We start from the raw sequence: 72,089 nt of genomic DNA, 5'->3' as shown, positions 1-72,089 counted from the left end.
CACTCAATTCTATTGCTCTCAAGAGAACAACAATTTTATAAAGCATTTTTCATCCAGAACTCTCAGGGCATTTTTACTGAAAAGATAGGGGCTAGAGATGCTGGCCTGCCTTACGCAGAGGGTGGGTGTATGTGTGGCAGGGTCCTGTGGAGTGACTTTTGAGGTCACATGAAAAAATCAGTGGAGGAGCCTGAGCAGAGACATTCCCGTACGCAGGGGCTCTTCTCATGACATAAGACCAAGGTTCAGCAAAGGACTAAAACCACATGCTGACTTCAGGCACAGCAGAATATTATGCACTTAAGTATCGTCGACTGAGTGGACAGTAACAGCAGAGCAAATAAGCAGGAAATGTGAAATGGATATTGTCTCATCTCAAGAACCCAATTTGGACAGAGCTGCCCTAAAAGCTTTGAATTCCTAAAGCATCCGGAAAGAAAAGCATGTGGCCTTGTGCACTGAGCTGTCTTCACCTGGGGCTAAATGCAAAGTTGACCAAACCCGAGGTGAAGACTCTCTCTGGGTTTGGTTAGGCTTATGCCAGTCTTTGGGATGTAATTGCTGGAAATGTGCCACGTACCTTTTATTTAACTAGGACTTGGATTTTGTAAATTTGCAAAAGTGAATTGTAATAAGATGACAGCTCACAGTGGAAGTGAAAGCAAACGGGTATTTATTCCTCATCGAATGCAAGAATGGATCCGTTACTTCCACCATGTAGAATTAAGAATGCTATCCCAAATACATAGTTAATTTAAAATTAGCTCAAAATTTTCTCCCCAGGAAAAAAAGATGAAGGCAAAGGTTCTGGTGGGAACTTTAGACTTTTGAGGGGGAAAACTCTAGTATCCATGTCAGTGTGGTCAACACAGAGTGTTTACAGACTGTTCCAATACTACATTTCACTTCTAAAAACATCTTAATATCATTTATAGTAAGTTAAAACTGGAACACTTAGAGAAGCAAGACTTGAAAAATACGTGCTTTTTACTTTGTTTTGTGGCAAGTTAATTTTAAGGGTTTTTTTGTGCAGAAGCAATTGTTAAATTGTGACATTTCCCTAAGAAGCAGACACTGCTTCTCATAAACCTCTTCCCTAGAGTTTCCGGATGATAGAAGCAATGAGATTAAGATACTCTGGATGGCAGGAGCATGGCTAATCAATCTGCCCATTTAGTTCATATCTTGTCTAGTTCCCAATTTTCCAGCTTTACTAAATGCCCAGGTATTCTAGTCTGTAGTCTTCTCTTTGGTAAAGAAACAAACCAATGTTCAAGAGTTTCCGGAGGAGAAAGTTAGACATTCCTCTTTTTTCCTCCCCTGGTCTGAGTCAACGGTTGAAGTGAGGCTTTGTTAAGTAAAGTTTAAGTGCTTAACCCCCAGCTACGGCATGCAGCTTTATGCGGGAGTCGCAGACGAGGAGCATTAGCTTTTAGGTCTTGCTGAGCAGCGCGCTGAAGTGCTGTCCACTGACAATAGCAGCAACAATCTCACTTCTAAGCTCAGTTCATTGGCTTCTGCACACCTTGAGATAATCCCGACAAAACTGTCAATATTTTATTTTTAGTTATCCTTTCAGATGTGTGTTGAGAGTAATTCTAGGGAAGCAGAGTTTAGAGAGAGAAGTTACCGTGAGTCTGAAAATTATTCTTCCATTTAAGACTGCTGAAAGTGTTTGAAAGTTGCTGCAAAATGAAAAGAGAAACCTTTTTTTTTTTCCCCCAGCCATAACACTGGCATGAGAAACCTCCCAGCAGTAAGTGACTCTAAAATACAGTGGGGTTGTTTCACTTAGGCCTCCTCAAAAGGGCACTTCCAGCACGAGCTTGTGGGTGGCTGAAAGCTTATAGAATAATTGAAACACAGTCTGAACATCCACAACCTCAGCATCCATCGCAGAATGTGCTGCCAATAGCCTAATCACATCCAGCCCCATCTGCTGCTCTCCTTGCCCCCAAAGTCTTCTTCTCCCAAACCCTCACATGGCCTCATAGCTACAAGACATGCAACTCCCGCCATCTGGCTTCTCATTTTCCACACCCTCCTACATGAACACTTTAGGATTTTATTTCCTACCCCATGTTCCCAGGAGGCACAGGCCACCCAAAGGAACAACAGCAGAGACTCCAAAGAGAGGAAGCGTGGCTTGTAGATAGAGGTTAGTCATCTCCTATCTAAAGGCAAGCAAATTAAAATGGATCATCTGCCTCATAATCACAAGGACCGTAAATCTTCTGATGCTCAGTCAAATGTAACAAAAGTCCAGGCCTATCTTTTCCTTTTGATTGGCATATTTCACACTCTGCTCTCCCTATCACCTAGTCCTCGCCGAAGCAACAATGACAGGTCACTGTCACAATGAGATTCATAAACGGAGCTGCATTAAATCATTTCTCAGGTGCTCTCCATCACAAAAGAAAAATAAAATTTACGCATGAAAAGGCCCCAACAAAATTTGATAGAGGAGAAATACAAATGATGCATAGAGAAAACTAAACCAAAATTATGTTTCTTTATTGCTACTTTGTCTTCCAGAGCAAAGAGAAAGACCTGATCAGCTAGCGAGACGCTGCCAGTGTTAGCAGGCAGGAAGAAACAGGATCTTGGTACAGCGCTCATGACATTTCAAGACCAGATTTTCAGTTTCATGCCAGAAAGACAGGTTTTACAAGAGCAGTAGTGGTCAGTGACATGACAAACTTCTAAATTTAATTGTGCACACTTAAAAATGGATAGAAGCAGAATACCTGTGGTTCTGCCTTTGCAGAAAAAATTTTGGGAGGTACCTGTGTACTTTTTACCCATCCTTTGCCATGGACTATGGAAAAGGTGTTCTCTTTATCACATCATTATTAGGGAGTTAATGGACAGATGGGGGCAGGACAATAACGACAGCTTTTACTACTGGACAGTGAAATATTTTTCTCTTGAGCTCAGTCACAGCATGAAAGGTAGAAGAAGAAAGGATATGAACTTACTGCTTCCATATGCTCCACCACGGTGACTGGCTGTACTGCCGGCAGGAGGTCACCCAAATCTCTGTTTTTCAGTTATAGAAGCATTGTACGCTTCCGTCATTTGCTTTTGTGCTGGATGTACTTTCCAGAGCTGTTCTGGAAGCAAAAACTTGAATTAAAGGACCGGAAGGTTTGAGAACACAGTTCTTGTTCCCTGCAAACTGGTCCTGTTGTGTCCACGGCACAGACAAGCCACGCACAGAGTGAGGAGCAACTCATCACGCAAACAGGACTACTCAGGCTCTGCTTTTAAGTAATTACTGCCTGGTCCTGTAGAAAACGATTTTTTTTGGTAGTTTTCTGCCTCAGAATCTTGTTTCTTATTGTTCCTTAAGAGCAAGCTTTTAAAACACTGTACTGGTATACATCTAAAACAGTGATGTTAAAATTCCCAGATTCGCTGTGTGTAGAGGAGTAACGGAGAACAGCGTTTAGTCCCCTTGTCTTTTCCCCTTTCGTTACCACAGAAAAAGCTGCCTGAGGCTGATGGCAATTAGACTTTTATTTCAGTGTGCCCCCAAAATATCACGCAGTTGCGTGCACCAGTTTGGGATTATGATGGATAGAGACCGCAAAGCGAAGGGACAGCGGAGACAAAAGAAGGTTCGCTCCTACCAAATGGTAACCGTGAAGGGTTGTCAGCCAGACGGCGACGTAACATTTTCCCATGACATTTACTGGGAAAGAGGAGGGAGAGTCTGAGCTGGAACAGCCTTCGTTGTTTGAACAATAGCAGGAGCTTTTAAGAAAGGGAATTAGCATCCTCCAGTACCGAATACTAGTTAGACCACGTCCTCGGAGATCTGAGAGCGCCACGAACACTAGCCAGCTTAGTCTCTCATCTCCTTTTGCAACAGGGATCAGTGTCCTTCTGCCAATAATCAAACACATGCAAGTCATAAACAGACCAAAAGTCACCCAAAGAGCTTGCGGTGGAGATGGGAACAGGCCTGGCAGGGTGGTGGGAGTCGTGGAACTCAGGATGAAATTCAGCCCCTCCCAGTCCCCAATTCTTGCACACACCTCTGGGAATAGTAACTTAAACACAGGACAGTCCCTTCTCACTTCCACTTGTAGAAAGTCATGTGCGCAGAAGTCCTCAGCATCAAGGCTCAGCATTTTTTTTTAACCTGACTTTACTCAGACAAGCTGTGATTGAAGTCAATCAAAGTTCTCCCAGGAAAAAAGAACAAGCAAGAGTCAGGCCTGGAGCCCAGGAGAGCTCCTTCACCTTTCATATTCTCCTTCAACTGGCATGCAGCAAGCGCACAACCACTATTCTGATGCTGAAGCATTTCACGGTTCACTTCACACCAGAGACAGCAACGACACAAAGTATATGGCCCAGGAGATTTGTACCGGAATGGAGCACCATCCATATATATAAGTGCCCCTATGGAAAGCAGGGTGGATTTGTAAGAGCACAGCTGTTTCTTTGTAGGTTGCTCAAGTATTTTCTTCTCCTGAAAGGCACTTACTCTGGGATAGTTAACAAGACAGATTAATTCATGTGGATCCTTGCAGCAGAGTAGGGTTGTCACTGGTGGGGAGAGAGGTTTGATTATATTATTCCCCATTGTCAACACAGGCACTTTATAATAGATTTATGGCTAATAAAATCTTTTAGTAGTAGAGGGTCCTTGAGTTCCAATTTTGAACCTTTGGCCCTTGCTCAAATCACCGGCAGATGCAAGCATTAATAAAACCAAATAGCACGTGGATACTAAAGAGGCATATGGCTGGATACTCAAAAAAGGCAGTAAAACACAGGAGAGGGATCTTTACAATCTGGTTTGACCTAGTGGAATCATTCTTTCAGTAATAAAATTAGTCTTTATTGAAACATGATACAGCACACCTCAGAACAATGAAGTAATTCCCAGAAAATTCAGGGGTTTAGAGTTGATGCTGCCCAGTATCATCTTTTCATTTGAAAATCTTCAGTGAGCAGGAAGCAGGAGACCGTGGGTACAATTTAACCTCGCTGCTGACCTATCCCCATCTATTTTGCTATCAATAATCTGTATTACTTGCAGGCAGAAGCTATGAAAAACCTCTTTAGCTGACCACGTTCAGAAACCCAGCCTTTGACTCACTACCCTTGGGCTCTCAGGAGCTTAATACTGTTCTCAGCAGAAGCAACATGGAGACCCAAACCACAGCCTTCACGCAGCACAGTGTTGAGGAGCAAAATGCTCCCAAAACGCAACTGAGTGGGTGTCTTCATGGGAACAGAATCAGACCGTGCCAGTGACTCCCAGAACAAGTCCGAGCACGTGAGGGTGTTTCAGACTAGAGGCTGCCATATACATCTAGTCTACTGCATGTGAGTTTTCCTGCTAATTAAATCCTTTCTCCTGATCATTTATAGCCCTCTATTTACTGGCTCATTGATTTTAGAGGCCATGTTAGTTTTCTTTTTAACGTGTCTGTCTGAATGGCTAGATGATAACTTATTACACAAAGAACAAGTGAATTGGTGTCAGGGTGATCTATTACACAGATGGTCTGTGAGCAAAGGGTCTCTGTCTTTGACTTTGGCATACTGAGAAGACAGGGAAAGACGTTGAGCCCCATCCATTTGGTGTGAAATAAGGCTGTCATCCTTATCCGTGGTTGCTTCAGGAAGTGTAGGACATTGGCTCCCTGCAGTTTCTTCTGGTGCTGGCTGGAGGTTAGAGAGGAAACAATTGGGGAGGTGGAAACAAAAGAAATCTCTGAGAACATAGCAGGCACGGATGGTAAAGAGAAAGGGTTGATTGCTGCCCATAATAAGAGAAATATAGGATGCTAATTGAAATTAGCAGGCAGCAGGTTTGAAAGCAAGTGGAAGCTGTTCAAACTTGTAATAAAGATGTGGAGCTCTGCCACAGGTTGATGTAGGAGCTAGAGATTTACATGATTTCAAAACTAGAAAAATTAATGGGAGAAGACAGCCCCTGAAGAGTTACTAAGTACAAAGGCACTGTGGTTTAGGAAACCTCACAAGTTACTGTGGGAGTATTCAGGGTGGTTAACACTACGTGCTTTCCATGTTCTTATGCTTTACTCTTGCTTTCCTGCGCAAGAGGATGTCACTTGAATGTGCAAGAGGAAGAAATCTGGCTTTGTACCTATCAAGACCTTCTGTTTAAAGGATTCAGATTGATTTCCCAGAGTGAATGACCCTTTCACGGTTTACTTATGTGGCCCTCAGCATTAGTACCTTAAGCTCGAGAGTTTCTAGCTGTTGCACCCCGTGTAGCTATGAGAGCTATTAGCTCTCTGGCAGGGAGCTGAAGCCATGTCTCATGTCACAGAGCAGAGGTTACAGCTGCCCAAGGATAAAATTGGCTGTTGCGGTTTCCCCAAAGAGCCAGTGCATGCCTCGCAATCACATGACACTGAAGGTTCAAAGGCCATGGCTATCTTCACAGCAGTGCAGCAGATACACAGGAAAAACCATTTAGCCTTTTCCTTAAGGCAACTGTTCAGGACTGATCCAGCACACCGGCATATTTCAGTGCTGTTTCAAGCAGGAACCACTCTGAAGATCAATGACAGAGTCATAGCAGGAATCAGACTACGTACAAAGTCAGGAGCAGGTGGCATCTACCCATCTTTTATTGGAGGGTGCTAGGGCGCAGCGCAAGCTTGACCCGTGGCTAGGCTTTGAGACCATCTGAGTGCCTACAACCAAGCCTTTAGCAAAACTCAGTGCTCCAGCTGTAAAGTAGCAACAAGCCCCTTGCACCTGATGTAGGATATCTGCACAGATCCCTGCACGTACTGAGGCAGCTAAACCCCAGTCCAAGCTGAATCGTCTCAGACCCTGTAAGCTCTTTATGGCTCAGGATACAGGCAGACAAAACCTTGTGCTGCTGTAAGGCTGGGAAGCTGTCAGCTGATTGCTATTTTTGGGAATTCTTCCAACTATCGAGTAGCCCACCATTATGTCAACCTGTACCTGACCTTTAAGTTTACACTATGTAAAAGAAAACAAAATAGGTTCTCTCCCTCTGTTCCCCAATTGTTTTGTGCTTAAAGGAAATAAACTTTTGTTTCAATAACCATAAACACAAAAGGTTCCCTAGAGGGCTATTTAAGACTCCAAGCTAGTTAAGAAGAACATTTGCGTGAATTAAAGAGCAACAACAAGTCACCACTGATCTAAGCTTCTTTCTAGCACTTAACTAGTGCCTGTAGGTGGGGAAAAGCAAGACAGATCAGTGGGAGGTAGGAAAGAAGAAAACTGGGATGTTTCATTCTGCTTTGCAGAGCATTTCCCAAGCAACAACAGGGGGAACAATACCTGTCCTTCACCGGCCACGTGGTCACTTCATGCCTGCACCCGTAACAAAGCACACGGGACAGCAAGCCTTTCTACGGCGGTTCCTGCTTTTTGCCTGCCACGAGTCAGCATCGGGATAAAGCAGGGAATAAAGCAAGCTTTGGTGCTGGTTCCCGTTACTCAGAGCTGCTTTAGCACAACCGAGCGGGGCATAGCAGGCTGCGTCTGGGTCTTACTGGTGTGCTTTTGCTCATATAAGCTCCTGTCTATAGACATCGGACCCCAAGAAGTACATACAGTTTCCGTATACCTGACCTGTCTATACCTCATGGCTCATATTGCAGAAGGGGCCACGTGGCCATGGGGAATTTCAGAGCATGGACTGTCGGGTACCGGCGTCATGTCAGGCTGTGCTAATTCCCACTTCAGCCATTGCCCATGGGCTGCCTTCACCCACACGCGAACGTGTATCCACCTATATATTTGCTTATTCACCCACACAGCTCAACTGGGGAGCTGGGCAGATGAGGATAAACTCCTATAAGGACTAAAATCCTCGGTGAGCTGTTTTTAAAGCCTGCCACGCAAAACAGACGTAAAATCATGTCCTTTGGGGTTAGTGCTGTGGTTAGTGGAGTTACAGACCTTCATCTTTCACTGCAGCTAGAGACCCAGGCATTATTTCAAATGTCATGTTCAGAGAAGCCAACATCCTCCGACTCGTCCAAAAGAACCCATTTGGAAAGAGACTAAAATGTAAAGTCCTTTCTTACGGGAGAAAAGCTCTAGTTAAATGTATTCATATTGCTGCAATATGCAAAACATAACAGGAAGATTTGACAAAGATGATGCATAGTTTAAAGGCTCCAGTGAGATCACACACCCAAACATTCAGGTGCAACGTGGCTCAGATCTTACTTCATTTTAAAGCTTTGTCTGGGAATAAAACTTCGCAAAAAAGTTATGTTCAAGTCTGTGAAGCTTGGACGGGTTTGATCAATTATTAAAACACAGCCCAAAGTCCCTCTTAATCTACATAAAAACAAAGTGACTTGCAGTAGGAAGCAGCAGGCTCTGCGAGCAGTCTTGCAGGGTAAATACAGCACAAGGGAAGCCGATCTCACGGCACCGGACCAGGGTTAGCGCAAACTTGGTTCCCAGGGCTCAGCCACCAAGACCTGGTCTTCTTGGCCGCGGCAAGATTCAACTGGAACCTAGTTGTGAGACCACATGTGCTTGTCTGCTGCACTCTGTGACCAGGAAGTCCCCACTTATTGGATCTTATAGTAAGGAGAAAATCTGTTCGGTTAGAGGAGGTTGAAGGGCCAGGCTAGTTTTAGGTTTTGCAATGCTGGGGTTGGTACAGAAACCATTCCAAGAGCTAAAGATTGCATTTTGTAAATCCCTCAGTCTCGAGGGCTCAAGATTACACAGCGCGAGCGCCCGTCATTCTGAATAGCTGTTCTGCAGGCATCGAGTCAAGGAATGAACCGTGCCGTGCGATTAGGTGAGCAGTCGTACGAGGAGACCATTTTGCAAGCCACCTCCTGCCTGGTCATTACTCAGTGAATCCGCAGGAACCAGCTGAGAACTGGGAGTCCCTCACTTCCCCCTGGAATCGGCATGAGCCCAGAGGGCTCCTCAGGCCGGCCACAGCGCAGCCACCCCCCAAACTGGGGGCTCAGATGCGATGATTACAGGAGGAGGGCAGGGGCTCGGCATCCGCTTAACACCCTGGAAGAGCCCTGTCCTCCCAGGCATAGGAGCGCTTGCAAGGGGAAAGTCCCACCACGTTTCACAGAAGGGGATGAAGCTCCTTACTCGACAAGCGGGAGGTTTTTAAGTCTCTCTGCCGTGGGGAGTGGGATCTCCCTCAGCGTGAATTGGACAGTCCCTGCTGTAATAAATGGCTCCAACAGTGGAAGTAATGACCGCTGTTGGCGTTCCAGTATGAACTGGCTTTGATCCAGCAAGCAGCCCCGTGGCCTACAGAGCTGTGAGCCCTGCTGCTCCCGGAGCCGGAGCTTGCGGATTGCGCTAGTGTTTGCTCATGGACCATGGAAGTGGCTGCACAGCAGGAAACCAAACCAGCAGCTCAGAGACGACAGCAGCGGCGAGAGCGCCCTTCCAGGCACGGCTGATGTCCTCCTCCGTGCTTTGCTGGCAACGCTCACCCAGTGAAAGATAGAAGCAGCAGTTTAATTTCAAATGCCCTGGAGGGACTCCCGCAACGAAAAGTCTGCAGAATGAGGTAAACTCTCTGCTCCTGCCATACACAAGTAAATATTTTTCCCAGCAGCATCGCATTTATCTGAGAGGCAATGCCTTCGCAGAGCCAGAGCAAGATCGGGCCACTGGGGCTCAAAGGCCAAAACTCACTTTGGGAAGCGTCGTCTCCAGGGAGAAGGTACAGGAGCCACTCCCAGGCGTTTCTGAAACAAATCAATCTGTATGACAACCTCATACCACATATGCTTTTTATACTTTTGGAGAGTATTTCAGGTTGTCTTTCTCTCACCTTCCTAAGAACATACTTTGATAAGGAGCAGCCTTCCCATTGCTGGGACAAATAGAGGGATACTGTGTGCGCTGCGGTCCAGTCATAGGGACAGCTCATCGAGCAGTTTTGTTTCTGCCTGACCTTAAGGACTGATCAGGTGTATTTCTTTCCTGGAACATGAACTGGTGGCTATTGTTGAGAAGAAACGTCAAATTCTCCATTCTCTCCTTCCCTCTGCACCACTAGCAACATTTGCCACCCATCCAAAATCAAGGTAATGTCCCTGAGGCTGCATTTACTGCTCTGTGCAGAAAAAGTGTCTCCTTTTACACTACCTCAGGCATAGCCTTACCCCTCCTTTACAGACCAGGGAGAAGGCTGTGTTGTTTCAAGTTCAAGTTTTCAGGATTTTAAACAATTACCTTTCTTATCCTCTCTGCATGTGTGCTCCAGGTGACTCTGATAACGCAGTTCCACTACAAACCTTCTGCACATGGGGAGAGGGGCTGTGGCTAAAGGTGGTGCTTTGTTACTGCCACACACCATTTCCTCAGGAGAATCCACTTACAGCTGTAATGAGCTTGGCACAAAGGAAAAAGACTATGCAAGTTTGCTCCGAGAGGAGAATTGTCACATTGATTAATTGAAACAGTTTCTTGCTTGGCCAAAATCCACTTGAGCCGGACTTGAATGCTTTGTCCTCCTTCTCCTGCAGAGTCCTCTCCCTGCCAGACACACACGCAGTTGCTATCTGAGCACACAGCAAGCGGAAGGCAGCAAACAGCAAAGCAAAGCTCTTGCGTGCAGCGGTTGTCCTTTTGAGCCCAGAGGCCCAAACTTGAAAGCCGTTAGCCTATCCACGAGAAATAGCAGCACACAAGGGTCTAAGTATTACTATTTGCAACAGAGGGAAACGCAAGGCTGCTGGCTAGTTTCTTCAATGCGGCTGGCCAAGGCAAAAGGCAGACTGGTGTGGATGGGCATTTGGGTTTGTTGCCACCTGACATCCAACAGTATCACGTTGACAAACTTTCAGGCATTCATCCACAGAATCAGCTAGTCTAACACAAAGATGCACCAAGCTTTCTCTTGTGTATCAGTATGTGAGATGAAGTGTGGGATGATGCTGGTGTCTTTGCCAGTCCATCCAACCCCACTTGCAAAACTGGTGGCTCATCTTGTTTTAGACACCTCTCACTTCTGAAAATCATTCAGAAGGGCCTAGTTTTAGTGCAGCTCTACCTGACTTCCATAGTCTCAAGTATATACATGGTTTGATGCATGGAATGCTTGGGGTTGGGGAACTGTCTCCTTCCTGAATTGAGGAGAGCCAGGACACTGGGTTGAGCTTCAGCTGCACACAGGGAAAGAGCAGTGGCAGAGTAAAATGTGGCTCTGAACAACAGCATGCACACATGGACCAGAGTTGTCTACCATCCCACCACCCTGACCCCAGAAACATGGCACACACTGGCAGGTGGAGGCAGGAGACATGCCAGATATGCTCAGTGCAGACAGATGAACCTTAGTGCATCCAAACCAGATCAGCTGGCAGGCAGCTACCAAGGAGCTTCACTGAGCAGACATGGCTCTTAATCCATACCAGGTGAGTCCCTCCTCTCACCACAATATTCACTATTTTATTTTTATCAGAAGGGAAAGGATGTAGGTTCAGCCCACATCACTTCCATTCCAACTCTTACTATAGATCCCTTTCTTTACAGTGCAAATGCTGAAACTTCCATCATGACCCAGAGTCATTTTCCTTGATGACTTCCCAGTGGCTTAAGTGGTTTTCCAATTCCTTCTTATTAAAAGCTATGGATGAGCATCAACTAAGTTCCAAGTGGACCTGGCAGACATCTGCTGGGTATATGGGATGGCCACTGTTTCAGCAAGGAGGTTGTGGGGGAGAAGGGCCACATGGGTAAGGTGTAGTCACTAATCCAAGGAATACTGTGAAGGAATGATTTCTCTTTAAGGCAAGCATCTAAGCACCAGGGATTACAAGCACTTCTTACCTAGAAAAAAATAACCCTGCTGACAGTTCTTATATTTCCAAACTCTTGTTTGATCCTTTACAAGACAGAAAACCCCAGCACCCTGGGCATCTGATCAATACACCTAAACCCCACTTTCACTTTGATCTCCCACCAGGCTCTGATTAGTTTTTGAAATGTAAATAGAGTTTTTGAACACCCTTAATCTCCCCTTAAAGCCTGACTGAGAGAAAAAGATACAGCTGTTCAAAGAGCAGAAAGCAACTAAACTGATCCCAAATCTGATGGCAGTAAGATCTGTGCTAGGACATTAACCTGCTCTCCTTTCCCTGTCACCCTACACTTTCCCAAGAGTCTGACTGATGTTGTGGCCAGGCTGGAAAGAAATGACCCCAGCAAGCTTTGTCTAACCTCAAAGCACAGTCACTTGCTCTTTGGGCAATCACCAGTGCCCAAAAGCCAGAGCATGGCACATGTGGACTGAACAAAGACAAGCTCCTCCAGAGCCCAGCCAAGGAACTGGTCCCAGGTTAGTTGCTCTGCAGCCACAGATCCCATCCCACCTGCACCCAGGCATGTCTGAGAACAACAGGTACAAAAGATCACCACCTTACAGAAACATCAGGCTTCTAGCCACAAGCAGGCAATACAGGAAGAGAACCAGAGATCAGAATAGGAACTCATGTATTTATACAGGACACCTGGGTGGATAGGCACACCTACTGGAATGATGGGTCTCTGCTCTCCGCTGTGGCCAGTCCACTACATAGGTCTCTGAGGAGTCAACTCTTCCCCCCCTCCCCACCCCCCAAAAAAGAAGCAGCAGCTCCTTTGGGGAGAGCTGGACATTCAACAGCACCTAGAAAGAAACAGGAACCTTTCATTTTTCCACCAACATTTGCTGCACTTCTTTTTAACCTCCTTGCAAAGTTACTGACATCCTTAACTAATCAGGGAAGGCAGAGAATGCTTCCCCTGTCTCTAGTGTCTAGACAGCACAGAAGAGCCTGAACTTGGCTGAAGTTAATGAAAGCATCCAGTTTAAGATCCCAGCTAGCCCCAAGGCCCAGGGTAAGATGCACATGAGAGGGAAAGAGTCTGCTGTGCTCTGCTGGTTTTCATCTAGCCCCTGGAATTTATCTCAATTTCAATCCATACATCAGACAACCACCTAGATACCTTTAAAGAGAGAGGAACACAAAACAGGTTACAGCTGATCTCATCCTGAGGTCTTCAACCTGAGGAAAAATAGTCATGGCTAAAAAAGACATGTTTCTTGTTGTAGACTGCAGACAGCACCTAAATAAGCTCACATTTTGATAACAGGCAATGTTGCAAGGCCTTTGGGGAAAACGGCCCCTTGTTAGCACACTAGTCCTGTTATAGGCTCCCAATCTCCCACAGACTCCCAGGTGTCCTTCATCTACCTATCTCCATAGACAGAGGTCCTATTTATCTCTGTCTCCATAAGTCCCTGATCAATAAAATGAAAAATCACCATTCCCTCCACTAATAGGAGGACAAACTGATTAGAATCTGGAAGGCTCTCAGACACTTTTGAAAGAAGACCCTATATTAGATGAGCTGCTTCAATAACATAGGCAAGTTACAATCATTACTTCTAGTCTTCTCTGGAGTTAGCATTATACAGGTTAACATACAGCCCCTGAAAACTACTGCTGGGAGATTTCTTTACACATATTCCCAAAGCAATTAGCACAAAGACCTTCCTAAACCTCTAGTTCCCAGCTATCACCTGATATAGCAGCCTCAGAAGGCACAAGCAGAGCAGCCTACCCCACAAGCAAACAGAAAGCCAGCCTTGCAAAGGCTATATATATCCTGGGGGGGGAGGCGTGCAGAGGGTGATTCAACGATTGGTCAGAGGATTTGGAGAGGGGATTGGCCTGATCCATTAATGAGTGGATGCATGGTATGGATCAGGGCTGCAAAGCCTGCCAAGGGGGTTTTCAGGGCTGAAGCTGACAGTGTGGTGGTGGTCTGCTCTCCACTCCAAGCACTTTTGTGTCCCTTTAGTTATGTGCTGTCCAGCTGAAGACTTGCAGTTCAATGCCTAAGATCTGTGGAGAGATCAGCAGAAGTGCAACAAAACATGCCCAGCTCTGCAGGTGAGGCCACTTCTGAGAACCCATTGAACCTGCTCAGAGCAAACAGATGCTCACTTAAGGCAAGAGAAGTTCTGCAGCCAGGGGGATGAGTTTAGCCAGTGCCAGGCAGCTAGGTAGCATCTGGCAGGTTATCTGCTTGCTGAGGAATTCTAAAATCTCATCTGTTCATGTCAGTTAAAGACAGAAAGAACAATAAATGGTGATCAGATAAAGGGGAGGGGGGGAAAACCCTCACCCAGGATCATAACAGTTTCTGGTGACATTTTAAGCTACTTTTTCTGTTGGTGCTGCAGACTCTCTGCCCTTTTATGAGTATTCATCTGTGTTTGGACTATATTCTCAGAACTATGAGGTTTTGTTTGTTTTCCTTACTGGAAACTAAAGACATGTCAGGTCTTGATGAAATCATCGCTCTTCACTTTAAGACCTGAAGTCCTTTATCCAAGTACAATCAAAGGGCAAGGCACAGAGTGCCCTGACCTCTGGTTTCAGAGAGCTCCAAGAAACATCAACATTTCAGGCTGTCTTTATTGTTTATCACATCAGGAAGGAATGGAGTCTTAGCAACATTATCTATTTATCAGTCCACCTGTCAGACAAATAAAGCAGTAGCATTAATCATAATCATCCAACCTCTTATCTGGAACACAATCTTGGACTGAGCACATCTCGCCAGCACAATGTGTGGCTGGTCTTGGCTGGCCTGGTAGGACTAAAATAGAAAGAAATGAAACCCTCACTAGGTTTGAATCCTGGGCCGTTGCACCCCGAGTGCTAAGGCAGCTTTGGCCTAGGGAGTGAGCTGAGGGTGTGACTTGCCCTCTGGGACCGTTGATGACAATGCACAGTGCAGAGAGATTGATCAGAAAAAGCAAAGTCTCCTGGATTTATTCACGTTGAGGTTTTGGGGAGAAAGCTGCAATGTCCCCCTAATTTCTGTGAGAACTAATGGCTTAATATTGCACATGAGCCTGTATCTTCTTGGTACAACACACCCGGGGGCAACAGTGAGGTGGTCATTTCATGTTGATCAAATCACTGGGTAGTATCTCTGCAGCCTGCTCTTGTACCGGCACACATTCCAGTGGGGATGACAATGTCACAGGATGGTCCATTTTGGGACACCACAAGCAAAGATAGAGCAAGAGAGCAGAATATCAGAGCAAACCGAAAAAAAGCAGAGTTGGGGGGGGTACAAGGGGTCTGACTGTGGCTCTAAGCCAAGCTGGAGGTGACCTCCACCATGCTGTGCAAAAGGCTGTTGGGCTAACGTGCACCCGAGTGCCAGGTCTCCCCTCTAAGATGGAAATGACTGACAGCATAGTGGTGTTTTTTAATATATTTATAGTCAATGTTGCAGGAGATGCTACAGCTCATTTCTGTTCAGGCACCTTGTGTGGATGATGAATGTTCTTTAATAGCGGCAATATTTAGTGTTTAATGTAAAATCACTTGCTCCTAATGCTTTGCACTTGCAAACTTATGAAGCTCCATTTACGCCTGACTGCAGAGTTGACAAATCCACTCCAGTCCTCAGCCCAGGTAGCTGCATGGTGAAAATGTGAGTGGGGAAAGTTTTTTCCATCTCATCCCACCTTTTCTGGTGGATTGCCACTAAGAGGGTTCCACAAAACAGCTGTGGTTCAATTGGCAGCAGACTCCCTACCTCTTCCCATCCACATTTTCTCACAGTCACCGCAGCATCAGCTGAAGGCTCCTACCCAGAAAAATCACCCTGTACAGCAAAAATCTCTCTGCTTCTGGCTTTCCATCTTCAGCAGAACCATGCTTTTTGCTTTTGCCGTCAAGACCTCAAGGGAGCTGACAGGGGGACAGGAACATCAAGGAGGGAAGGAAGCACGTGAATAAATATCAAAATACAGTCTACAACTGGGGAGACTGAAGCAGGAAAGGCCGTCAGGTCTTCACGTAGACAGCCCAGTGCCCCGCATGCTGGCCCAGGCTCCGTGCCAGTACATGGAGCTCTGTAATTGTAACAAGCACACTGTAATGCAGCTTGGCTCTCGGAACAAGAAAAAATATGATTTCTTGGAGGGATGGTTGCTTAAAATCCAGGGACTAGCGTCAAAAGCACAGCAATCCACTCCTGTTACTGTCATTTATTTTGTGCTGCTGGTGCTTGCCTAAGGGGAAAAATAGACAGAGATTTAAAAGACAGCGCTAATTTAATTTGCCAGTATGAATAAAGATAAGACTGTAAAGCATGTTAATGAAGCTACAGTATCACATAATTCACATGCAAGGGAAACACTGCCTTTCTCAGATCATGATTGTCTTTTCCACATTCAGAACTGATTAAAACAGGATGAGGGCATTTCATTACACGCCCTCCCATGAAAGGCAATGTTCTTCCAGGGACACTGGGGCACATTTGGAAAAGGCTGTAGAAGGAAAGATAGATGCCTATTGCCACGGTTGGTTAAATGTACAGATTCAAGTGCATTCACCGCATCGGTATGTATTTACCTGTTCACACCTGTTTATCTTCGTTACATGCTTATGTGGGATTCTTTCTCTCTCCCTGTGTCTTTAGTTTGTCAATTGACAGAAGAACATAGCCCACATGATGCAAAAAAAAAGCACTGTAAGCCCCAGGGAGTGAATTATGCGCCTAGAAGAAGGTAAAAGATTTTATTCTCAGTTAAGCAAATTAGAATTTAGAAATATCGAAATTCTCGGCAGCAGATGCAAGCCCTTGCTGGCTCCCCAGAGCACCCATGAGGGTTCCAGGCGTGTGTCTTTATCAGGTCTTGGCTTCATAAAGCAGGCAAGGTTTATTTTGCATCTGTAAAGAGAAGATGACTCTGATCTTTAGAGATACGGATGCTCCTGCTTCTCACCGAGATCAGTGGGAGATCAGTTCCCAACCCTGTAAAACAAGGCCAGTAAGAATAGTGAGCCAATGTCTGTAACACAGAAAGAAAAAAGGATATTATTATTAAAAATAATTACCTATCAAGCCCCCTTAATCTTGATTGATCTGCAAGAAAGATGTATTTTCCGGTCTAGCCAATGGAGTGGAGAAGAACTTAATGGTTTTTTAGGAAAGGAGTAAATAGCACTTTCACTGATATGTAGGAAAGAAACATCAAGGTGTGGAGGAGCATGATCTCAGCTTGGTGGCTTGGGTGTGTGATTGCAGCATAAGTTAGGCTGCTGTGGTGCATATAATATGTTCAGTTTTAAGACACTTTCCTGCTGATGTGCAGGATTGCCAGCACAATGATTCAACTCCAGAAGGATATTACAACATGAGTCACACACCCTATGCTTCATCTGGCACGGAGACTTCTGTTTTGTCCTTCTCTGAGGTTTCCCTTAATTGCCAAAATTGCTCAGATTGAAAGTGCTCTTTGAGATAGGAAATTACAGCATGAATAAGACATATCTGTGCCCTTTCACTTTAAAAAATGCAAAAATAATAGTCTGCTCTCATCATCTACCTCATCTGATTGCGGCAAGCTCTGGGAAAAATGCTGGGATAAAGACCTGGCCCACTGCTCAGCACCACAGTGCTCTGCCACTGCTGGGATGCAAGGACATGGCCCACAGTCTGTGGCATGGATTGACAATGAGCAGGGAAGAGACGGAGGCAGAAAATTATCCATGCTTTAATTTAGCCATCAGTGCTACTGACTCCCAAAATCTTTCAAAGAAAACATGTTTTTAAGGACTGCAGCTATCGTCTCAACTCATCAGTGGCCTCTGTAGGACAGAGTGTCCATAAAATGCTCCGCACCAGTGAACCAGTGGGCAGGGAGGTTGACCATCCTGGTACATATGGGGCCTGCTGCAGATGCGATGTCTATTCTCCTTACAACCATCTCACTCATCTCTTTGGGCCACCGCAGTGACAACAGCGGGGCTACGACTACGCTTGGGGCCAGGCACCATTAGAAGCCTCGCGTTTGAGACCAGGCTCCCACAACACAGGGCAGGGCTGAGAAGAGCACGGGTGAGGAAGCAAAGTGATATTTATAGGGGATGTCATGCATTTATCCTAGCTAATTTTTTTCTAGCAGCTTTCGGAAATCTCATTGCTAAGAATTTATTTTTTTCTTCTGCCTCAGCTCCCTTTGCCACTCTGCCTACTTCTTCTTTTTGTACCACAGTATCTCTTGTGTCTTTCTCCATCTAGCAAAGGACTCTCAATCCAGGAAATTCATCAACTCCCAGAAAGTTATAGCTCTTAAAAAAAAAAAAAAAAAAAAGTACTCATTTGCAGCGTGAAAAATGGTTCAATGTATATCTAAACCTGGGTGACTTTATAGAGCCATTACATTGCGGGTTTGAACTGTAGCGCTATATATCTGTCTGTAATTACTTCATCTTAACTGTTGCTCAAACCTCTGTTTTATACAGAGACGGTGCAAGCAACAAAGCCATTTTTATTTTTCCTTGAATCTTCAGGGATAAGCCTGTGCTGGGGAGTCAGGCCAAGTGTGAGAGAGATTTTGCGGTTAATTCAAGGAAAGTGAGTAAAATGGTGACAGTTTTACAAAATAGACAACTTCACAAAGGAAAGAATGGGACTTCAAAAAAACCATAAAGTATTTGAAATAATAAATACTGTCTGCTTTCTATGTGTCTTTTGGTTTTCTAAAACCTCGTAAGTGTACTTGAATGAAGTATTCAGGGTTTTTTCTTCAGCCACAGAAAGCTTTGAGTTTGCTGAGTTTCTTTTTGTTTTTAATGAAAGAAGAAATTCTCCTTTAATCATGCGCCTTTAGGACCAAAGGCTTTATGATATGAGATGTGAAAAACAATTATGAAATTAGCAGAATGACACAGTCAGCAGCTGGGTTCCCCCTGCTTTGCAGCTCCTAGTTTCACATATATCTCTCCCACATAGGTGCAGGCCTGGCACAGAATGTCACCAGGACCCACTAATGTTTAAAATTGCTTTTCTCCAGGGTAAGATTTCAGCTCCAGAGCAATTCTTTTGGGCGGGATCATCAGGTCCTTCAGAATTTGCCCAAAGCTTTATTTGTACCTTATTTTACATCTCCATCCAAAGACCGTATCCCTGCTCTTTGCTGCATGGAGTTGCAGGTCTGCAGAAGCAATTCTCCCATCCACGATGTGATGGTTGGCAACCAGCAGTAAGTTAAAATGAGGTAGAGCAGCCCAGGGTCCTTCAGGAAGGCCATGAAGCCACTGTCTTTGTAGCTGTGCTTCCATGGACGCTTCTCCAGCAGCACCGGCTCCGGCCATTCCTCTTGTGGCAGCCTCTGACTCTTCCCTTCTGCTGCTTCATCTTACTTCATCACTGCAGGCTTCATCTTATCCAGCTTTCTCTGCCTCCCCTATGCTATTCCAAAGCAGTTTTCTTGTAATAAATGACTTTTACCTTCATCTCAGCAGGGGAAGGGGTATGTGAGAGTGTGCGAGGTCACTGTCAGACATGACAACCATGGACAGTGCTGCCACTGTCTCTTGAAAGGCATTTTTCCCTAGTGATATTTCTATCCTATTCCCATGAACCATTTCTCTCCAGCTTAACGAAGTCCAAATGCCCTCCTACCTCTTAGCCTGAGCCTACAACATATTAATGCATTCTTTCACCTAAAGGCAGCACACTGAGCAGCTGGGGAAACTGAGGCACACGCTGTGAACATAACAGCACTGCAAAGTAAGCTGCATTTTCCATGTGTGCTTGTGCCAAGAATTTGTAAAGAGCATTTCACCTAGTCCCCCTGGAAATCTGAAGGTTGTTACGGATACTGAGCACTCCTGATTTCTGGCCAAAGTTTTGATAAAATATAAAATACATCTGTCACTATTTCAAGACATTTCTTTTTTATTTCCGGTCAGAAAATGTAATTTCAACTTTGACTAAAAATCTTTTCTTTTCTGTTTTTGAAAGAAAACATACACTTTCCCCATTGATGTTAGCATCCTCAGAACTCCAACATTTGTTTGCAAAATTAGTTCTGGAGGGTGTTCTTCCAAAGTCTTTTTCCATTTACTTCCTCTTAGAGCAGGAAGGAGCTATGCAGTGTGTTTTTGCTTTGTCCTGGCTAGATCCTCCAGCCCACACGGTCCTTGCAGAAGTGGAGCCTTGGATGTCTGGAGATGCCTACAGCTGAGCTGGGGAAAAAAAGGGAAGCTCTGAAAAGACAGAGGTATTTAGTAGACCAGCCGTCCTAGGTCGTAGTCAGTTGTTGGTGAACATTTGCTCTTGATGTGCCACAATCTTTTCCGTTGAAGAATGTCATAGTGTTTTAGGTAGGCATGACCTGACCTGTATCCCTTCCTATCTGCCAGTTTAGCACTATCCTTTCCACCTCCTTTCCTGTGGTGTTGTCTCATGCTGAGCATGAGAAGTACTTTTGCTATGGATAGTGCCACGCTGCTCCCACTCCCCATCTCCTTGCAGAGGGGGGACTTTAGCCAGCTCTCTTGTCTCTGCTGCTGGAAGATGGAGCAATTTGGACACTGTTTTGCTGTAATTCCAAGCAAAGCTTTTCCCTGATTTTTTGGCAGTGTAAGGAAAGGCATTAGGCTTGGGAAAACAGACCGCAGCAGCAGTTACTTCAGAAGCGGGAGTTTTCCCTTTCCTTCCTTTTTGATCATTTACTTTGCGAGACAGGCTGTTTGCCCAAGTCAAAACCTCACTTTGAATCCTGGCCACAAAAACCAATATCAAATGAAACGAGTGGTTTAGCAGAGTGTTCACAGTCTCTGGAAAGAAACTTTACTGGAGAAAAGAGGATAGTCGTAAAAGACGACTCTGGCTGACATTTGCAATGCAGCATGATGCTCCACAACTGAATAACTACAGCAGGCGGAAGTTTAAAACAAGATAGCTTCAGGATAAGTGACTCAATTCATGCTGTAATGGAAAGAGTCTGAAGCTTCATATTTATAACTTGCGACATGCAAAAGGAGAAAATATATTTATTACTCTTTTTTCCAGCTGCTCTCTCGGATTGATGCTGGGACTTATCAGAGAAATCTCTCTTCCCAGCCCCAGCCTTCATCATCCGCCCAATCTCAACCTGTCAGACCAACATTATCTTTGTTCATTTGCAGAACAATTCTGCAGAGTTATTAAGAAGGAGTCTTGCTGTGTTAATGCTTTTGTGCTTTGAGGCAGTAATCTGGAGTCACTGGAAAGTACAATAGATAGACAAAGCCCTCAGTGCATGAACGCAAACAAGAGCTGCAAAGAAGCCAATACTAATTCTTTAGTTCCTTCTTTTTGTTTTAAATGTGCAAATTCTGTTACTCCAGGAAATAATTTATAAAGCATGTTTCACTGAGAATGTTCATAAAAAAAATACCATGTAGCCATTCATCTATCTATACAGAAACCCAACTCTTTTAGTATTGTAAAATTAAATTCAGGATAAATGAACCAAAGTTAATTTTGTAGGGAATGAGATATATTGGAGTGCCACAAACTTCCCTCCCCATCAGTATTGTTTTAATTTATTTTTACACGCATTTGGTCAGACAGCCTTTGTTACAGCAATTCAGACCATTCAGGATGAATTTAGCTCTGGACTGAACAGTGCTGCCCCTGCACCAACAGCAGCTTCTTACAGACTCAGGGATTGTGCCCTGGTATCAATGTGCCGCAATCCAGCTCTTAAACTCTAGAATGAATTTCCCTCTCCCATGCCTCAGTCAAGGTACGCACTGAATCCCTGAATTCATGCATTAATATTAGTAGTAGTTTCTTATGGCAGTTTTTACCATGTTGGAGTAGCTTGATGGCCCAGCTAGGACATGACCCAGCAATGCTGAAGATGGGGTGCTCAGAGGGAACTGGGCTGTGGCCAACTCTACAGGATGACACTTAGGTGATACCCAAGTATTTAAGAACAGGCTTGGGCTGGCTCTTCTAACAGGACCTGTTCTAAGATGAAAGAAACAGAGCTGAGCAGCGTGCAGCGTGAACGGCACCCCTGCTCCCACCAGGGTCTTTGGACAATACTCTGGCACCTCAGTCTATATCTGTGAAAGGAGAGTAATAGTACTTCTCTTTTCTCAGCTTTCTCCTCTGTCATTTAGTTGCATAAAATGATCTCAAATGAGAGGAAGGAGTGATCATTGCATACATAGATTAACTGGTCTCTTGGTCTGAAACGTCCCCAAGCTGCCTGTGAGTTATGTGACGGAGTTCAGACTGAAGCTGCACTGAGCAAATAAAGGTCTCCAGCATCTTTGGTCACCCTAAAGAGCTTCCATCACTAGGACTGACTCCAGATCACCACTGTCCCTGAAGTGGCTCTGGTGTTCCTTCCATCCTCAGGTTCAGGTATCTCAGTTCAGACTGATAAGAGCTAATTGTGGGGCTGGATTTTCACAGACCCCATTAAATTAGACACCCAACTATCATGCATAAACAACAGGAGTCAGATTTGCACTAGTCTTAGACACCCCTGAAAAATCCCATCCGAAATATATTGAAAAGCTTTTCAGGTCAACACACAATGGGCTCTGAGATCCTGCAGTATTTTCACTTTAGCTCAGCTTTAGTAGCAGCATCGTACTTGCTTGGAAATGGTGATTTTCTTGCAGAGATCACTGCATCTATCTCAGGATAAGCACTCACTTATGAGACACATATAGGAAAGCTGTCCCCATATCTCAGTCTTTCTGTAGATTTCCCAGCATATAAAAGCCTCTTATTCCTTGTATTCATCACCAAGAACAGAAGCTTTGAATTCTTTGATTCCAGTAAACTACCATTTATTAGACACATTAAATGAAAGACAGTCAAAAGGAGAATGCAACAGAAAACTCCAGCGCTGGAAAGCCTGCTTCTACCTCGCCTTTCTCATCACCAACACAAACAGTCTTTCAGCACATCAAAGGCAAGCACTGCTATATAATAAGGCACATTGCAGTCAGTGAGATATGGGAGGATGTAAACGCAGCTAAATAGGAAGATATGTATTTAGAGATAAGTTACATCTCTGAATTCAAATCCCCACTTATCGCCTCTGATAAATTGCTCATGCATTTAAAGTTAGGACATGGTGTGTGTGTCTACCTCTCTCACCCAAGAGATGCAAACACATTGTGATACTGAGCCTAAATTTTCAGTCCTAGGGAAAGCCTGTTATCTAATCAGTTCTGGCAAGGTTAGCTGGCTGTGGTGGGGCTGAAGGGGGATCTCCAGAGCTATGAAGTCTAGCCTGGCTTGAGGTGGAGAGGCAAAATTCCCCTAATGCCGGCTGTGAAAACTCACAGCAGCTGCTGGCTGACACAGCAGAAGCATGTCATACATCACCACGAGGTGTCTGGAGTCACATCCTGATGTTGTCTGTGGCAGGGCTTTACCTGCTATGAAGACACCCTGAGGCATGGTATCTCATGCTAGGTGAGATGCAACATCCAAGCCCTAGAGTGAACAACGGCGAGAAGACAGGGGACACGCAAGAAGGCCTGTGGAGGCCACAAATCACAGTGACAAGAAAATTGTCAGTTCTCTTGTGCAAGAAGATGAAAAGAAGAGGGACTGGAAGAACATCGCTCTCCCTGGAGCTGAGAGTAGCTATGTGGGAAGGAGGTTACCTCTGTACCCTGCAGAGAATAATGAAGAATCACAAACTTCCTTGGAAAAGGGAGCGTTGACCAATTTGCTATAGTGTAGCCACTGACAGGCACAATGTCTGTGAAGTGTTCAGAGGAGTAAGAATTAGTTTTAGGGTCAAGGCACTCTGTGAGTTGCTCTTGTTGCTTTGACTGGAGAAAATCTTGGAAAATAATGATGATTTGGTGGCAGATTTTGATCAGTCAAGCTCTGCAGTTTCTTTTGACTCTGGAGCTTAATTAGCTCTCTTTTTGCTTTTCAAGTTCAGACCACACTTATTTCCTTCTTTTTACCCCATTCTGCAAGGTTTTTAAGCAGCTGAAATGTAAACTGTGGAGCTCATTGCCAAGGTACTTCACTGAGAGTTGCCTGCAGGATTGTATGCATAAGGAAATTCACATTGCCCCAGAAAAGACTGAGACTTTTGGAGCTAACAAATCATTCTTTATTAGAGCAAAGTGAACCCTAATCTGAGCAGGGTCGAAAAGAAAGTGCCTAGTGACAGCAATCTGCTTGAGGGCTTCTGTACTTTCTTATGAAACCTGTGGCTCTGGCTGCATTAGACCATATGGTGGCTTAAGTGGAGTGGCGATTCCTGTGATCAGGCCTTTTTTGCAAGCCCATCGTTCCTGGCTGATTTTCAAGAGCCATCTGACAAACCCCTAGCTCTGGAGAGGTGTTCTCTAATCCTGCCCAGCTCCAAATGGGCTCTCTTTGATAAGCAACAGATGCGCAATGCCTATCTCTAAGTAGGCTGCTGCGATAAGAGGACCCAGCCTTCTTCAGATCTGTGACATTAGGGAACCTGAATGGACTCACCTATCTTGCAGAGGGCTGTTATCTGGCCATTCAGCACATGATAATTCAGACCTAAAGGTTTCCCCGTGTAATTACAGCCTGCTCTGATCCCCTAGGTTTCAGGCCTAATAGGATTGTGTTTACAGAATAAATTTCCATTTAATATTGTCCATTTCACTTGATGAGAAACAGGGAGATTACTAAGAGGGACGTGACATTGCTGGAGTCCAGTCACAGACACTAACCACAAGGACAAAACTCCAGTGATGCTGGCTTACTCTCCAATGGATTATTTCTCTTTACAGATTTAGGGCTTCAAAAGCCCATAATGACTATGAGCTAAACTCCCCTTTTCAAAGGAGACCAAGAGCTGGATTCCCAAAGTCTGGATATCAAAGTTATCTCGATGACCAAAGAAGCTGGCAACCCATGGCATGTGCGACTATTCCTTAGCCACTGATGTTCCTAACCCCCCACTGAAAGTGGGTAGAAGAGAGGCATCTGAGTCACTTCGGAAAATGTCATTTTAAGGAAAATAGAAACAAAGGAAAACCAGAAATTTAGAAGCTCAAGGGTGATTTATATTCATTTCAGTTCCCTTCTGTGGAAAGCAAGGACACGTTGGCATGCTATCCCCACTGACTAGAAACCTGCTCAGACCATTGGCAGTCTCAGACAGGCCTGCGTTCTGCAGTAGAAAAAGGGATGTGTTTGAGGGATCTTTGCCACTTCCATTCTCCTCCACGTGTCATTTTTCCTGGTGTCACTGCAGATACCTTCTCTGTCTTGGTAATTTATTGCACTGAAATATATCAACCAGCACCTTGCTGGCATTTGGATCCCAGGCAGCTGGGACTAACCTGTGCTTCTCCATGCAGGAAATGAGAGGGGAATGCACTCTGCACCTTGTACAGCAGAGTCCTCACACTGCTATCCAGGAACCAGGTCCTGCCTTCATTTTCAAGACAAATCTCAGTCTAGACATCCCTGAGTCCTCCCCCATCTATTTTCATTGACGTCTATCAGGCTGGAAGACATTACTCATGTCATTAGATTAGCACATCCGGAACCAGTAGAACAAAACAACCCCCCAAAAAATCCTTCTCTCCCAATAAAGGTTTCTGACCTGGAGAGTTCTCCAGTAATAAGGCAAGAGCAAAAGCTTCCTGAGCAATTCGGGCTTTGAAGTTGGCTAATAAATCTTTTCGGCTGATCTCTGCTGTGCGCAGTGAAAGCTGTCAGAGGTTCAGAGACAGGATTCTTTGTGCGTCCCTGCGAAAGTGCTTCTGAACGGTGCACACTGCTCTTCGCCGCTCAGCGATGGATGCTCCTTTGAAGGTGAAACCTCGTTAAAATTAGAAGCGGCCCCGGCCACTGCGGTTTCTTTGTTTTGTTTTGTTTGTTTCATCTGCAGAGAGCAGAGAAGGAAGGGCAGCGTTGGCAGGTGAGAGAGCTGGGATTCTCCCACTCTTCCTCATGAAAGCCCCGTCTGTGCAAAGCAGCAATGCTTCATGCTCAAAGGGGCAAAGGCCAAGAAGGTAACAGCAGCAGTTGTTACAAAACAAAGCATCACAGAACTCCTTTGTCAAACGCTCTCCAAACGTCCGGCTCTCAGAGGCACTAGGTTTCCTTGGAAACCACAGAAATGGCAACAGGCAGCAGGACTGATGTATCAAGCACATGTTTGACCATTCCAGGGCTCTTGGCGGCTTTTGAGTTGACCATCCCGGAGCTTTTAGATGACTGTTCTGCAACCTCAAGAGTCATGTCGGCTCATAGGGGTGTCCGGGCATGCCAGACCTATAGCTTCAGAGTGCCCTGCAGCTGCCAAGACCAGCGCTCTCTCAGTTCACATGGGGGAGGCTGGGGCAGGCATGGGCCATGCTGGTGAAGCATGTGAGCACACCACACCTCAGCGTACGGCTCATACGGCGGAGCCACTGCAATGCTGAACTGAATGCACCTGAGACCGGTGTTGGGGTGGGAAGCTGTATGTCAGGAAGAAGATCAGGGGGTTCATAAAATGTCCTCTGGAGTGGTAGGTTTTTGTGCTGAGGAGTCAGCTTGACACAAGGAGCTTCGGGTTTGTTTTCTGCCACTGATTCACTTTCTGAGCCTGGTAAACGATTCTTGGGCTGCACTTGTAATTCTGGAGATAGACTTTTGAAAGCAGTTAACAGCTGCTACAGTGACCTCTATGTGGGTCTCTGAACAGGCTAAGTTTCCAACCCCTCAGCTCTTTGGACAGCCTGACTTCCAGCCCCTCTGCCCTGCTCCCCACCCTGGAGGCACAGATGTGACGGACCATGCTTTGAAGAGACCTGTTGTGCCCAGGAACTCAGCCAAAGCTGGGACCTGCTGCACAGGGAGAGTCTCTATCCCAAGGGCTTTTAGCCTGAACACGGAGAAAGCAAGAGGGCAACCAGAAAGAAAGCAGCCTGCCCCATCCCCATCCCCATCCCCGAGACAGACCAGGGCAAAACTGAGTTGAATCTGGACACTCCTAAGCCTCATCGTCTGCTCAGCACCTTTCTCTTGCAAAGCCAGTGATGACGACAACTATCCTATTATTACTCTTACTAGTACTATACCGACTTACCCCCTCTGTCACTCTTATCTATTTAGATTGCAAAAAATGGGGAGCAGAGTCCCTCGCTGCATGTTGAGTCCCCGGGAGGACTGAGATGGCCGCGGCCGCTCTCCTAGCTCCGCGTTTCCAGCTGTACAACACGACAGCAGATGCGTAACACCCCCCTTTGCCCATCACGGGGGCTGAGCGTACGCCCAAGCCGCGCAGTGGGAATCTCATCTCGACCGAGGCCTCTGGGCAGAGCAGTAATGCAAATAATAACAATAACTTTTAGTCAGGTTTTTCATGGTAATGCATGCCGCTCTCCATCTGAAGAATCCTTTAAATGTTCCCTTGCTCTTTATCTTTTGCTTCCTTTAAACTGTGATTGAATTTAGGACTAATGAAAATGAGAGTCTGAGAGCATTTACTGGAAGTCAGCTGCTCTCGCTTTTTCATCTTGCTCTCTCTCTGCTGGCCTGTCTCATGATCTACCTTTTCTGCGTTCGCCCAGTAAAAGCAAGCAAACACATTGCTCTGGTGGAAGCTGGCGTATAATCAGGGTTTGAGCAGGTTTGTGCCGTTCATCTTCATGTGGACAACGAGGTCATGCAGTGGGCACTGCTTGCTTATTTTCCTTCCAAAGTTTTTTCACAACAGGGAATGGCGTCTTAATAAAGTGGAAGGTTTCTTTTTTGTCTTTTGCAAAGGGAAAAAGAAAAAGGTTGTTGGAGAATCCAAACCTGAATGGGTTTTGCTTTTTCTGCATCAGACAACCGGCTTTTGGCTTTTTTGGTCTTAGGATGGAAATGGGGACTAAACAGTGCTTAACCCCCAAACTGTGGCTTTGCTAAGCCCCCAAAAAGCTGGTTGAATATGAGGAAAATATGCACACAATTTTTCACAATGGAGGAAAAAAAGTCTTCCTTGGCATAAAAGCTCTTTAATGATGATAGCAGCAGGAAAAATAATAATGTTGGTTATCGGTCTCATTTTGTTGCATTTTCTGGATCTCTTTGCTTTAGTAGCATAGGACAGAAGCGTCCTGATCTTAACAGAGGGCTAAAGATGTGCAACCCCATCAAATACCACAGGAGTACAAGTCATCCCAGCCTGGACATGAGTCATCCCAGATGGTGTTAACACCGGCAACAGAAACCTTCCCCCTTCACCTCCTGGTAAAACACAGGTGAATAGTTCTTGCAAATATTGCTCCCTTTGGATTTGGAGACCTTCTGAGAGCAGGTCTGGCAGCTTTCCTGAACGTATCCGCCTGGTGTCAGCAGGCGCGCGGTGGCCCTTGTGACTGATGTCCACCTCACTTTGAACTGTTACTAACGTCATCCTTTGTGCCGGACTGTGTCATTGAGGTGACATGGTGTTATTTCCCCTCCCCTTTGGAAACACTAAAACACTGAAGACAGAAGAGCCTCTTAAAATCATAAAATAATACAGCCGGACACTGCTATTTTTCTTCTCACCTTTTTCTCTTATGTCCTTCCTTTCATGAACACTGCCAAAAAAAAAAGAAAAAAAAAAAGGCTAGTTTAATGCAAGTCACTTTTCCTCATTTGGCAGTTTGGAAAACTTCTTCGACTAGAAGGTCAGATCACATCAAAGTCCTCAAGAGATTTTCTATCATGAAGTTTATCGTGCACACACTGGAGCTAACAAGTTTGGCCATTGACTTCAGCAGCAGCAGGACAAGGGCCTAAACCAGGCTCTATCTTTTGGTCTGTGTTTGTCAAGCAATAGGGACATACAGAGCAGAAGTCCTGACCTCAGTCTGAGGCACTCCGGCTCTGATGCCATCACCATCATTAAATACAGAATGGAGGGTGAAAGAAGGAACCAAGGGAATAACCATAGGAAAGATTTCGCTGCAGGTGCAGGAACGAGGCACTGCAAGGGATGGGAGTTGCAGCACTATCTGCTGGACAGGGAGCAACAGATTTGCAGAGCGGGATCTATTTTGGGAAGATGAGTCAACTATTTAGGGATGTACTATCCCGAGCAAAATTCATCACTTCTCACTCTTTTTTATGTTTTAAACAGCAGGCACAAGGGAGGGGGAATCAAGAGATCAGAGTTAAGAAGGAGAGAAATTCCAGATCCTAGCAAAATAAACTTGGCACGAAACTAGAACACAGGTTATAGAAGAGGGGAGTCCCTTTTTAATAATATGCTAAAGACTTTGATTGTGGAGCTGCATTAGAAGGTGCCAGAGTAATCAGAGTTTCAGGCTCTCACGTAACAGGCACTCAGCAAAATAGGAATGTAATGTGCCAGCTCCTTTATTAAAGAGAAATTGTCAAATAGCTTGGGATGGAAAACTGCCCTGCCTGAGAGTGATCAGAGAGGAGCTGGTGAAGCACCCACCGCTCTGCTGTGAGAGACTGACATGAAAGCGGACGGCAGCAGGAACGGTTTGTGGCTCTTCTAGCAAAGATCTGAGGGAGGTTGTGCTTTTTCCTCCCTTCTGGGTATTCAGTGAGTGAAGAAGGAGGTCTGAAAAAGGCAGACCTGGAGGCTGAAGTCCCACCCTGCTCTCTCCTGACATGCCTGTGCAGCAGGGCTCACTTTCCCTGTATTTTTACGTGTGTCACTAAGTCTCAGAGAACTGGGTTGTCCTTCCCAGATCCACCAACTAAGCCCAAGTCTCCTCCATCTTGTTGGCTCACATGGGCTGGCCAGACCCACAGCGCATGGAGAAGGGGTGGTGAGGCGAAGGGAGCGCTGAGACTCCTTCATTCACCTCAATTTCCAAACATCGGTTGGAAAATCTCCCCTTTCCCTGTTTGGATCCAGCCTCTGAACAATACTGTCCCCTGCCCTGGCCGGAGAGCACCCAAGAGCAGGCCAGGAGCTAACACTTGCTCTGACTCATTGCTTAGCGCTTGTTCCTGTCTGCTGATTTCTGGTCCTACCTACTGAATAGATGGGTCACAGGAGATGGAAAAAGCTCTGATTTCGTTAGCACCAAACAGCCGGTGCAGCCAATGCGCTTCAGAGCCAAGTCCCAGGACAACAAGGGAGCTTTGTGCTCCAGACTTGCCTGCAGACTGCAGGAGCGTGGGAAGGCAAGGAAACGGTGAATATGCTCCCTTGTGGCAGCTCTTGCGTATGCAGCACGTCTACCCTTGAGCAGGCTTTGAAGGCAAAAATATGTAAGGCTGCAAGGTCTCATCCTGTCAGGCAACGTTCAGAGGAAATCTATCCATCCGCTTATCTAATTACATTGATGTAATCAGGCAGCCCCCTCAGAACTGGTTCCGTTTTCACTCTCGCATAACATTGGCGCTTGGCAGGTTTTGCTTAGCCACCTCCAAAAGAGTAATTATCACCATGTTATTTGTTTTGTGGGATTATGCACCCCAGCTGGGACCAGTGTCCTGTTGTGCAAGGAGCTGTCTGTACATCCTGCAAGAGACAGTCCCTGCCCCAAAGCTTAGATGGATAAATAGGGCTGGTTTAAGAAGAATTGCCGTCCATAGGGAGCATGGCACGGGATAGTTTAAATGAGACACTAAATCTATGGCAGAGCCAAAATTTGAACCCTTGGCAGCTGGATTTTGAGTCAGGCTCAGCTGGTGACTCTTCAGCCTTCAAAATAAACATTTCAAAATAAGGTATCGCTGTAAGTTGCATGGTGCATGCTCCAGCCCCGGCATCTCCATGGGCTGGTGCAGAAATTCCAGCCAGGGCTGTTCATTTTGTTACGTGCAGGCACCTGTGCCATCTTCCTGCCTAGATCTGCAGCAACATCTTAGTTCCTCTCAGCCAAGGCGAAATTAAAATAGACAGAAACAATTACTGTGGGGAAAGTAGAAAAGTTAATAGGGGCCTTGAACATGCTTGGGAGACATTCCTAGTTTTTTTTTTTTTTTTTCCTTCAGGTCTCAGAAAATAGCTCCAAAGATAGATTTAAAAAAATAAAAGAAGACTCTCTCAAATGTGTATGAAAGAGTGCAAGAAATGCTCTAATGATCAAACAGGGATTTTGTTCCCCATAGTTTATCTCCTAACATGATGAGAAGCCTGTAGTGGAGGTAAAGGAGAATCTGGGTGACTTTATTATAAGACAGATTGTTAGAAAAGCAAAGCTGCCTTGGAGAAAGGAGGAAATCTGAAGCACGTCTTTATCTGGTCTAGTAGGAATTCGTGCAGAGCCATCTAAGGCCCATGGAAAGCCTCTCAGTGGCACCTCTGGGTGTTGGATCAGGCCCACCTGAACTGTGCTATGTCCTAATGCATGCACATGCATTTCAGCTCCAGTACGGAAAAGCATTCCTTCTGCAAGAGGGGACTGAATGGAAACATTAATCGGGACCTAAAGTCCTGATATCAATCCTATGAACAAAACAGGAATCATCTTTGTTTTACTGATGAGCTACCATGTGAGCACTTCCGCTTCTGGTTTTCTGTTCTCTTCCCACCTCCCTTCCTCAAAACATATGTCAGCTTCGGTGAGTAGAGCCTACCTGCCCCAGGGATGTTGAGGGCCACATCGACATGTCCATGTCCAAGGCCGTGATGGATTAGTTGGCCATGAATACACTGCTGCTCCAGCTGTGCTTGCCCAAAGGGTTGCTCTCCCCTTCACCTTTTCAAATCAGACCTCAGAACCTAATGCAGCCCAGTTGGTAGTTTCTGCAAACACACATACACACACAACTTGAGCTCTGTAATTTGCTTCTAACACAAGTCAGGAAGATAGATAGTTAGCTGCATAGATGATGGTTTCTAGATATCCCTGTCTTGTCGCTTAATCATACACTATATCAAGTAAACAGTCCACATTCTTAATACGACGGTGGCAATGTCTGACTGCTTCTCCCCGTTCATAAACCAGATCGTTATCTCTTCCCATCTGCAAACATAAAAACCCACGGTGTTATTACACGACTGATGCCATCGTAAAACGCTCCCCATGTCCTCGCTGCCTTCCTCCCCCTTGCATTTTTACATTACCAGCGATCAGCCTGAGATTTTTCTACCCCTCCTGCAGTCTCCTGCCGTTTCCTCTGCCCCCTCTCCAGAGGGCTGATAAAGGAGTCACTCATCTCGTGCTCTTCACTTTCTTTTTGCTAGTGGCGATTTACCCCTCCGGCATGTGGGCTCGGGGTGGGCACTGTGTTTCCTCTTTGTCTCTCCACACCCACTATAAATCAGGGAGGCTAAAGCATATTTTATTTGGAGCATCTGCTGGAAGAGCAATTAATCACTGTCAGGCTATCTGAAAATAACCATTAGTTTTTGTTTTATTCTTTACGGCATAAGCAGAAGAGATACGTTTCCATTCCAGTTATTAATCCACTTGCTCACTGAGGGAAGCCAGCCTACACCTGGGAGCCGGCTTCTACTAATTGATCCCAGGAAATAAGAGAAAGAGTTTAGGTGGAAAGGTGGAGCTTAGCTGGAAAAAGGGATTGACAGAGAAAAGAGGGAGGGCTTCGCTGTGAATGCAGAAGGGACCGTGGCTCAGAAGAGGGAGGAAGTCTCGTAGCTCTGCAAACAGATGTTAATGTTTAACAGGACACGTAAAAGGAACTGCTATAAAGCTTTGAGAAATGTTATTTTTCCTTTGTTAACTTTGAGCTTTTTAGGTAGTTAATTAAAGAATGTTCTTAGAACATCTCCTTTTCGAATTTCGGCACAGAGCCAAAAAAAAAAAAGAAGTGACCATAACCTTGGCATCCTATGGTTCTCTATTAATTTTCCTTCTGTGATTTTAGAGCAAATTGTGCACTTGATTTAAGGTCAAAACATTTTTTTTCCTAATTGCTAGGACCACCAATTCTTCTCCATGAGATCTAAAAACTTCAAACTATGATGTTTTTTTAAACCCCAGACTTCAGTACCTGTAGTCAGTGTCCTATAAGTGAGACCTTCAAAAGCTTTTGCAAGATCTAGTTCCCAAGCCACTCAGACACTTCTGAAAACCCCCATGATGTACAAAATTTAGGTGGCCGCACAATGGTATATCGTCTCAGTAACTCTCCGCTGGGTTCAGCTCTGCAGCACTAAAAGCCAAACTGCCTTTAAAGTCAGCAGATGTGATTCAAAGGGAGAGACAGAGAAGATCTGCTGGGAATGGAGGCACCGTAGTCACAGCTCTTCTTTGCTGAACTATAGCCAGGGTTTGAACACATACAGCAGGAGAGCGGCAGCAAGACAGCATTTACATATGATGTATACACAGTTTCATGATCTCTGCCAGTACGTTTCACACTCTCTGTGCATGAATGTGTTTACATATATATATATATATACACACACACACACACATACATACGTGTGTGTGTGTTAGTGGCTGTGTGTATGTGACTAAGTACATACACACAAAATTTTCATGGAGTGATAATCATAAAAATGTTAATTACATTTATAAGCATGAAAACTATGTGTGCGTGCGTGCAGTTTTTGTGCCTACCAAAACTGGCTCCATGCTTATAGAAAGTAGCTCTGTACAAACTCTGTATATACTTCTATGAATATGCTTTAGCACTCAAAAAAACCCCAGACCCCAAACCCTGTATTATTCATGTTTATCTTGATGCTGCAGACCACAGGCCAGTGTTTTGCACTGTGCTGTGGCTGACTCATGTGGACATTACTGCTGCTGCCAGGCCATGGAGATGCTCCTCTAGCTCCCATGGCCGAAAATAATAAATCTCTAGCTTCTGATGTTAATCTGAAATAGAAGATCACAACAAGTGCGCATTGTCCCTGACCTGCTGTGAGAGTGAAGCTCATATGTCAGGTGGAAAGGTCTGCTATAAAGGATAAGTGGCTTTTTTTGGATCCTTTAGCCACGGTGTGTGGTAGGTATGTGACTTGCCAGCAGTTCCCAGGTGAGCTGGCCTGTGAGTTTGTATACGATATGTGGAGTGAAACCTGAACAGTATGGATTTGAGGAGTATAATCATGTCCCTCATGTCCCATACTTGTGGGGGAGAGACAGCATGGTGCACTCTAAGAGCCAGTGGTGGGTGTGGAAGATGTTTCTGCAAGGCTACGGGAATCTGCTACCATCCATTCCCAAATCAGAAAAAAATTCCCTATTTGCTCATTTTTTTCCAGCAAGTGTTCCTCAAAATCTGAAAAATAGGTCCTTAATGAATCATTTCATCTCATTAATCTCTTTAACTGAAATCACTTATTTACTTAAAATTCTAAAATTTGCTACTGTCCCTTAGGTCATTTTGTTTTTAGAGATGCAGCCTGCTAGGAAGCTAATTATGTAAAACTAGCAATTAATTTCTCACAAGCATGACAAATATTTGACTTAAAAGATGTATCCCTTTTTTGGTGAGCTCCAGCCAACTGGTGTGCTCTTAACTGTAGCAGCACATGCTAGGAAGATGGAAGGGCTGACTTGGCAAATTAAGGTCTTCACTTTATTTTCAAGGTATACATGGTTCCTCTTTGTTCAACTGCTATAGCTTCTCCATACCCATAAGAAAGTGCAAGAACATCACATATTCTCAAGATTTTTAGGCATTTCAGTTTACTTCTGCCCAGGATAAGATGCAGAAATTCTCTTAAATCCCTAGGAACTTCTTCTCAGGGGCTGAGGCTCTGCCTTTCTGCTCAGAGTCATGTCATTGAACCTTAAATATTAAGCTACAGCATCTAAATTATTTGCCCAGCCTCTGTAGGTTTTCTCTCCACGAGCTTGTGGAGAGAGGAGCATGTCCATAGGATGTTGGCCCACCCACAAGGGGCAGTGTCTGAGCTGTGTCCAGCTCTGTGGACTATAGAAAGAGCCCAGGGTTATGACGCCTCAATTGCGTGTGCCTCAGATAAGAGTAAATTTCAGTGTGATTAATCTGATCATGACAAAGCTTTTGGAGATGGACTCCCTGGAGGACGTCCACTATGCAATGACCAAGCTGTTGAGAAAGCTGGAAAAGAAACTTTTACGTGCCAAAATTTCCCATAGGGCAGCAATTGCCAGTTTTGCTCAGCCCCAGAGATGGTGGCTCCTGGGCTGCGCTCTGACTTAGACCCTCAGACTCCACTTGCACAAACTCCTGTTGAAATGACCAGGAAGGCAACAAAGACAAATGAAGTTGGTGGGAAGCCTTCTATTGATGCCAGCAGGCTTGGACCACCCCATTATGAACGAGCACAGGAGATGCAGGTTGTCAGCTGAAGTAAATTGCTGTAGCTCCAGAAGATCTCTAGCACTTACACCACAGGGTCAGATTCTCTGCACCTGTGACTGAAGTGATGCTTGGAAACAGTATTTTTCCACAGTCCAAAGGGCTTGGGGGAAATATTTTTTGTTTGTTTTTCTATGTGTGTCAAAGATATTTATTAAACTCCCTGGCCAGGCACGTGACAGCATTTCAACCCAGCAAACCCATTTCTAGTGCCAAATGTTGCATGGTTCATGGTCCCACACATGCTTCCTGCTCATTATTTATGTTCTACCTGCAGTAAAGACAGTCACTTTTCCCGTTTCTAAAACCTTGATGTTGCCAGACAGGAAGGTCAAACAGCAACCAAAGCATGACTTCTGCACCTTTTTTTCCACCACCTTGTACAGAAAGGTATTGGCTGAAATTCCCCTCTGTATGGAGCTGAATTTCACTGTTTGTGAATATGAAACATCCTGGACAAGCTGCATCTTTACTTCCATTGGTTTATCTGACCCCCGTGGTTCACATGGGCACTTTTACCCTTTGCAAAGTCAAGGTTACAGAACTGAAGTGTGAAATGATATTACAGAAAAAGTCAGCATCAGGCAAGAAGAGCAGGAGTTGCTCAGTCTGGAAGCTTATTGAAAACACAATTGAAAACTCACTGGAGATTCAGAGATGAAAATAATTCTTTACCTCTGTTTTGCTTTCATTTTCAGTCCATCTCATTTATTCTCAACACTAGAAAGGCAGAAATACCAGTAAGAAGGCTATTCCTATTGTATTTAATTGTTCCGGTTGAATGTATTAAATAGAGCCTGAGATGAGGAAGACCTGAGGCAGCTAAAATATCAGATTGAGAAAAAGCTTTGCATTTTGGGGGAAAAAGCACACTACTGTGGAAGTTGGTTAAATCAAACACCTGAATTACTGAAGGCACCCTCCACTTTTCCTGCCTGGTAGAAAGGCCGTCACGTGCCACTTACTTTTCTCTAAAGAAGAACTTTTCAGTAGGTTCATTCAAGCCCATAATGTTAGCTAACACTCGCCTGCGGGAGAATCACCTTGCCTCCTCCTGTATTCTCTCAGCTATTTGCACAAAATAACACTAATTATCTAAAATGCCGGTTTCCTCAAAATACCTGTTGGAACAGAAGATACAATTACCATAATTCCATTGCAAATTTCACTTCCCATAATCACTCTCCATTACGGCAGACATCATACCTGTTGCTTTACCTGCGAAATGTTGCAAGCAAGGATTTAACTCATTTAACTCTTTTCAGCCCACTTTAGGAAGACTTCAAGTATGTGCTTTAATGTAAGAATTCTATTGGAGCTTTGCCCATGAGCATGCTGGACTGATGACTTAAAACCACCAGGAAGGTATTCATCTCACCTAAAAATTATAGATCTCCTCTGTTCTTGCTGTCTGAACTTATTAATGTCTAGTAGAGAAATAGGTGGCTCCAGAAGGTAGTTAATTCATCCCACTTACTTCAGATGCTATATTTAGGCTAGGCTAAATTGCCCTCCTAAGGTGCCATCTATACTGACTAAGGAGTATGACTTGTCCAGACTAGACCTCCAACTGTTTAATAGGCAAGCTGACTTCTTTAAGCCAAAAAATCTGCCTCTTCAACTGCGTGGGGAGCATCCAGTGGAGGTCTCTGACATTATGAGAGTTTACCTACACCGGGCATCTTCATTTTGTTTAGATCTATTATAAGCTGCTATCTGGACTCCTCATATTGCTGAGATAAGTCAAGTGTAGAGGGGTACCTGATCGGACTCATCTGTACAGAAACCCTGTGAGCCTTCAGGCAGAGTGAAGGCAAATGGAAGGGTACAGCCCGGGCACTTCTGGTAACAGGCTGTAGAAGGTACAGTGAGGATGGGACATGTTACTTGAACACAAAAATAATTGCACTCGCAAGAATTAGGAGCAAGCACTATGTCAGCTGCCCCATCTCGACCATGGGAAAACTACCTACAGCAGAGAGTTGGAGACTTCTTTAGGAATATTAATTCCAAGGCTTGTCCCAGGCCCTTTGCTTCTCTGCTCTTAGCTTCCTCTTTGGGGAAAACTTGGGCTTGGCTTTTCGATTTTGTTGCAAAATCCTTTTCCATTCCTTGCCGTGCCCCTCTGAGACAACTACTAAGCTGATAACAAGAGAACGTGAGGCAGCATTTTATTCCCACTCAGGAATAAAAAATTCCCAGATATTTCCACTCAGAATCTTCTCAGACATCAGTGGGGCACAGCAGGACATAGTCCCTGAGACTTGGTGGAAAAAAACCTCTGTGAAACCACTCCAGGATGATGGCAAACCCCAAATGCTCATCATCGGTTCTTCCACCTGCTTGGATTAAGGTGCAGCAGGTGCTGCAATTGCTGCAACACCCGTCTCTGCAATTACAGCCGGTTACGGTACCTCCCGATTCTCAGCGACTGACAAATGTTTGAATCAGTAACTGAGGTCTTTGAAGGATGAAGGCTGGAATTTTAACAAGCTCAGGTATATTTGTTCTCCTCGCCCTCCGATCCACATTTTTTATTTTTTGTTAAAAAAGGAAATGTTACAACGCCTGCGATATGTCCGCCTTCTCACCAGTCCCCCAAACCCTCCTGCTTGACCATGTTTCCTGAGGGTTTGCTGGTCTTGTATCAGTTGCATGTGAACACATGCAGAATAGATCAAACTTCTGAAAAAGCAGCACTTTAAACTTCTTGGCACCCCCTCCAAAGAAGAGCAAGCCATTCTTTTTAGACAGTAAAATCGTGCTATAGTCTCCAGAAATAACCTCAATAGACCTTGTCCCACCCTAGGGAATTGAACTGCCACAGTTACCAGCTAGTGATGAGTCTACAGATCATACAGAACTAATATAAGCTTGGCTGCGGGCAACCCTTCTGTAACTCTGGTGGTACAAGCCAAGGGTTTTATAATAGAAGGTTTTAAATTTTAATCCCACTAGTCACCATAAAATTGAGGGACGCTCACAAAGCTGGTTAAGTTCTTTAGATAATTTCTTTTTTCCTTCATGCACCTAGAAATATATTTGATAGGGTCTCCAATGTTACTAACAGAGTGAGCAATAGTACTAAAATATTAATTGGAAAAAACTCTATATTAGGTTCATGTCCTGGCAGAGTTTTCTCAGAACTGTCAGTATAGATTTTTCAAAAAACTTTAGGCAAGCCCCCAAATCATGAGGGTGGTGTGTTTTAAAAATAGTGAGATTTTATAAATACAAACCAATAGCATGGTTCAGTTTTGTCTTTCCAGTGGGTTTCTTGGTCTTTGTGTGGTGCTTCCATGGTTTCAAACTTGCAAGGTCAAGACTTTATATTTTCTTTAAAATAAAAAGCTGAAATTTCTTTTACTTCATGACTCTGGAAGCTAGAGCTTCCAGAAGAATATCAAATATTGTTAGCGTCTTAATAAAAAATCAGAAATAACATTCCAGATTTTTCTCTGTTTTCTCTATTTTCTTGGAGGTTGTGGATTTGCTGTACAGTATGTTAATGAACGGCTTTCAAGATCCTTCCCCCTTTCCCCTCCTGTCTTCTTTTGGGAGTTTATTTTTAAAAGTAGCATCCAGGGCATTGGAATAGCAATAAAGAATAGGTTAAAGCTTCTGATGTTTCATTCCAGGAAAGCTGAAAAGATTAATGCACTTGTCTGCAACTTGAGCCTTCGCTATTCCCAGCTCTCCAGAAACCAAACAGCATGTACAGCAATTTCTTTATTACTTAAATCACATTGCACGATTATTACACCACTTTGGCTGGAAGGCAGCAAAATTGCACTTGCCACCAAGGCGAAAGGTGAATGAAAGAAGGCCAGCTTGGCAGATGACTGGAAAATTTTGTTGGCCTAGTAGGACGGCCTAGTAGGACATCATTTTGGGTGTAGCAACTTGGAAGGCTCGGTGTGCTGGGAAGGTAGAGACTCCCTCCTCCCTGCCTTTGGCCATTTTTTCTCATTATTATGCATGAGAGAAAGTCTCATTCTGGCAGCTACATTGGGCACCGTCCTGGAGCCTGGAATTGCTGGAAGCGTTAGCTGTTACAGCTAGATGTAGAAAACCAAACTTCCCTCACACCTGAAATACGCAGCAGGGAGCAGTCAAAATGGGTTATACATGTTCAAGTACTGGCTGGATTTCACCCTACTGAGGGTTTTCATCCCTAGGTCACCCATACTAGCAATGACATAAGTCAACTCAAGGTACGACCCAGTCTAGCGTGGAGCAGGGAGCTACATCTGCTAGTGATGGTTTTTAACAAAGCCACTGGTATTCAAAGTAACACCTTACAAAAACAATTTGGAGCTCACGTACAAAGCTCTGGGGCCCTGGGTTCTAGGCTTTTTTTCATGCAACCCTTTCTCATAACTTGATTATTGCTCAGATTAATGCTTTGAGAGCTTCTGGAAAACCTGAAGTTAAGCCCATGGGAAAACAAGCATCTCTTTCACTGCAGTTTTGCATTGTGGGTATCGGCCCAGTACTTCGGTTTCTAATACAGATATGGAATATCATCTGCTACTGCACTTGTACAGATGTTATGCGCCATAAAGATGGGCATGAATTGGAGCCCACTGCCCCATTATCATTATTTGCACAGCACAGGTATATAGTTAGAAGGTATATGAGGACAGAGCTAAGTGTATTGGCATAGCTTTCCTATGTTTCCAAAGATTTGTTTTTTGCATTATTTGGATGTTCTTGGTGTAATTTTTTTATAAGCACCTTTCCAAAGGTTAGATTATTGCCGTTATTAGCATTTCTGGGTGTTCCTAACTTTAGCTCTATCTATTTTTTGAGCTTATTTATGTGTTGAGTATCTTTGCTAATAGAAACCAGACTCTTTAGGATGGCAAGTATGAGTGACAGCCAAAGAAATCACTTTATACAGGATTCCTGACACAATATTTTGACAATCTCATTTTAAGTAAGACACTATGATTGTCAGTTCAGTTACAATACGGTTGTTGCTCCCTAGCGGAAAAAAAATCCAGAACATTGAAGGAAATCAAATTCCTGGCTAAGTGATTTTTACAGTAAAGCATCAAGGTCTTGCCCTTGCCTCTCACTGCATGTGTGTATAACATTGCACGATGTTTGAAATGCATAAGGAGAGAGCAAACATCTAGTAAATGAGATCCCAGGCATACTTTGAATAAGCGTCTAGAAAGTATAGGTAATTCATCACTTTAGTAGGCTGATAATAGTATTTTGCCATTTCTGCTCCTTTTCTGCCTAATACAATGCCCAGAACAAAACACGATATTTCTGATGGAAATGCTTTGGGGATTTCTTTTTATTTTTTTTTAGCTCCCTCCCCCCCAAAAAAAATCTCATGGGAGTTGAAAGGGAAAATGTAAGATAGTAGATACGCAGAGCTTTCTTGGGTGTCATGGGGACAGGGGAGGAAGTGTCTAGGAAGAAATGAGATGGAGCTTGTAGGGAATTATTGAGGAAACATTTTTTCCTATGGTAGAAAGAGAAGTTTTTAAAAGGAAATTTTATGGGAACTGTGTTCCTTCTGATAAATCTGCTCTTGGAAAAGTGTTTTTTGTCTCTCAATATCTTTTGGTCAAAGGGAACAGGTAAGACTGGCTCTGGGGTCAGGGGGTCTTAGATGGACACACCGGGAGAAAGTGGGTGGGAAAAGTCTGAGTCCTAACTGTTTAAACTGGGGCCCAGAGCAGGACCCTGGGTAATAACTCTCCCTCCTTGGTTCTTCAATACCAAGTTTAGACTGTCTCTCTTTTGTTCAAACACAGAATGAAAATGTATTTTGAAGCTGTAATTTTATTGTGGAATGGAATATCTGTTTTCTGGACAGCTCTAAATTGCACGCCACGAACCCAAAGGAAGGTTAGGATTAACTGGGGCAGGGCATTACAGCATTATGAAGAGTTATGGGATTAAATTAAGAAAGGGAAAATTCAGGCTGAATATCAGGAAAATCTTGTTGGCAATAAGCTTATTGTTGCTGTGATTTATACAGCCATTATTGCCTAGAAGCTTACATCAGGACCACTCTACAGATCTATAAATTAAAGAAGATTGGGGCCTCAATGTAGAGATACACAAGGCTGCTGTTGGATTAGGCGCTGGACAAATGCATCCTTAATGGTGCAAACAATTTGCAATGCAAATAAGGAAGAAAGAAATTTTGGAGCAGGAGGAAGATCCAAAATTAAATGCTAGTCATGATATGGCACAATATAGATAGAGACCGGATTAGAAGTCAGTCTGTTGATCAGTCTGCCATGGTAACTACTGAACCACAGTGCCTCCTGCTAACTTGTAGGGTAGCGAGGAAGTATTTGCAGTTTGAATTTGACAGGAAAAAAAAATACAATTCGGCTGATGCAAACCCATATCTGTCTGAGCACATGCGAGAGAGAATCTAACACAATTTTTTTTTTTTCTCTCTGGCTTCTAGAAGCTTTTTACATTCAGGGAAAAAATGAACTTATTTTCCTAAACCATCGCAGTTGTGTCTGCAGGGGCAGAACCCAGGGGTGACAGCTTGGTGTCTTGTCAGAGCACCTTCTCGCTCCAGGTCCTGCCCATCCCAACCCTTTGCTCTCTGATTGTCCCTCCAGCTATCTCTGTGGTGCTGAAGGCTCTCTTGGTGACATGTTTGATCCTTATTCAAGGCCTCTCTTAAGATTTTGCCTTCTTCCCTTGCCACAGATCTGAATATGGGCTGCCAGGGTCCTTTATATGTGTACCGACCCTCAGGGATTAGGTGTCCAGGTCTCCCAATTGCTGGCTTGACTCATGGCTACTGAGATAGACTCTAGAGTGGGATGTCTCTGTTTGCCCGTGTGTGACATGTCCACAAAGGGTAACTATAGGCCTGAGCAGGTTTATATATAGACTGCAGCTCTTTCAGGACAGGTCCACAGTTGTGTCTCTGAGCCATCCTTGTTCACACGTACACCACCGTGAAGAGTCCGGCTCTTGCCAAGAGCAACAGGGTCAGTTCAGGGTGGTGTTGTGTCAGGTTCGTCCACGTTAGCAGGGCCACTGGTGAGACCTCAGTGCAACACACGTCTTTCTCCATTGCTTACAGTTCCAGAGCAGAGTCTGACGGCAGCTGAAGGGTCTCTGCCCCATGTCCTGGAGCACCAGATAGATGCTCCACCTGGACTCCACATGGCATAATGTGCCATGTCTAACTCAGGCATGTCTGATCGCAGATACCATTGCAGATAGATAGAAGTCAAATACTCACTTCAGCACACAACTACCAAATTTTGGTCTGCTTCAGACATTCATTTCGCTAATATGCCTGGTGATGTTGAAGTTTGCTGATGAACTCTCTGGGGTTTAAACTCTGCCATTGCATTACATTTTGTCTGATATAAAGCAAGGTCACTCCTCATCCTTTAGGTTATTCAGGATTAGAAAATTGAAGTCATTTGAACTGAGATGATATTTCTTAATATAATAATGGCTGGGAAATTGAACTGTAAGAATGGCTTCTTGTTATTAGTTCATAGGAGGTGCTTTTTAAAAATTAGAGTAGAAGGAGGATGACTACAGTTTAATCCCAAGATAAATCACCCTTCCAAAATGGTCAGCAAAGCTCAGGAGCTGATATGATTAGGAGACTTAAAGCTGTGGCAGGGCAAGTTAAAGCACTCACTAATGATTTTAACCAGAATTACAGCGAGATACATAGGACTTTCCGTACTGTGTCAATTCTTAGCATCATTTTATGTTGCAGGTGGTTTCCAGACAGGATTGTTTCTCGATGCTTCACAAAAAGGCAAATAATGACAAATACATTCAGTTCATCTGACCCACACATTTCTCCGAAGTTGCAGTTGTCTTTATCCTTCTCCAAATTCCTGAAGTGTAGCAGACGCGAACAGAAAACATACTGAACTGGTTAAAATAATTTTAGTTAAAATCTCTCTCCTACTCTGTGTATATTTATGCATTGAACAGCTTTTTAACCAAAGTGAGAATTTTAGCAGAAAGCTGTTGTTTGGGTTAAAATATATCCAATTTTGATCACTGAACATTTTGATTCTTTGCATATCTTCCTCTTTTTTTCCTCCCTCTTGCTTGGCTTTAGCCCAGCTAGAAAAAGAAGGCCGATTTTTTGGGGCTTATTTTAAATTTAAAATGTAGGCAAAAAAAAATTTACAGTCCAAAAGATACCCATGTATTTTGAGGGTTTTTTTGAAATAGAAAGCACATTTTCTCAAACAGCTGTAACACACCAGCTGCTCCCGTCTCTGTTTTCTCATCTGAATTCTTTCTACTCTTCTTCTTTCCTCATTAATTCCTCTTTCAACTTGCTACTTTTATTGTTCAGTGACGATCTTCTTGCTATTGGAGACATGACCTATTTAGCCGCGTTCACAGGAGGAGGAGAATGGGCTTCTGTAATGGCTGTCTCATAGCCCAGACCACAGGCAGCGCCACAAGCCTCGCATTCATTTTCCGCCTTTATTCAAACAAAAGTCCCGTCGCTTGAGAATGGGAATCTGTGTTTGGTGTTGTGTAAAACAAGGCTTTCCTTTTGTTCTTTAGTAAACGTTTTGCTGTTTCAGAGCTTTGGATTGGCAACTCGGATGAATGAAGACAGAGACGTTGTCAGAAAATGCCTCATTTTCCTTTTGGAAATGTTCGCTATGACAAAAATGTTCATTGTTTTGGTGGAAAACATTTTGTTTTTTGTTCAAAGGACCTGAATATGGGAAGGAGTACCCGTTCTCCCACTCCTCTGTAAAAATCTGAATTTTGAATGAGATGGATTTGGCCTGTTTCATATAAACAGACTTTTGTAGAAGAAGGAAACAATCTAATCTCTTTGTTCATCCACAAGAATGGATTGAAATTCATGATAGAAATTATGAGCAACTTATTAAAAGCAAGACCAGTCAGACACTGGAATAAGCAGTTTGCGGAAAGTGAAATTTTCATTATATATATGTGTTACTGCTCTGGTATAAGGTGTGGAATAAGCCTTTAGCACCTTTACACAGAATACCAAGGCTGGGAAAGGCCATCAGAAACTTAGAAAAATAAGTAAATCAACTGAAAACGGGTGGCAATCAAGTTATGCTTTCAGCTGTAATTTTGCCCTTCTCTCTCCCATTGGATACAAAAGTAGACATGTCGCTGCAATAATTTTTGTCAACCCCCTGGTTTTCTTTATGCAAAAGAAGAAAAAAAAATTCCCATCTGTAGATCAGCCAACTTGCAAAACAGCTGTGAGATTTCCTCCACATCTGTAAGTGTCCCTGTCCTAGCAATCACTTTCAGATGACTTGTTTAGACTCTGGACACACGTAGAGATCTATGATTTAGCCAGATATGCCCGAGTTAGCTAGACGAGACCTCAGCAACTGAGAGCAGTAGTTTGAGATGCGGAAGTTTCTCCCCACTGTAGGGCCACTTTCCCCTGTGAGGGAGGGAGAGGAAGGTGGTCTCATGGCTCTGTCATTCCTCTTGGGGTATTTTGGACCTGATTACAAGTGTCCTTGTGTTTCTCCATAATGCTGACACCAACGCGACCAGGCCAAAAATGTGCCAGCCCACTGAGCGTGGGAAGCTACAGATCCCAGTTAACCACAGCCTGGCTCCTCATCTCAGCATGGACCTCTGGGCTCACTCACCCTGGGTAAGAGAGAAATGGGATGCCAAAATTGTGCTGGTAAGGTTGGGCAATGAACACCTAGGGCCCTGGCCAGAGCAAGGGAAGGGGGAGAGGCTGGTGGTGACACTCAGCGGTAAGCGGCATTTTCCTTGAGATGTGGGAGGGGATTACAGCTCAGTTGGTCTGCCCTGATGGATGTTCATTTGGCTCCGATGCGCCCAACCGGAGTGATTCCCTCAGCGCATCCTCTGGGGCTCATTTTTTTCACAGTGCAAGAAGAAGAGGACAAAAAGAATCTCAACAGAACAACAGAACAACCAGAACAACCAGTTCCCACCACGAGACCCTCGTCTGTCCCTGTGCAGTGATAAGAGCTCTGAGGGGCAGGAAGGGCTCTCCTGAACCCAGGTCCCAAGTAAGGCGGGCAGGTAGCACCAGCTTTTGTACAAGCCAGATGTTGGGCAGGTTTCCTATTAGACTGGCTCAGCCCAGATAGGAAACCCTGTGAATTAGGTCTTAAACTGGTGAAAATTTGGCTCTACCTCACTGAAGCCGGCAGAGTTATTTCTGCTTAGACCAGCTGGGAAAACACCTCTCAGTCTCTCTAGAAACATAATCCACTGCTGTGTTGCTGGGAAAGGTTCGTTTTGCCCACTGAGAGAGCAAAAGAGAGAGAAAGAGAGTGCTAGAGACAGATAGCAACAGGCAGCTTATCCAAGCTGAGTGTGCCTCTAAGGATTAAGGAGCAGTGAAGGAAAGGAAAAAAAAAAACCACATTGTAATTAAAATGTGTTATCTTTTGAGAGTATTCACAATCAAGTCCTACTACAGAGTGAAGGCAGGCCTTTGTAACTAAGGATGGTCGGACTCTAGCTATTGCTTTGTTTAATTTTGTGGTGTGCACAGCGAGACAGTAGATAGGGATGGGTATATGGTGGATCAGCACGTAAGCCAGCGCTTTCACTTGCAGCTTGTAATTTTAGCTGTCAGCTGAGTTGTTTACATAGCTAAATAAACAGATCTCAGTCCCTCTGCCTCTTATCTCTGGTACGCACACATAGTGGGAACAAGTTACAGAGGCCCCTCTAAAAATATTGCTTGCTCACTGCAGGGCGCTGGGTCAGGAGCCCTGAATTTGTTCCATCTGCCTCCATATATTAGATTAGAGTCCTTGCTCTCTCTTCTGCTTGCGTCTCCTCTCCACGGGAGCATGCATACGCTCGGCATTGATCATTTGGTTTTGTTTTGCAGGAGAGTCCATCTGCTCCTGTCCTGTGTAATCACATTTAGAGGAATTCCTGGGTTCAAGCCCTGCTGCCGGCTGCTGCGACTGACATTTTTCGTTTCCCTCCGCTTGCTTGCCAAGGCTCAGCGCCATCCTGGGGAGGCCACGCTCTCCCTTTCTGACCTTCTCCTTTGCTATCAGCTCATTGATCCACACCGAGAACATTCAAATGCTCTCGCTGGCTGATGGAAGAAGGTGAGGACACCGGGCAAAACCAGACCCGCAAATGATCAGAGTCACTCTCCAAGGTCAGGCAAGCCAATGCTTGAATGGTCTTTTTTTCTTGCATATGTACAAGATGCATCACTTCACTCTGGGAAAGATGGTAGCAAAGTCTATGTTTCTACCAGTAGCTACTTCCAGTAAACCAAAGCAAATCAGACACAGATACCACAGGTTACTAAACTCTTCAGCTGACTTTATTTTAGCTGTGGGGCAGGTGATGCATCTGACTCTAAAACGTCTTGATTTGTATTTCCTCATGGGGAGAATCTCAAGCCACTCTTGGTGATTCCAGTGGACATTTTCACCTCCTGAAGGTTTCTGATGGTGACTCTTAGGAGTTGCTTTTGTCAAAAAGTGGTGGGAAGTGGCAAAGAGACTCTTCTAGCCTTTCCCCTGGACTGCATCTTGTTAAACAAACTGGGCAGGAAAAAGCCTTCAGTGTAATATAGTCTTAAGAGCTGATGATGCTGAGGAACCAAATCACAAAGTGAAAGTCCCTCTGACATGGGCATGCACTAACCTGGCTGAGTTTAAGAGAAGCCACAGAGAGCTGGATTCACCTTTATCTGAACCATCAGCACCCAAGTGATGGAAAGTAGTGCAGATACAGAATCTCATCTTTCAACGCATCTGGGACCTCCCTGAATTCCAGGTTTGCTCAGTGATTGAGTTTAATCCAAGCAGTGAAAACTGCTCAGGAGGGAGGCAGGGGTTAAGAACCAGGTTGTAATTCGTCTTGCAAAACACCTGCAATGCTGAAGAGTCAGGGAGAAGGTTCTGGTTGTACGGCATGACAGCAAAGCAGAGTGTCTCCGTTCGTGTCAGTGTATTGCAGTGTTTGAATTACTACCCTGATGAGAGGAAGCTTGTACTTGAAGGGAAGATGCTGTGTGAAAAACACGACCTGCCTGGAACAGGGTCATTGAGTTCACAACATCAATATCTAGTCAGCACCTACAGATTGTTTCCAAAGCTCATTATTTCGGAGAACTGCTGTACATGTGAGTGGAACTCATTACCTGAGAGGCCCGTTATATTTTCTAGGCACTGACAAAATGTGGGCATTGCTTGGCTACCTTAATTAATGCACGATTACAAACTGAAATACATCATTTGTATTTGTATATGTTTTTCGGTGCTCTAGCTGGAGTCACTGAAATCCAGCTTTCAGAGAAACCATCAAAGGCCAAGCAGCCTGATCCAGCACGGCAATTAAAGATACTTTTCCCTGTCCATGTAGAGAACTTAACCTCAACTCTCCAGCAAGACTCCGGGACCAGGTTTGAAACTGCTGCAGCTAGACTGCACCCTAGCCAGAGTTTGCTCCATGTCTGCGGTCCTCTGCTGTGGAGGGCCTCCATTTTCCCAGGGAAATGATACCAGCCTCCTCTACCATGTGCAAACAACCTTGGGAGAAATACTTCATATACGTGAAGAACTTCTCTGCAACAGCTTGTATAATAAGTGAAATCCTTTATATGAAAGAAAACCAGCTTAAACATTTCATTATAGGCACCGACAGCAACACTTTAGGGTGCCCTTGAGACTCACGTGAGTATCTGGAGGTAATGCTGAATCTATGAGCGGATTATCCCGCATTGTCCTACTGCGGCCCATATCCTTGTCCTCCTGAGCAATAAACATAGGTGAGTGGCAAGGACAAAAACATTTCCCTCTGCAGGAGTCTAAGCAAGTTGTTTTTTTCAGTCTGTTGCTATAACTATGGCTGCAACACGATGAGACCCAATGGAGGCCCCCAGCATGGAGCCCCAGGGAGGCTGCAACGGGAGAGATGAGTGGTAGAAGGGAAAACAGATAGGAAGAAATGATGAAACGGGTAGCAAGGTAGAGTAGAGCAAAAGTATCCTCCTCTAGAGGGGAGAGTTAGCATCACTAAAGATGAGATTTATTAGTCCAGATTTGGTTATCTAAACCCAAGTCTGAGCTAGGCTATCTATACAGGCAATGGAGAGAACTCGGCAGCTCTGAGGGCAATTTGTCTCCTCTAAGGACAGACACTTCAGCTAGGCCAGATGGTTCACTCAATGCTTCTGCATGGAATATACCTCAAATTGCCTCCTAACACCTTAAATCAGCAGTGTAATCAAAGCTGAATTAAATCCAAATCTTGACCTGCTGGAATAAACAAGGAGTGCAGTCTGCAAAACATGTTTTGTTTGACACCAACAATACAAATTTTCAGAAATGTCACACAGCTGCGCCTGGAGCTCAGCCAGAGTTGAACCAACTCTTTGGGAAGTGAGGTGAAAACTGGCAAAACCAGCCTTATAACTTGGGTTTGTGACACAATTTTAATCCTGAGTTAGGAATTTTTCAGTAAATGCCTTCAGAAATAGGTGACTTCAGCAGTGCACTGTTATTTGGCAGGTTTGGAAAAATAGGAAGGACACATTTTTTCTGATGCCTTTTCCAATCTTTTTGCATTTTTGAACATTTTTCGCCAGAAATAGACATTCTGGTATGTGATCAATGGCTTGAATCAAAAAAAAGCAATCTTCTAATTTTACCACTGAATGCAGTACACTGTAATAAGTGATTTTACTTTTGTTGAAATTCTGTATTTGTGCAGTGCCTGGTGCAATGGAACACTGACTAGGAAAATGATGATAGCAACAATGAATTAATAATAATTACAAAAACAGGTCAAAGTTTTTTCTTCCCTCCGGCTTTCCTATAATTATTATTTTCAGCTTGCCAGAAGTAGCTCCTTTTCCATGAGAAATTTCAGCTTCATATGAAAGCATTGGCTTGTTTTTTTCTTTTTAACCTGACTGTCAGGATTTAAAAGGAAGCGGAAAAAAAAAAATCAAATTTCTTTGTTCAAAGAAAGTGCATAAACTCCAACTGCGAATTACAAATAGCCCCTGGGAGTGAGGGCTAGTGATTAAAGAAGAGCAATGGAAGCCAGGGGGTAATCATGTTAAGCCAGTGTGTGTCTTTGAGTCCTATAGTATTTGAAAGGGTAGGGAGGCTTATGACTTTGTTACTAGCAGCATACTCAAGGGTAAACATTTATAAACAAGTTTAGCCTCTTCTAATAGCAGCCATATTGCATTTACCCACTTCTTGTATACACCAAATATATGAACCGACAAACTGCTAAATTTACTGCTACATCCTTCCTGTTGAATAGGTAGTCTACGAAATATGCTGAAGGGATTTTATATAAGGGCATGGGATCTGTACTGACCTAGAGACAGGCATTAAAACATATATGTTTGCTTCTCATTAGCACCTCAACACCTTCTAGGAATGGGCATGTGGGTGTCCAATCCCTTTCTTCCATTATGGGTGGAACTCCCCAGCCAGATTTTTCTACCCAGGTAGGATTTATCTGCTTTCACCTTACCAGGGTCAACTACCTAAAAGTTGGCCATCAAGGCAAAGTACTACCAAGGATTGATTTATTCCATCCTCAGGTAGATGTCCAGCATATATAGGATGAATGACCCCATGGAGTTGCTAGTTTGTCTCCTTTGACTTTGCAAGGAGCCTGAAACAACCAACATAAACACCCAACTTTTAGATAGCTTAAGTTAAATGAGATGAACTCCACTCTAAGTCTCCAAAAACACACCAGGACACCCAAGATGGACTACTGTGAATAGGCTCAGTGGTCTGGGAGGGTGGGCATGGAGATACTGACAGCGCCACTGGGGCACTGATGTGGCATTTCCAAATGGAAATATTTGCAAGTTTTGACTGATAATTTTGCAACGTTCAGTTTTCTTCATGAAAAATTTGAATTTCATGGGGGAGGAAAAAACTCTTTTATTTCCTGACCCAGTGCAAGCTGGGATCAGAAATTCTCTTTGACAGCTGTCCTATAATCGCAGGTGCTGATTCATCCAGTAAATCCAACCTCCCTGCTGCAAGGCTGTTTCTGGGCCTGAGTGTGATCCAACAACTTCCTACAGAGAGGCTCCTTCAATTTACAGATCTCTTTTGACAGTCAGTTAAAGCTTCCTTTCACTGACAGCTGGTTTTAAATTAGAGGGGAAAGGTGTAAGACAAGTGTGTCTACGTGTTGTGCCTCAGGACCAAGACAAGGTGGGAGGTCACCTTATTGCTGGAACGTGGCCTGTCAAGTTGCTCTAGAGATGACTTCCCTCACAAGCACAAAGTCAGCATGCAGATATTTCTGACTTCGCTCCTCGAGCGTGTGGGGTCCTGCAAACCTCCCTGTCACTCTCTGATCCATTGTGTTATTGCATTAAAGGACAGCAAAGCCCTTCTTGCCAATAGAGCTTGTGCGCATGAATAAACCATAAGCCACGTAGCCACACCAGCAGCCTGCTGCTGCTGATAGCGAACAGGACCTTGCCTCAGCTGACCAGGCTGCCTTCAGCTGCCAAGCAGGGCCTGTACTACAGCAGCTCTGCAACACAGCCTGGACTCCCGACTCCACAATGTGTCTTAAAATCATCTTATGGCACCTCAGTAGGGTGTTACGGGGATTACTCCGTATTTGCACAGGCGACCTGGTAGTTTTGAGGAGAAAACATCTGTTACAGAAAAGCAGGTACTGCTTTTTGCAAAGCAGTCGCAAGCTGTTGCCTCACATGGGGCAGGGTTAGCATTGCTTTCGTGGGTGCTGGAGGCCAGCAGCTCCTAAACTTTTGGTGGCTGGACTTCACTGCTGCTGCTTTACCTCTCCTCTCTCCCTCCTCTGAATATTGTCTCCTCAGCATCCCTTTTCTCCATGCTTTCTCCTTTTCCCATGCTAGGTCCCCAGTGCCTGTTGTCAATGCTCCTTGTTCCCAAGTCCAGCAGTGTCAACACAGGGCTCCTTTTCATGCCTTTCAGGTCACAAAGTCCAAAGCTGTTGTGAGCAGTGACCACAATATGCAGGGCCAGGGAAGTGTCTAGCAGAGCTGTGCCCAAACAGTGTATCCACAGCTGTACAGGGAGCTTATGGCAGAGCCTGCAGTCTGAATCTGATGACCAGTCTGGGCAAAGGTTCATCAATAGGTCCTGTTAATGACATGCTGGATCTGGCTCTGAGGACTGAAATGTTGGAAATGCCTGAGAACAGCTAGATGCTCCTCTCAGAGCCACAGCACCTCCACATACTAAATGGGTTAGTGTGGTTCCTGCTGCTATGGCTGTGCACATGCAATTTTGTAGTACGTTCTTCTGACAATTTCATATGACTGTAACATCTTGCCATGCTGCCAGATACCTCACCCAGTAAGAGGACTGCGAGCTCCCCAACATTTACGCAGTACTAATTTGATATCTTAACATACAGTTCTGCTGTGTCTCCCATGGAGAACAGCAGGGAGATCCAGGCTAATGTCTTCATCTCATCAGGATCAAACGTACCTCGTAAAGGTATGAGGAAAGCAGAGCACAGACAAAGACCAGATGAGATCCCACCTGCCACCCAGACAGGGCGATAAGAACCAGGGGTGCAGCCCTGAACCCATGCCAAGCCCCTCCTGGTCTGCGTGTCTCGGGGATGGCCAGAGTGAAATACGTGGGGTGTGCTCCGGCTGCTATCCAGAGGGAAACAAGCAAATCAAGTCAATGCTCTGCCTTTGTGTTCCTCATTACAAAGCCTCCCAGTAATCAAAGTTAATGAACTGAGTAAGTGTCACTTCAATCCCTGCTGTCCCCTCCTTTCCCTACCTTTCCTTTCCTTCCCTCCTTGTCCTCCTCACAGCCTCATCTCTTGTTTCACCTCACGTCTCTTCAACCTCACCTGAATCCCCAGTTCGGGGTTTTTCTTTAGGAAATTGGTAATTTAATAGGCATACCAGTTTAAAAAAAGAGGTTCTTGCTTTCAAGAGACATGTTGTTTGAACCTGAGACCTCTGCCATATTAGGGGACAGTAGGATATAATAGATGTGATCCCCTAAATTGCTTGGGGAACACGGAGGGTTGTGAAGCTCTTGGTTTGACATTAGAACTACGACCACATGCACAAGAGCAGCTTCTCAGTGTGGTTTGCTGGGCAAGACAGCATCTGCGCAGGTCTTCAGCCAGCTGTAGGCACCAACCAGACCAGCTAAGTCCCTTCTTCAGAGGGCAGTTCTGAGAAGGATGTAAATACTAGTTCTCTGATTAACCCTCTGCAAACATCTCTTTCTTCCCCTTGATTGTAGTGGGAGAAGAAAGCCTGGGGTGGTGAAATTCCTAATTTCCCCAGCTCTGTAAGATGCCTGGAGTGCTCTGAATGTCCCAGGCTGCTTCCAGCTATGGCAAACTGGGGAAATGCCTTTATTTTTATTTCCAGCGACCTGATTTCATTCCTGAGTTTTGTATCACTTCCTGCCAGACTGCTTGGAGTTAAATCCAAGGAAGCTGTAAAACGTTTGCTGAAGAATTAAGCAAGAAAGGTAAAGCAGACGCAGATAAAACAGCCTCCGGTACACAGCTTCAAAGGATTGCAGAGAACAACGGCTGGACTGTCGAGGAGGGGAGGATTTAGGGCCAGCTCCACCTGGGCCACGATGTCCTACCCTTTCCTCACATCAAAGAATATTTCTCCCCCATGCAGAGCATAGCCCACAGAAAAAAAAAGCCAACAGGGGGTAGAAGGCTGGATGGATGGAGACAGAAGCTGCCCACAGTATGTTAAAGAGAAATCTGCCAGACTGGGAAGACTTTATTCAAGACAGGCAGCACAAATCTTGCATGAAGCACAAGCTGTTCCTCCCGGCTCGGAGAGGTGGAACAAACAGGACCCATCTGAGCTCTGGATGGAGGGGTTAAACTTGGCCGAGGGAAAACGTGTGTGGGGGGGTTTGCTCTGCTTCGCAGCATGGCCCTGCCTCATTCCCTTTGGGGGAATGAATAAGCCATGCTTTGCTTTGAAGGCGTTGTTTTGCAGGCCGTGCTCTGCAAAACAGCAGTCACGAGCTCTCAGAGGGCAGCTGCGGTGTGCTCAATTCCCAGGCAGATCTGCTGAAAAATCGTAAGCGAGGTATGTGCTGAAAAGTGGACTGCAGAGCCCTGCTGCTGGAAAGGGAAAGGCTTGTGGCCTCTTGTGGGAATAACTGCATTCAGTGTAGAAATGGATGCAGCGCTCTAAGGAGGAGCATTGGGAAAGTCAGCCTGGAACCCTGCTAGGGCAATGCAATCCTATTACGGGTGGATTATTATACAGAAAGTAGAAAACATGGTCACGATTCCCCACTTGCTCACTCCAGTGAACGCTGGGAGGACCTACACAGGAGCCAGTATGTCTTTTCAGTCCGAATGCAGAGCAACAGGTAGTTGCAGCCTAGGCAAGAGAAGGCTTTGGGGGTTGTTAGGAGCTGTCAAAGGATTTGCTGCCTTGCCTGTGGGTGTCCAGTCTGCCAGCACAAAGGGAATCCCCCCAACATACACCCTGAGTGGTGCAGGAAGGCAGAAGACACTGGGAGACGAGAAAAAGAGAGAAGCTGTTGGTGATGGAGTAAGTTTTGGGGGTGCTGGTGGATGTTCCTATTTAGGAGTGAGCCAAAGGAAGGAGGGAATGGTCTGAAGAAAAATCGAAAGACTGGAACAGTGCTGCAGCATCAGCAGAGGACTGGCCCTCTCCCCTTGCCTTGCATCTCCCTGCTTCCCTGTTGCTCCTGCCCTCCTGGCCACCAAACCTCCTGGCAGGGCATGGCTCAACACCTCTGAGTGTTTCTGTGAAGCTTTCTTTGCTTTCCCCCCACAGACTGGACCTCTCCCAGGGATTATTCCAGCCACCGGGACTGTCTTCTCCTCTGCACTGATTTGCCCTTTCAGCTACTGCTAAGCAACTGCAGCAAATGGAGAAAAGATGGGAGAGGATGTGGGGAGAAACAGTTTCATTCCCTGCTCCTTACCTTTGCAAAGCTCTCCAAAGGATAACAACCCTGTATTTAATGTAATTTACAATAGGCGTGTTTTAATAGATGTTGTGAGATCCTTAGTCTTATTATGAAAATCCTCTCACAACCAGCAGCTCCTTTAATAACCTGGGCTGCAAAAAGTGTCTGTCTATTTACATTTATTTGCATATATTTGCATGCACATTGCTAATATCAAATCTAAAAAACTCAGTCTACTTCGCCTTTTTAAATTTGCCCATGATCTGAAGGCCTAGGAATTTGATCGCTTGATTCTCGTTCTATGTGCAAGCATTGCCTCGGTGCTAACGAACAGCAGCAGGCAGGTTCCAGGCCGAGGAAGGGCAGGGCTCCTTGTCTGTGCTGGGCACTGCCCAAGCGATTTGATTTTGGAAGGATCCATGAACAGGTCCTTTGAAATCCCACCCTTGCGACGGACAGTTGCCTGAGCTCTCCATGTGTCTAAGGATAGTTTACCCACTTCCTTAGTGGCAGATGGTGAATTACGGAAAATGAAGTTGTCACATCACAAAGAATAATAAAAAGAGGGATGTCAAAACCTGCAAAATTCTTCACCTTAGAAGCTGCATGATCATATGCCCAAATGTGAATGGGTGACTCTCCAGGTAAAGGGGAATATGGTGCGAGTTCCCAAGGAGTCATTCATAAACCTTATGGCTACAGCAAGGGATCTTCTTTCCTGCAGAATCCCAGGCAAGGTACTAGACAAATTGTTGGGTAAGACTGCAAATGTTTTGAAAATGGGATTTCCACTGTACTGGAATTGTTGCCATTTCCAGATGGAAGTTAATTCCGATTCAGAACAAAAAGTACAAAAAAGACAAAAAAACCCCCACAAAAAACAAAAAACCCAAACCAACAACCCCGTGAAGCAGGAATTCTGAATTATGTTCTGTATTTGAAATTGCATGGTGTTTTGTTTCAACATGGCTACATCATCTGAGTCTAATAATTTCAAAACTTATCACTCTGACGAGGTAAAAATGTTGTTTAGATGATCCCAAACATTGCAATATGAAAGCTGAGGTAGGAGGCAATTTGAATTATGACATAATAAAATTGATCAAGAGAAATGAAGTAAAACAATAACACAGAAAAAGCATAGTTTTACCATCCTGAGATACAGATTTAGGACACCACTGAAATGAAATGAGGCCACTGAAATGAAACAATTTGACTTCCCATAGAAAATGATGTGCAAATTGACAGATGTGCACAATGTTTCAATTTTGCATAAGAAAACTCCATATTCTTAAGCACGCCATAAATAATCAGGGCCAAAAGTACATGTCCGGAACTTGCCTTGAACCTACAGCTTTGCATCTAGAATGAATTTAGCTGAATATAGAACCGTGTTGAGGACCCGGGGTAGGTGATCACCTTCTCTGAGGTGAAGCACCCTTTACCACTACCGAGCCAGCACAAAGCAGGTGCCTGAAATCCTCTGAAAACCCTTCACTAACTGCTGGATGTTGCTGAAACTCCTTTGAGGTCTAACTGGGAAGGTCTTTCAGAATGGACCACGTGGTCCCGTTGACCTTTACGCTCCCCTTCCTTGCACTGCCCCTTGCATACGAACCACCGCTAATTCAGCCCTGAACTCGGCAGTGGCTGAGCTCAGTTTGAGAGAGGCTCGAATCAATCCTGGCTGGTGAGCTTACGGCCAAGGCTCATTAAACTTTCTTTCACCTCTCAGTTTTGATCAAGAGCTGTGGAGGTTCTCATGAGACGGGCTGTTTCCTTTGAGATTTCTAGTCCTATTTTTTAGAGTCAGAGAGTCTGGACGGTTCAGATAAGCATCAGGATTTTTTGGCTGCCAATATGAATTAAGTACAATTTTAGAAACTTGAGGGGAGAGCAATTAGCTCTTGGCCCAACAATCTTCACCAAACACACGGAAGGATTCTGAGCACGATTATTTCCTATACCTGGATCATTCAGTGTTCTTCCGGAAGGTGGACACTTCACTAGCAAAGCTCAGCCCCAGGGAAATAACGCCAATGAAACCGAGACGATGATGTAAGATGCAATAACCACAAACCCAGCAAATTTAAAAATTAAATGTAAAAGGATAGCTTTCATAGAGACAGTATCTCATGGGCAGTATCAGCAATCCTGCACATTCAAAAAGTTTGTGTCTACTTTCTGAGTCATCAGAACTGGCGAAATATCAGGAGAATTACAGAGATAACAAGCACGGGGCTCTCTTTATCTGCCGTCTCGGATACTCAGCCTACTGGGTACAGCTGTTCACATTTTCAGACTTTTTCTCCACAAAGGCTGGAAAAGTCCAGTTTATTTTTCAATAAAAGCTGAGATTCCCTGCACTGTAAGCGCTGGCAGTGCTTCAGATAGGTTCTGCAGCTGGGCAAAGTCTTGTGCTCTACAATGATGTGGGTAAAGATAGCAGCCAGGAAACTTTTTAAGTAATAAATATACTTTTCCATCAATTGGTGATGACAGGAATTGCCCAGAAAGACAAGTGTGGAGGGAAAAAATAAATTGTCGGTGCCTCCAGACTCAGAGAAGCTCTGATAGTCCAAAGCTTTTGGGCTGATCCTGCTAATGAGTCTGACAAATACAAAGGCGCAGGTATCTGGATTGGCACCGAGAGCTGCCCCGAGGACTCAGACATCTGTTCAGCCCCTAAGATCCAGCACTGAGCCGTCGGCCCCTGCCGGGTTTGGTGAACCCTTGTGCAGTCCCTGGGGAACCATCCCCTCCATCCCACGTCTCTCCCCACCTTTCTTCCCGTGAGGCCAGAACTCGGCACCGTAAAGGAATCGACTCGTGCTGGTAAAAACTGCCATTACTTTCCTTCCCAAACCCCTCGAGCCAGCCCGTCTGTTCCGTTTTGGAATGGCTCGCAGAAACAACATTATGTCCCCATCAATTACCACTATTAGGTTAGTGCCAGCAGCCCAGTCCTTGGGGCGGCGTCTTTAGTGCTATTAAGAATAAGAAGCAGCGTCAGGGTCTCTGCTCATCTTCCCTCCCCTTGCAAGTGGAAGTCCTTATTGGAGGCTTCTTTCAATATTTCATTATTCCTCAGACATATGCTCTGGGAATGTCAAAATGTTAGGATCTTCTGGAATGAAGCGATAAACAGAACTGACATGGAATTAAACATTGAATTACCTAGAGAGCCAACACCGTTTATTTGGGTGTACGTTACTATAGCTACTGCCTTTGCAGATGCACCTCCGCCCCGTAACTTTACCCAAAGCTCCACAGAGTTAGCAAAAGACCAAACTGAAATAAGAATAAAATGTAATAATCTCAGGAAATCTGCATGCCCTCTCCATTACTGAGTGGATGTGCTTGGCATATACGGCTAGCTGATTTAAGCTAATTATTTTTTGTGTTTATATTTATTGGTTGCGATTAGTTATGCAACAAAGACTATGGGAGAACAAATCGTGTCAGTGCAGCTAATTGGAGATAACACAAGAGGTAGTGAAAGCAATAATTTTTATATTTTCCGCATGAAAAGGAGACCTGATCCTGCCGGTTGTAAAACCATAAAGCTCTGCTGAGGTTTCCATCTGAGAATATGAACCAAGGGCTGAAAAACAGAGCACTACATGAGTTGCTTCTGATTTCTTGGGTTCTGTCTATGAAGTTACTAAAAACCACAGATTTTAGTGAAGCAAAGCTGGCAGAGATGTCAGAACTACACTGGAATAAGATGTGGCAGAAAATGAGACATATGGGATTTTGTTCCTTTTGAGGGAAGGCTGCTTTGAGGCCATCTGACCTCAGATTTTAGGACTCTCTAGGAACCAAATATGAACCTCTCTGCTCATATCCAGACTGCCAGACCAGAAATGTCTATTTCCACAACCCCCTCAGGCTTTGCAGCTTAGATCCGAACACGAGCTCTACTTCCGGGCAAAGCACAGTGCGTAAAACAAGCCCATCCAAGAAGCACTGTGCATCTAAGCCACCTCCAGCCACAGCTCCTGCCTCACTTTTCTTTCAAAAATCTGGGCAGTCATTCGCATCTGCCCGCAACAACCCCACCATCAGCTCATGCTCAATGTCTCCACTGTGCAGGCACGAAGCAGAAGTCAAACTCCAAACTCTTTCCAACGTAGGTATCCAAACCCAGGACTACACCGCTAACACGCTTTGCAGCCTATCATGCATTTATGTGCCTAGCCCTACTCTGAAGAAGGGCAGTGGCACTCTCTCCACTCTACAATTAGGGATTAGCCCTTTAGAGCATCTAATGGCAAGGTTTGTCAAGGTCCTGAGACACCTAAAGATGCAAACACATGCCTGGTATTATATCCAGAAAGTCTAATGTGCCTAGTTCTTCCTCTTGCCTCTAGCAGTGGCTATAGATATTTCAACAGCCTCAAAACCAGACACTAAGGCCGAGATTCATCTGTCACCTGGCTCTTTCTCATGACCCTTGAAGGCACTGAGAATGACCAGCTCTGATTCAGGTGTCTAATTTTAGACTGTTGAACTCAGGGGAGATGAACCCACCTGCTGGTGATCCTCCTCATGGTCTGAGGCTGAGCCAGGGAGCTCAAATGCTCCAGCCATTCCACCCACATGTCCTATGAACGGCTGAACCTTTGAAGAGCTCAACAACCATCCCAGGTTTGGGGGCATTTCTCTGGCTGGATCCAGCATTCCTTCTCCTCTCCCAAGACACTGCCAGCATTTGCACTTCCCCAGTTTCAGCAGCGAATGAGCAGCAAGCTGGCCCTGCGCTGCCCTTCATTTGCTCCCACCAGTGCTGTGTGTGTTTGCTTACTTCTGAAGACCAGGCCTTCCTAATTTATGTTAATTGCAATTACACAGGTAGGTGTCTTTTTTCCCTCTATGTTCCCCTCGCATCCTGCTGTGAAATCAAGCTGGCTTTGTAATCTCCTACAGCAGCCTGCAGCCTGCTGGAGCAACAGGAGCCTTAGCATGCAAAGCATGTTGACTAGTTGCCTCTTCCCCCTCCTCCTCCCCCATGAGGAAGTTTGCATATTTGGATAGCTCTGAAGGCTGGCTGAGCCACAGTTACAATTCCCTTTATTTATTTAGCAAAAAAACGCCATTTACAAGGCAGGCTGCCCTGCGGCAGTATAACAACGCAGCTTTCCCTCCCCTTCTGCTGTCTCCCATGCACTGTTTTGGGGTGGGAAAAGCAAAGGAAGGCATTTGTGTCCATCGTGTCTCCGAGGTGGACGACACTTGTCATTTTGGTCTTGTGGTGTGGTTCTGAAATGCAAGGCCAAGGTCTCGGAATCAGTGGGAGTTTTGCTCCCCAGAGGAGCTAGGTCTGCTTATCTTCTCTGAGAAAAGGAAAAGCTCTGGCTTTCCTCCTTTTCTTTCCCTCAGAGTAGATATGAGGGGAAAATCCTCCCTCACAGATTTCGTGGGGTCCAATTCCTTTTGCATCCCTCAGGATTGGCTGTGGATGGGCAAACTGTGAGCTAAAACCCACAAACTCGTCTCTCAGGAGGCCCTGTGGAAGGTGAGAGCATCTGGGGAGCATCAATACCCGAGCTCCGGAAACACAGCATCCCACTTTCAGCAGCTCCGAAAACTTAACTCCCAAGAGTTTGGTGGGCTCTGAGTGGTAAGGGAGCTTTTTAAAAATGGCTTATATCACAAGAGAATTTGTTTTAGCCACCAGAAATAGCAGGGGCTTTTATCTTCTGTATGAAATTAGCCCAGATGCATATCACAGTAACGGAGATCAGAACTTGACCACAGATACCTCATTAGTTTGAAAAGTTACTTGCTTTATTTCTGTCCAAAGGATATTTTGCTTGGATGCTTTCATCTTAAAAACAATAACTTCTAGAAAACCAAGCTTTAATGTCGTGTGTTTTTGCCTTCTTTGAGGAGCGGAAAATGCCACACACTGTGGCATATGCACAGGATTGAATCACCAGGGAAAAAAATAAAGTCTTCTTTCCTGGTTTGATCTATGTACATCTGTTCCCTGGGAGAGAGGTGAAATGGGATATTTACTTGGGTAAGTATTGTAAGCCAGATGCACTCCACTGTGAAATAAATAAAAAATGATATTAAAATTAGCTATGTAAAAATGATCTGGAGCTGGGCTTTTCATCGGAAACTGGAGTCTTTGTGTACAGCATGCATAAAAAAGACTATGAATATTCCTATCTATAAAGTTTCCAAATGAAACGTTAGTCCCACCGGAGATAAAAGCAAACCTTCCTGCTTTTAATGAGGCTGGGATTTCCCTCTGTGCCTGATGGGTCTGCTCTACTAATCTTGCTGTCGGCTGTGGTTTGTGGGGGAACCCAGACACGAGCGAGTAGCTAGCACACTGGGCTGGCACGCAAACCCTCGTCTCTTGGATGCCTTGGAGATAGGCAACCCTGAAAGAACGGAGGTGGAAAGAGAGGTGAATATACAGAACATGGGACACAGTCAGAATTACAAGTGAGCAATTCCATGACCATAGGAACACACCATCTCTGCCCGTGGACCAGGTGACATTTGCCAGCAGCTTGCCACCCTCTTTTATGATGCACCTGTGTCCCTTCCTCTGCTACCTGGACAGACGGACACTCACTGTCTGACCAAAGGCTTCAGTCACCTGCCCTGGCACCTCTATTTCATGTCAACAGCCACCAGCGCTGTGAGTATAAGGCAAGCTGTCCTCATGGAAATCACACCATGGGGACACATCCTGCTGCGTAGGACGATCTGGACACGTAAGGCCAGTTGCACGAGGGGAATGGCAAATATTGGCCGTGCTATCGCTACTCATCTGGGAGAAACTGTAGTGTATGGCCAGTTTTCCTGTATGAGACACAGCCATTTCGGAACCTAATGGCCTTTCTGATCCTAGGTGTGCCTTAAAGGAGATTTATGTCTTCCCCAGATGTACTGTCAGAGACGAGATGTCAACCTAAATGGAACTAGTCATGAGAAGGGACCTGCATGTTGCTACTAAGAGTAAATTCTGATTTGATCACAGTCCAGAACAAGCTGCAGAAGGAGGATGGCCTTTATCAGATATGTATCTGATACTAGGAGCTCACTAATCCATCAGACAACATTCAACAGCTCAAAGATGAAGATTAGAACAATTTAAAGAGGAAATAAATAGCAAAGTTTTAACAAGCAGGACAACTTATCATTAGAGGGCTCACTGAGGGATGGTGTTCATTCTCCGTCATCTGGTCTCTTTAAATCAAGGCGGGGTATCTTGCTAAAAGATGCATTCTGGTTTAAACACATGTTATTGGACTCAGAAAAAGAATCACTCTGAAGTTCAACAGCAGGAAATCAGACTTGATGGTTGTAATTGTGTTCCTATCTGGCCTTAAAATCTATTGATCTGTGAAAATAATTGCCACAGTTTACTGAATTTTCTGTATGTTTGATGGTAGTTAAGAAAAACTTCCATCTCCCGTGGCTTGAGCTGCCTTGAAAGAATTTCCTCTCTGCATTGAGCAGGAATTAGAAAGAAAAAAAAAAAAAGCATCGATTCAGCATAACCAAAGAAAGATTTTTAAATGGATCTTTGCTCAGCTGTTTGATATGTTTTTTTTTCTGTGCTTGCTCAATGGAATCTGGCTGTCAGGACTACTCAGCATCATCCTGTGGGTGGGCCTGGGAACGCTGGTATGTAAAGAAACATGGACATATTCCGACCTGCTTGACTCAGTTGCAAGCCATCATATCACTCTCGCTAAATCGACGTGACTGAAATTGTGGGCATATATCAAGCTGTGTCCCAACCACGGTTTAACAGTAAAAATAGCAAGTTGGTTTTTTTCACATGCAAAGAAAGGCTGGAGCATACAGACCAAAGGAGAAGATTTTTTTTTCATTTTCCAGGAAAGAGTCCTGATTCTGCAAGGTACTCAGCTCTGTAAGTCATCGCTGTGGGAGCCGAGTGTGCCCCGCACCGTACTGGAGTTTCTCACCACCTTGCACGATCACTCTCAATAGAGTGGCCTGGGTGCGTTTTCTGAGCGCCAGTGCTACACAAACGGTGCGGAGACCTTGCACTGGCCTATCAGCAAAATGCAAATGTCACTCTCCACAGAACAGGCAAAACCTCCTAACACAATGAAATAAGCTCATTTGTATTTGGAAGATTCAAAGGACAAAACTGCCAGCTGGGATAAACTGGAAGAGCTCAATCGACATCAAAGAACCAGCGTGTTTATACATTGGTGGAGAAGCTGGTTCTGGGTGTCTTAACTTCCAGCTTGTGCTTTGTGCAGAGATTCATTCCATGAATCCTCGGCTGCAGTCTCAACAAGAGGCATTTTAAAAGATGGGCTGTTCTCCTGCGCGCTGAGCGTGCTCCTTCCTCCTGCTGAGACCTGCATGTTTTGTCTTCCCAGTTATCACTGAGGAAACTCAAACATGATATTAGTTTAATTAGAGATCAACTCCTTTTATGGAATGCAAATGCCCTATCCAACTAAATCCCCCTTCTGAAGTTGGCAGATGCAAATTAAATCCTGTGCACTGAAGTGTAATTTGGCTTTGAACACTCTTAAAGGCCCTCAGTGATTCAGTGGGTGGAAGGGAATTAGTCTTAAGCTGCATTTTTTGCTTTCTCCTCCCTTAATTTGTTTATACGAATGCTACTGAAGCAATATTGAATGTAGACAAATTGCCAACTGACACATGTGAATGAGAGCCAAGGTTTTACTGTTAGTTTTTGGAGATGTAAATAACACAGGTCCAGTCTACCTGAAACAATGGTAAACAATGGGCCATCTGCCACTTCATGTCCCATCACGTTCTCAGTGACCAGCAGGCTTGGAGTGGCCAAGCAGCCCATCCCGCAGTCAAGCAAGGACAGCAGCGCTGGGTTATAGCAATTCTGAGTGCTCCAAAAGCCCCATTTTTCAGCAAAATGCTTTTCTTTAGCAGTTACGTCAGCAGCATGATGGATGATGTTGGAATCCCCATCCCACTTGGAGAACCCTTTGGCTCTGTCCAGACAGAAGGCTCATCCATGGTCCTATTAGGATGTGGAGCGGTAGCACCCTAAAGAATCAGAGCAGCCCCGTTTTCAGAGAAATACTCATTTGCGACTAACTCTGCCGGTGTTGCCACAATGGTTTTCACGTATAGCCAGCTAGCGGGTTGCACTTTGAAAAGCCCCTCTTATTTTCCTTCGCTGCATTTATTTGGAAGTAGGTGTGTATGATTTTGTGGGCCCCAGACCGTAATCTCTCATCCTGATCAATTCTTTACTCCGTACATTATAATTTAAACATGAGAGATTTTAAGCCACATGCGTCCCCAACAGAAGAATTACAGACCATAGCCAGCATTTTTATTCCTTACATCAGACCACGATCTAGCCCAAGTATTTTTGATGCACAGTAATATTTCTATGGCTTCTGTTTTCAATTCTGTATTTTCTCCCATGTTCTTCCTGTCCCTGAAGATTTATCCTTGGCTCTGAATTCAAAGTGCACGTTCATCTCACCAGCAGGCATGTTATCACAACATGCAAACTGCTTGTGTCGCACACTCATCAAATGGCTTTCACCCAGTACCTTAACCTTCCCTATCTGGAATAATTGCAAAGCTTCCCATGTGCTATGTTGGAGAAATGAACTGAATAGAAGAATCTTTGGGTAATGGGCACTTTGATTCCTGTTCCTGGTTTTCTACTGGAAACTGTAACAACTGAGTAAATAAGTGCCTTTCAATTACATGCTGTTGTGGACACTCCCTGCTTATGTTTTATAACAATGACTTTGGATCAAGAGCTTTGCAGCTAAAAGGATCAAACATTTAGCCCAGATAAGCAGATTTGTAGAAATTGTTGTTATCCAGAGCTGGTTTGATTTGCTAGGAATCAGCAGTCCAGAAATCTGACTGGGATAAATTTATCCCACCAAAGCGAAATCTGCTGAGGGATGGTACTGAATTATGTTATATTCATAATAGGATGTTTCTGTTACTTAATATGGCAAAAATGACCAACTGAGAAAAATGATGTTCTCTTCTAGTCTCCCTGCCCTCGAAAAAAGACCTGAAGCACACTTTCAGGGAGAGTTTGCATATCCTGTGTAACAGAAATGGGGAAGCAAGAATTCAGAACCAAAGAGCAATGAAATCCTGGACATTTAGATGTTTGGGCTCTAGGGATGAGAAATAGGAAAAGGGCAGTACAAATTAGTAGGTGATACGGATTCCAAACCACTCAGTACGTTTTATTAACGGACAAAACATTTCACTGCTACTGGTATTTGCACAGAGAGATTTCTTGACCCTAGAGATGGACTCATCATATTCTGTTGTTTGAAGACTTTCATCTTTTCTGTTCTGGGCTTAGTAGCTTTTCTTGCTCTTCTTTCTTTGCCTCTCCCTCTCTCAGCCTGACTCTCCCCTCTGCCTCTTTTCTTCCTTCTGTTCTCATGGGCACATTTTTTGCATAGAGGAACATTATTTCAGGGGGTAGGAGTGGGGAATATATATATTTTTTGTCCTACACAGCAGGGTACCCAGCTTCCTGGGCAGAAGGTCACCTAGAAAGACCTTATCCATCAAGCTGTTCCCATCTTTTAATATATGATTTGGCCAGAGGAGAAGGCCATTGACATAAAGTACAGACAAGGGTGGGCAGCAAAGCATGCACTTGTCACAGAATTAGTGCCAGAAATATACAGGCAATCAATCAAAGTTATGGCATGCTCTCCTTGTGGTTAGTTGATATATAATACCCCCAATCAATAACTAAGGAGTGGGGGGAGAGAAGAAAGCGGTTTGATTTAATATTTGCCTAGACTTCGTAGAAAAGTAAGATTTATTGCAACATAAAAAAAAACAAATTTAGCCTCTAGCTTAATAGCCAATTGGTCCCTGCGATATTGCTGGAATCATATTTACTGTGCATCCTAATACAAAGACATTAATATCTGTATACCTGCTCAGCCGTATCATGCTGGATATTAGCCAAGACAAAGTGTACATCTGCTTTTGACTTGCAAACCGCTTGCTTAAGAAAAACATTTGCTTTATTGCATTTAATATTTTGAATCAGTAAGAGGTTTACAAGTTACCATCAATGGTAGCAAGGAGATGTCAGGACCCCATTTGGCTTAGTCCTGTATTACTGGGTCTATACGGGTCAGACTGAGGTAAAGGCAGGGCTGCAGAATGCATCCATTAGGTCCAGAACTGGTTTATAATCATTTGTGTGCTTCTGCCTTCCCTCTGCTGTTGTGTTTGATGCACTGGATTATGAAATCCCACAAGACCCTTCTTTTCCTATCATCTCGCCAGATCCCTCAGATCCTGCACCCTGGTGTGATCCTGTTCTAGAGGGTTTCTCAGAGCTCTGCTGATTCAGGACATAAGGCTAATGAGGATCTGCACAAGCTTCACACCCATGGCTCATATTTAGCCCTTGCCACAGCCCCTCTCCAGATATTGCATGAAATGATGCTACAGTAAGAGAAGGCAAACGATCCAGGTGGGACTCTACCTGACACACTGGGAGATTTCATCTCACCTGGCTTTAGTTACCTACTTTGCACATCTCCATCTTAGCAACTTGTCTAGACTCTCTCCATAGTCAATCGAGGGAATTAGACACATCTGTAAGGCAATTCATTTTCTCCTACAGTTGACATCAAAATTGTGTCAAACAACTAAGCTGTAGAAGTGCCTATTTCTTTTAGGCCTACCTTCTCACAGGCACCAGCCCCTGTACTCCCTGATCTGTTGTGTAGGAGAACCCCAGTTTTCACCTCCTCTCTGCATAGTCTCCTCCCCACAACCCACCTATAACCTGGATGGAGATCAGGAGCCCTGGCATCTGCCAAATACACGTGTGACCATTTAGAGATGGGCAGGAGCTCCCTAGTTCTCTGTAGAGAGTTTTGGCCATGGTGGCTTCTCATCAATCCTGGTGTTGGAGTGGGCCAGGGCATTTCGATTTGATGAAAGCATTTTATATAACAGCCCCTAAATCATTGAAGAATTCAGTTCAAAATAAGATCGTCTTCTATAGGTTGGGCGCAGACATGCAGAAGTTTTATACGTGTGGGGACTCTAATGATCCTTTTTATGCCTGATCAACAAAGACAGGGAACAGCAAGCACAGCTGTTCGCTTCAGCTACTAATGCCTGTTCTTGTCCAAAGAAGCCCTGCAAAACTGCAAATGCTAGGACATTCAGACCTTAGTTATGGCAAATCCTGACCCAGAACACTGCAACAGGAGGTTTGATGCTGATTTCAGCAATTAGAGGATTTAGCCAGAAGTATAATTGCATTCATAAACATGTTTGCTTTCAAATCAGTGCTAAACTCCGCTCACACCCTTATCCAAATTATCAATAGATTAGCTGATTCTGCAGAATCTGACTGTAAAGTTTATTTCTGAGCCTTTTGGTGCTTTCCAGATCCAGTCAGGTCAAAGAAAATAAAAAGATGACATCCGTCATGGCATTGTGACACTGCTATTAACAATATTCATCAAGATTTGGACAAAAATTTGAGGGGAGGGAGAGCAGCAGTATGTATTCTTATGTGTAAAAATCCAACAATCTCACACATTTCAGATTCTTCTAAAAAACTCAAAATCTGGCTCCGAGGAAGGAACAGGCTCAATATGGAGGCAAAATCTCCTATTTATGACATACACATTAAGTTCGCAGAGGTATTCTTGCAAGATCGAAACGTATCCTTTCTCCTTGCAGAGTGCACAGGAATGACATGCGAATTTTGCCAAATGTCTGACCTTTTGAACCAGTATGCCTTGTATAATGGGAAGACTAATGTCCTCCAGCTTAGGAATTTTGCCATGTGTGACTTGAGCTATGCAGGAGATCATCTAAATAATTGCAATGATATCTTCTGGCCTTAAACTCCATTGCCCACATTATTCATTGGCCTGAAATTTATGTCATCAATTTGCTGTAAAGTGCAAGGAGAGTTGAAGACCATCACAGTTCTCATTTAATAGCTTTTTGTACCAAATCTGAAGAGGTACAGGTAAAAATGCAAGAGGCAGAGCAATGGAGACTCAGACAAAATCTGTGTCTCAGCTGGAATTTCACACACTATTTACTCTTAGAAGAAACAAATATATCCACAACAGAACATTTACTGAAGACAGTTCAAAAATAAATAAGTGTACGGCATCATGAAGCACTGACAGATCCTTCATGAGAAGAAAAATCAGCTCATTTTTCCTCCCATCAAATGTCAGATGTTTTAGGAATGGTTTGTTCTGTTGATTATTCCCATTAAATGAGTCCCATTATAATTACGAAGCCTGTGATTTAGAGTTAATCCCTGGCTCCTGCCTCCCAGCTTTGAAAAAAATTGATCTCAATCTTGGCATGAACCATTGTCTTCAGTCTCCTTCTAAAAATTCAACTCATGATAGACAAAGCTCCATAAAGGCTCCTAAGGTCGGAAATGAATGCATATTTATTGCAACAAGAGCCATATTACCAGCCATTCAGAGCTCCAAGAGCAAAACACAGGAGTTTCTTCAGAAATAAAACCAAACAGATGTCTCAAATGAACACAGTTATCGTATCTGCAGAATATTTCTTTCAGTAATCTCTCCAGTAATTAATTTTTCTGTTATCATGAAAGCCATTTCAGAGACTGGGAAGAAAAACCCTGCTTTTCTCACAAGCCTCCAAGCCGATCCCAGAATCTCAGCCCGTCTCATCCAAAGGCTGCTTCCAAATAGAGAAGTCACTTGAGACACCCCTCCTCTGCCGCTCACCGGCAAAGGCTGGCAGCCCCTATTGTCTTGCCGCCAGAGAGAGAGATAACAATGAGTTTTCCCCCAATAAAAGCGAGTTCAAAAAAGCATTTACCTGTTACAACAAAAGCAGGCGGATAAATAAGAAGAAAGCCCACGTGGTGTTTAGGATAACATGCAATTAAAGGATTAAAAATTCATGCATTTCCATGGGAAACCGCATTGAAATTGCTGAGCCGTTAATGACTTTGAATGAAAGGGGGGCTTATCTCTTCACTCAACCAGAGCGTTCAGAACCAAGATAGACCTTTTATCATTTTTAATTGTTTCATTCACGGCATGCCAGAGATGGGTGCCTGCCAGAGAAGTTTTTGTTATTCCAGTGATGGAAGGAAACTTTTCTAACCCCCCCTGCTTGGGCAGTGAAGCTGCACGGGGAGGACAAGGCATCAGGAGAAAGACCGTAGATGTGTATCGGCCCTTCTAGCTTTTGGTCCCATTGCTCAAGATGGTTAATCCTAATGGGATGGTACCAACTCTCCAGTGTCCTAAGTACACTCAGCCGAGCCCTTCATTTGCTATAGGGCTTTTACTAGGAGAAAGTCACCCCTTCCTGCAGAGCCAGCACTAGACCTAAACCCTTCCTGGGCCTCACATCAAGGGTTGAATAAGATTTATGGGATGCCAGACCTTCTGCTGAATGAATGTCACCCTTTCTCCATTACATTTAAAGCATATCTGTTATTTTTAGAAAGACAAATAGGGAGACAATCAGCTAGCTAGGTGGATAGATGGCTAGATACACAGGCAATCATACTGGCATGATAGGCAGAAATTCAAACTAGCATCTCGCTGTTTATCTCTCTTTAAGAAGCAGTGTTTTAAACATTATTCTTTTCACAGTCATAACGACTAGACTGATTAATTTTTTTAAAGCAAGCTGAGAGCCCCGTCTGGTCACACAAATTGCTAGACTGGAGCGCTAAGAAAACGCTCAGCTACTGGAAGAATTGTGACAGAACTGTGAGTGGATGATAGCCAATTCACGATTACAGATAATTTTGAGCTCTGATAGATGTAACACAAGATACTTGCTATGGAGAGCTGTATTTTCATCATGTTAGGAAAGTAGCTTGATTTTGCTCATTTCTGGAAGATGACGGGCACCCTTGATTTATAATTTGGCCGTTCAGTTTTTAGTACTTGATGCTTCTTCCTCGCATAATTGTGGCCAAAAATGGCAGAAAGAATTCTGCTTACAGAATTCATAGACTCAAAACAAACGAAAAACAAACAAACAAGAAATCATCCAAGGAAAGAGATCAATCAATAATAATTATAGCCTGAAAGATGAAAATTTTGAGAAGCATCAGAGGTGTGGAAACAGGAAACTGGAAATGGAAGGAGGTTTCTGGGCTTAACATCTGGCCAGATATATACCCTCTAATGAGCATTGGATAAACTTGTGTCTTTACAGAGGATCATAATTGTCTACTGACAGTGTTTGTTTTGGGTTCCCTTGCTGCCCAGAGTGTACCATGCAGAGGGCCATTCCTACAGCTAGCTACAGTGCCGTTTTTGGCCTCTTTGGAGGGGTTTAAGTATGATTTTGGTGGGGTTTTCTTCTTTTTATTTTAATCTTGTGTCATTGGTATGGATGAATGAGTCCCAGGGTTATACAGACCTATGCAAATGAGTGTGGTCTTACAGGCCACTAAAGAGTTATAGCAACTTTTCCCAGTTATGGCTCTGTTGTCTCCAGCTCAGCACTGTGAAGGGCACAGCTGAATCCTGGTAGCAGTGACCTGTACTCCCACCAGAAATGTTCAGAAGCGCTTGATTCATTAAGCACATCCCACAGAAATATTTAAAATTTAGGTATGTTTAAAACTAGGAGTGCCACCCTGAAATGGGACCATCATACTTATAACCATTGTGACTGCTGCTAAAAAAAAGCATTTGTCTTTGCTGAATTTTAACATGCAGATGTAGCACATCTCTTATTTCTCCATTTGCGACAGGAAAATAGCAAGAGGTGAATTTTTTTTAATTACTTTTTTATTGGCATTTTCATTTTTAAAATATAAACATCATCTGGTTCACATTATTCAGTCAGCCACACAGGAAATGGTAATGAGTTGTGCTGATATCATTTTTCACCGAGGGATTAAGAAGGATAATATTTATATACATATTAACAGATTGGTGCATACCCTGAGGCAGTGTCAAAGAGGGTAAGAAATATCAGCAGCATCAAAAACAAGGTGCAGGTGGCTGGCCGTTATCGCATCTCCTTGGTACGGTAGGACCAAGGATAGGGAAAGGACATCACTTTGGGTACTGGCAGTGGATTAGTCTAAGCTAAATCATCTTGTGCCACTCAACAGGCAGGGGACCGTTTTCCAAGAAAGCCTCCAACAGAGTTTTCCAATCAGCTATCGGTGGCTGAAGATTTTGAGCCAGATCCAAGAGCTGAACTTCAGCAGGGAGAATTAGGGAGGAACTTGCCCTCTTAAGAGGATACTAGATTTTATATATTCTCATTCTCCATTAGCCTGATCCGGCACATGTTTATGACGATGAAAATAATTTTCATCGTCATAAACATCATCATCAATGCTGTGATACTGTTAAAGATCCCAGTTGACACCAAAGGCCCTTTTGCAGGGCATGAGCCTGCAGTATATGTCCAACCTTAAAGGCACAACTTAAGCACTTAATAGAACCACCTAAATTAAGAAGCAAGTCAATCCAGTCACACCCTGCAGTCAAAAGCAAGAGATGGGTATCCCCAGTCAGCATCAGACTATTTGAAGACCTAAGTTGGCTTCTGCCAGATGTCCTTCTGCTTTCATTGGCTGACGAGGGAAGGTGAGGTGGGATTTATCTCACTAAATGTTAGTAATATGATATCCAAGCCTGAAGCCGTTATGTAGGTTCTGCCTGCATCTCTTTTCATTGCAGAGAGATCCTCCACAAGTCATATACTTTGGACTATTAATGATCAGTTGGTTAAATTTAGATGAAATGAAACCTTATGCTCCTATGCTCAGTACTTCAGGCAAAACTTAGTATTAAGCAGGGAGAAAGTTGATCCAAGAATTGTAACTAAACACAGTGAGTAAAGGGGATGGGGGGACTAATGACGCGAGTGGGGATGTGACATGCTGGAATTCCCACGGGCCAGATCTCCTGGATCCCAGTCCTGTGCCCGCTCTTATGAAACACGAGAAGATAACTGAAAGATGATATTCATATTATAATTGCAAAAGCTGACAACATTTTGCTCTTTTGCACATCATTTGGCACTGCAGACACCAGGCCTCTAACCATTTTGTGTTATTCCATCTGCCCAGTCCCTCCGTAAACGATAGCCTCCTTAATTCGCACTAGGTCTGTGTGGGATGGAGAGCACTGAAGGAAATAAACCCTGTGGCATTAGAGCTGGGAGAGAAGAAGGCAAGCTGTGATTGATGCCTGTAATACTGACGGCACAAATCATAGAGCTCAGTGAAACTCCTATAATTTAAGGGAGAAATAAGACGGGAAACGTTATGACCATGTCACATATGAGGGCTCTTGGAATAAGACAAACACTGTACAATCAGTTTAGACAGCAGGACAGAGAAGACAGGCCACACACTGAGATTATAAATATTGGGGACCCAAAATTGTCTGTTCCCAGGCATGTGCGCTTGGCATGACAGCATCAATTTGAAACAGACTGCGGCATCTACTCTAGAAGACTCCTCAGAGGATACGGAGGAAAGCTAAGCACCCTTCTCCGATTTAATTGCTTTCAAGTGCTTTCCATTCTTCATGCACAGAGATTTTGTCTAAGCCAACCTCCTTCCAGGTCAACAGGACATAAACCTGGTGACTAACTTTAATGAGATTTTGCTCGTGCTCTGAACCAACACTGACTGTAGTTTGAATGCTCCTAATTCTCATTTGCTCTTTTTTTGTTGAATATAGGTCTAGCCCCTGGAGAGGACTTGCTGATCCAGTGCTGCGTTGAGGGATGAGAACTCCCTAGCCAGTGAGGTTTTGGATAGAAAAGAGTACAACTGTCTTGGTCCCATCTGTCAGGTCTGGACAGGAGTATTCCCCAGGTCCCCCCCAGATGAGGCCCTGCAGGAGGAGAAATGCTTTATTTGTAATTCCTGGTGAGACCTAAACCCCAGTTTTGCTGTGTTTGTCAGCAGTCTCAAAACTTTTAAGCAGAATACTGTCCCCTCTCCCACACCACTGCTGGCTGTCCATGTGCAAAGAGAAGCCATGGACAGGACCAGAGCTTCTAGCAAGTGGAAACAGGACACTCTTTTCCTCTTTCAGTTCAGTGGTGAGGGCATGGGGAAGGAAGCACTGAGGCAGCCTCAGAAATCTTTACCTGGCTCTTTTG

This window comes from Apteryx mantelli, chromosome 27 (assembly GCF_036417845.1).
Source record: "Apteryx mantelli isolate bAptMan1 chromosome 27, bAptMan1.hap1, whole genome shotgun sequence".
NCBI lineage: Eukaryota > Metazoa > Chordata > Aves > Apterygiformes > Apterygidae > Apteryx > Apteryx mantelli.
This window is presented reverse-complemented; position numbering follows the sequence as displayed.